At 43.0% G+C, this 72089-nt stretch overlaps 1 protein-coding gene across 1 annotated transcript; it reads left to right on the top strand.

The window, feature by feature from the left end:
• The first annotated feature begins 48809 nt into the window (after window positions 1–48809).
• On the top strand, window positions 48810–55620 carry LOC141209984 (toll-like receptor 8). Its single transcript, XM_073664695.1, has 2 exons — window positions 48810–48898; window positions 48997–55620. Exon 2 carries the CDS (start codon window positions 49003–49005, stop codon window positions 52123–52125), a length of 3123 nt encoding a protein of 1040 aa, XP_073520796.1. The 5' UTR covers window positions 48810–48898; window positions 48997–49002; the 3' UTR covers window positions 52126–55620.
• Window positions 55621–72089: the final 16469 nt, after the last annotated feature.

Here is a 72089-nt window from a genome sequence, read left to right as displayed (position 1 = left end):
GCAAACTTTTCGGTATTAATAGGGAAAAGAAAATATATAGCTCTTAAAAGGATTTTTGTTTTTAGGTTGCAGCAGCAGTATACCTATAGAAGGATTGTAAGGCAATAAACCCTGCCTATATTCCTCTAGTCCAAAATTATCCCTCCTCCACCAGCTATCCCTACACTGAATGCAGGTAACAGTGGCTTTACTAGAGAAAGGAAAGTATGTTGCCCTGATGCTTTTTAATGGTGCAGCCGCGATATACAAGTAATGCAATATCAATTAAACATTGCCTATTTGTCTGCTGTAAAATACTCTCTCCCTCCTTGATCAACTCTCCCTTAACTGCTTTCAGAGGACAGTGTGCCGAGCATTGTGTCAACTGGTCTTATATAAGAACCCATGACACGATGCGTTTGGGCAATCACAGTAATGCCAGTAGAAAACATGGCAACGGCATTACCATGTGAGGCAGGGAATCCCTGCATGGATGTCTAACAGCTGCGAAACATGCAGGACAGGGACTCAAGCATAGCATTTTGAGCACCCGCCATACTCAATCGAGTACTGAGCTGTGGCGAGCGCACTCGCTCATCATTATAAGCAACCTGTTCATGAGACTTGAAGGATCTCATTCGCTTTGCTAGCATCAGGAAACCCTTCAGGTTGTATGACAAATCTTCGTAGAAAAAAAAGTGACAATGCAATGTGTTCACAGGTAGTGATGAATGAATATGTTCGAAACCAATTTCAAATTCAAATATGGCACATTGAGATTTTTCTTAAAACTGTCAAAAATCTGTGAAATTCTGTAAAAGTGTGGGAAATTATTGCATTGCAATTTAAGTATTTTTATCACTTTGGCTAGGATAGTGGTGGTGTATGATGACCAGGGGGATGTGTTTGATGAGGGGAGGGGCTGGGGTGAGCTCAGAAGACTTCAGATTAGCGGCGTGCTGGTAATCTTTTTTTTCTTCCTAACTTTATGTCTGCAAATCGCAGCTAGCCAATCAGGGCGCAGGAACCATCCACAATGTTCAGAAACAAGGGTTTATGCCATTGGCTGCTGAAATCACATGTCCCTCTCTATAGAAAGAGCGGACATGTTGTTTTATCGCCATTTTGTCATTATAACATGTCACAGAGGCTGCTGCTGGCTCCTGGCTTCATTAGAGATTTTAGCTAGTTAACTAGGCGATTGCTTCTAAGTCAGATAGTTTAGGTAGCTAGTGTCCTGTGTGGCTGTGAAATCGACCTTCCAGCAGATTTTTTTTCTAGTGCCATTACTGAGGTCCACACAAAGACAGCAGAGCACATTTCATAGAAGTCTGTTGTGCATAGCTTCTATTGTGCTCCATGCACGAGTACACATTTAAAAATCTATTTTTTTCAGTTACTAATGTGATTCAGCAAGCCATAGTAGCCCACCTTGTCCTTTTGTGGGGATAAAATTCAGATGTATGCAGAGCTCCTGCAGAGTACAAAAATCTATTTTTTTCAGTTGCTAATGTGATACAGCAAGCCATTGGCCACCTTGTTATTTTGTGGGGGTGAAATTCAACTGTATGCAGAGTAAAAAAAAATCTATTTTTCTCTGTGAGTAACATGGCAGAGCACGCCAAAGGCCACCTTGTGATTTTGTGGTGGTGAAATTCAGCTGTATGCAGAGTAAAAAATTTTTTTTCCTGTGATTAACATGACGCAGCACACCATAGGCCACTTTATCATTTTGTGGTACTCAAATTCAGCTGTATGCAGAGTAAAAAATCTATTTTTTTTCTGTGACTAATGTGATACAGCAAGCCATATCTCACTTTTTCATATAGTGATGCTGAAATTCTGCTGTGTGCAGAGCTGTTTCAGAGTAAAAAAAAACTTTTTTTAGTTGCTAACATGATACATCAAGCCAAATCTCAACTAGTCATTTAGTGCCGCTGAAATTCAGCTGTGTGCAGAGCTGTTGAAGAGTTAAAAAAAAATTTTTTTCAGTTGCTAAGGTGATACAGCAAGCCATATCTCACCTTGTCATTTTCTGTGGTGAAATTCAGCTGTATGCAGTGCTCATACAGAGTAAAAAAATATTTTTTTTCTGTGATAAACGTGATACTGCAGGCTAGATCTGAGATTGAAATTGTTTGGAGCATATCTTGTATGTTATACAGGTCTCATCCACACTAAAAAAATATTTTCTTCTGTTACTAGCGTGATATAGTAGGGGAGATCTCAGTTTGAAATTGTTTAGAGCATATCTTGTATGTTATACAGACCTCATCCACACTAAAAAAATACTTTCTTCTGTGACTAACGTGATACAGTAGGGGAGATCTCAGTTTGAAATTGTTTGGAGCATATCTTGTATGTTATACAGGTCTCATCCACACTAAAAAAATATTTTCTTCTGTTACTAAAATGATACAGTAGGGGAGATCTCAGTTTGAAATTGTTTAGAGCATATCTTGTATGTTATACAGACCTCATCAACGCTAAAAAAATACTTTCTTCTGTTACTAACGTGATACAGAAAGCCATATTTCACTTTGTCACTTAGTGCCGCTGAAATTCAGGTGTGTGCTTAGCTGGTGCAGAGTAAAAAATCTAATTTTTTGTTGCTAATAGCGTGCTCCTACCACACTATCCGAGCAACATGAGTGGGAAAAAGAGAGGTCATGGTGGAAGGGGGAATTGGCTTGGTGATCAAGGTGTACGTGGGGTAGGTAGTAATGTTAGGGAAAGCACTAATGAACCAACACCGTCACGTCCTATCCAAAGACAACTGACAATTTCTGTTACTGGACGGGCTACTCCACTCCCTTTCTTTGGCAGCCACACAGTGGTGCACCTTGTTGATAAGGGGCAGAAAGAGCATGTACTCCAGTGGATGGCAAGTGTTGCTTCAAGGGGCCTCTCCTCCACTTCCTCCACCTCAACATCTCACACAGTACAGTCCACAGAGTTGGCACCCCAGTTACACTTGCTTCCCCCCATGTCACAACTCTCCAACTGCCCAACTGACTGTAGGGAACCACAGATGGGTGAGTCTGCATAGCTGTTCACACATGCTATGCCATGGGCATCAGAAGTGTACTCCAAAGATTCACAGAGTCAAGAGAAGGAAATCATCTGCACCGATGCCCAAATTTTTTTTAAGTTGTATTCAGAGCAGGATGAAGTAGGGTCCGAGTAGCTTCCTGACCCTCGTTACCAAACGTTAACCCCTGGGGAGGGAGGTGATCCTGATGAGATTCAGATACCTGAGGCTCACTTGGACTGTACTGTGCTGTCAGGGCAAGAGGAGGAGAAGGGTGACTCTCAGGGCGAGGAATGATATAACACATTGGATGATGATGAGGTTGTAGATCCCAGAGGCTTGCAGCTGAGTAGCTCATTTGAGGAGGTGGAGGAGGAGGAAGACGAGGAAGTTATGTTGCACCATACAGCGCAGACACGGAGTGATGCAACCACGGCAAGCACTGCATCCTTATCCACAACTGTGACTGTGGCCAGAAGCGGTCGCGGGTCTGCAGCTCGTAGGGGTGGCAAGGGTTGCCTAGCCTGGGCCTTTTTTGACACCGCAAAGAATGAGCCAACTCATGTTATCTGCCACATTTGCAAGAAAAAACTCAGTAGAGGCAAAAAGTCCAATAATTTGACTACTACATGCATGAACCTTTACATGCGCAATCAACATGTGTTACTTTGGCAAACTCATTGCGATAAAATGCGGACCATCAGCCGCCCCATCAACCGCATCTGCTGCTTCTTCCTCCTCCTTTGTTACCATGCCAAGTATTGACACGCAGACCTATGACCACAGAACCTCCGGTTCATTACCCGATCCAGTCGTCAGGCTGAGTGAGAGCCAGTCAGCTATAACAGAAGCGGATATGCCAGCTGTGTTTGTTTCACCAAGCACACCACATCTTTCTCAATCCACCATAACATCTCTGCCCGCACCTCACTCACAGTCCAGCAGTTTGTCTGGTTCACCGTACTCCGCCCTCTCTCAGCACTGCAGCCAGCCCTCGGTCCCACAGTTGTGGTCACGTAAAAGATTGTTTCCTCCTACACATGACAAAGCTAAGAGGTTGAACTCCACCTTCTCCAATCTGTTGGCCATGGAAATGCTGCTTTTTCGCCTGGTAAATACAGAAGTTTTCTGAAAGCTGATGGCCGTCGCAGTCCCCCAGTACCAGTTGCCCAGTCGCCATTAGTTCTCTAAGAAAGATGTGCCTGCGTTACACCAGCATGTTGCAGACAACATTACTCGGGAATGGGCTGCTCCACAATTCTTGGAATCCCCAAGGCTCACCCATTCTTTGACTAAATCTATGTCTGCCAGGGTGCATTTCCCCACAGACACCTGGACGAGTAAGCATGGCCAAGGGCATTACGTCTCGCTGACACTGCACTGCGTGACTCTGGTGGCTGTGGGGGCTGGCGGGGAAGGGGCTACTCCACAAGTCTTGGAATCCAAAAGGCTTACAGCACAAACCTCTGTATCTCACACTTCCTCCACTGCTCCTGGCTCCTACACCTCCTTTAGGACCTCCACCTGCGCACTCAACCTCTGCCTAAATGAGACACGCGTTTCAACAGTGTAGAGTGAATTCACACCACCACCGTACTGCGCAGCAAGGGCTCACTGCCATTAGGCAGTGTTAAAATTAATATGCCTTGGAGATCACAGTCATACAGCTCTCCAAGCTGCGTTTGAGCAATGGATGTCTCCACTGAACCTGGAGCCAGGGAAGGCTGTGTGCGATAATGGTGAAAACCTTGTGGCAGCCCTACGTTGAGGATGAGTTCACACACGTGCCTTGCATGGCTCACGTCCTCAACCTAGTGGTACAGCGATTTCTCCACCACTATGCTGGCCTGAATGAGCTGCTGCAGAAAGCACGGAAGCTGTGTTCTCACTTCGGCTGTTCGCATCCCTCAGGTCATCGACTTGCATCGATACAGAGGTCTTTGTCCATGCCAGTTAACAGGATGATATGTGATGTGCCGACACAGTGGAATTCCACTCTGCACATGTTGCAGCGACTGTGGCTGCAGTAACATGCCCTGACGCAGTATGTCATGTCTTATAGCCTGGGCCAACACAGCACAGACGCGGGGCATATCATGTTTACGGAGTGGGCACAGATTAAGGACCTCTGCACCCTTCTGCACAGTTTTGAAATGACTACTAAGATGGTTAGCACTGACGATGCCATCATCTGCATCACTATTCAGGTCATCTACATATTGGAGCTGAAGAGCCTATGGCAAGAGGTGGTGGTCCCAGAAGAAGAGGAGATTGCGGAATGGATAAGAATGTCTCAAAGTTCCAGACTGTTGTCACACAGGCGGATGCCAAGGTAGGGTGGATTACTGCAATCGAGGGGGGCTGGTGATACCAGACAATCTGTTAGTGAAGGTGCAAGAGCCGAGGAACAAAAATAGTAGTAAGAGGTGATAGACGAGCTGTTATGATCTGCAACATGTACTAAGGAAAGATAGGGGAAAGCTGTCCCTACAGTAAGATTAAGCTTAATCCCTACGATGTAGCGGGCTGACTGTTCCTAGTGAACAGACCTGCCTTAGTCCTCGGCTAGTCTGAACGAAGACCTATAGAATTAAGGGAGGGGTCCCTAAAAGAACTAAGGACTGGAACAAAAATGGGACACCTCCTAAACCGTTTGTTGCGTTTGGAGAGCCCCTGATGTGCCTAAACAGTGGAAACCCCTCACAAGTGAGACCATTTTGGAAACTAGACTCCTCAGGGAACTTATCTAGATGTGTGGTGAGCACCTTGAACCCCCAGATGCTTCACAGAAGTTTATAACATAGAGCTGTAAAAATAAAATTTTCACATTTTTCCCACAAAAATGTTTTTCAGCCCCCAATTTTGCATTTTCATAAGGGTAACAGGAGAAATTGCACCATACCATTTGTTTTGCAATTTCTCCTGAGTAAGTCGATACCACATATGTGGGGGCAAACCACTGTTTGGGCGCACGGCAGGGCTCGGAAGGGAAGGAGTGCCATTTGACTTTTTGAATGTAAAATTTGCTTGAATAATTATCGGACGCCATGTTGCGTTTGGAGAGCCCCTGATGTGCCTAAATAGTAGAAACCCCCCACAAGTGACACCGTTTTTGAAACTAGACCCCTCAGGGAACTTATTTAGATGTGTGGTGAGCACCCTGAACCCCCAGGTGCTTCACAGAAGTTTACAACATGGAGCCGTGAAAATAAAAAAATCAAACTTTTTCCACAAAAATTATGTTTTTTTTGACCCAATGTTTTTATTCTCACAAGGATAAGAGGGAAAATTGACCCCAAAACTGTTCGTGCAATTTCTTCTGAGTACGCCGATACCCCATATGTGGGGAAAATACACTGTTTGGGCACACGGCAGGGTTCTGAAGGGAGGGAGCACTGTGTGACTTTTTGAACGCAAAATTGGCTGGAATTGAGAGCGGACTCCATGTCGCATTTGGAGAGCCCCTGATGCGCCAAAATAGTGAAACCCCCCCCCACAAGTGACTCCATTTTGGAAACTACACTCCTCAAGGATTGTATCAAGGGATATAGTGAACATTTTGAACCTAGAGGTATGACACAGAAATTGATAACATTAGTTCATCATATTGAATAAGTTGTCATTAGTCTTGAGCGCAAGTGCTCGCTACTTTAGTTTGCATTGGGCACTTAGGTATGCACCATGTATCACGGGTGCTCGAGTGACATGCTCGAGTCCCCGCCCCACATGTTTCACGGTTGTTAGACACCTTAAAAAAAACATGTGGTGATTGCTTGTGCATGGCAGGCAATCACCGCAAGGTTTTTTTGGATGTGAAGCATATGGGGTGGAGACTCGAGCACCCGCGATACTCTGTGCATGCTTGAGCACCCGCTGCAAACTCAAGTAGCGAGCACTTGCGCTCAACACTAGTTGCCATATTGTCATCAATTTTTTTAATTTCCTTTTGAAAAAATCCCAACCCTAGAGCAACTCTAATCCTAGCACAACCCTAACCCTAGCGCAACACTAACCCTAACCCTAGCACAACGGTGCAAGACCGCTCCTAGCACATAGAACCGGGTGTCAGCTGTGACAAACAGCTAACACCCGGCGGCGATTGCGCGTGCACAGCCTGTGTGCGGGCGGAATCACCGATGCGTACTAATACATATCTGGTCCATTAGGCCCAGGGCACAGATACGTATTAGTATGTATAATGTCAGAAAGGGGTTAATAAACATTCAAAATTTTGTATTCATTTAAACTGGATCTATATTTTTTTGTATTCAAGAAAGGATCAATCTATTTGTCAGGGATAAAAATCCCTTGGATTATGATAAAGGTTTTAATACGTTACCATTTTGACTCAATAGCCTCATCTACTATGCAACTGCTAAGTTAAATGGACACTTTCACCTCTCCTCTGTCCCAGTTATTTTCCATTTCAGTCTTTTTGTTTATTTGTTTATTTTCTCCATTATCAATATTTATGTAATGATTTTCTAATAGTTATTCTGAAAATGCCAAGAGGGAGGGTTTGGAGGTATTACTATAATATAAAATGGGCTTAGTGCAAGGCATACATCTGAAATTAGAGGGGAATTACTACCTGGCTACTAAGACAAGCAGTTTGTTATGCTTGTGTAACAACTCACATGGAAAAAAAAGGTAAAACACTAAAAACTGCAACTGACTCAGCCAGTTCCTGTACAGATTAGAGATTCTGATCCCGCAGTCCCTAGTGTATCCTACATGGGTTGGAATTGCCCTAAAAACAGACTAAATGATGGCAGCTCGAACCTGTGCTAGCTGAAAGGCCGTCGAGTGCTTCACGTTCCTCCAAAGGAGCTGGGGAGCCGAGCAGAGTGCTATTTACCTAGAGAAGGGAAGGAGTGCTGAGATAGAAAGAGATCCCAAAGTGAGTTAAAACTAACCACAAAATATGAAATGAAAAGATATGGCATGTACTGCTTGAGAGTATGCTGTCTACTTTCTAAACAAGAATCAGAAGCTAGGTGCAGGGTGAAAAGCATAATCATCAGAGAGATTAACCCTAGCTGGAATTTCACTGACGGGGATAAACAACACCAGTATTGCTGGACATCCAGATGAGAATACCACCAGTAGGAAATTCCTGCAGGGGAAAATATATATAGCCACACCCGAAAGGTGATAGGGCAGACAAATGAAAACACCTGTTAACCTAAAAAGACTAAGGCAAGGATAACAGACAATAAACACCTGGAGGAAAGGTTTAAGTGCTGTGGCTCAGCAGACAGAGAAACCGATCACAAATCACAGGATCAAGGGATCAAACCCAGATGCATGACTCAGTTGCTATAGGGTCTAATATCTGAGAGGGGAGTATTTTTGAAAAGGAAGACTTAGAGGTTAAGTAAAGTTAGTGATCACTGTAGATGATGGGGAAGGAAAAGTAAATGCATATTCAAGAGAAAAAGGTGGTTAATGGAATGTAGAGCATAAAAGGACAAGTTAGGACCCACACATACATTTTGACAGTATCAAAACTCAGTAAGAAAAGTACATAATGTAATTTGGTTAATAAAATCTAAGTTGCTTTTTCATCACATAATTCATATAATGTACACTTGAGAAAGGGGAACAAACAAATACACCACAAGTCTATCTTCCTTTTTTAGCAGTGCCCCTTACTAACCGTAATGTTTGCAAATTTCCCTTAAAGCACTGCTTGTTTTTGTTCTTGGGTCTAAATAAATAATGAGTCACGGTATACTCAAACAATTTTCTGTGGCTGTTTTATTTCTTTTTTTTATTATTGCACATGTAGCTAGAGGAAACCACCTACAAATTATCTTTGTATATAGGTGAATGCTTTGAGAATCTCCTAAACTTCTCTAGCCTGTTGTGACTGTAAGGGGGAAGACCGGGGTGTAAGTACTTTCAGAACAAGTGATCCGGAACTGCCAAGGCCGTGCCTCTGGTTGCAGGGGGAAGACAGACTGCGAGCACAGGAGTCAGGTGACCAGGGAGCTGGGGGCGTGTCTAGGAAGAGGGAGAAAAAGGAGGTTTGCACGGGAAAGCAAGCAGTTGACAGTTGGAGTCAAGCCCGACTAGCGGGAGAAGAGACGCAGGGTCCATGGAGCCGAGCAAGTGAGGTGCAGTGTTATGGACTAGGGGCTCAGCGGGTCAAACTGGAGACCGTCCGCTGCTGCCAGAAGACGGAGCATTATTTAGGCAGGGAAGCCAGAAGAAAACAACACCGGCATCAGCCGGCAACTGCCTTGTGGGGAACAAGAGTCAGCTAAGTGAAAAACTGCCGATTACAACCGTTTCGACTCTGCTACATCTAGCCAAACTGTGGATTGTTGGTTATAGCCTGTTACCTGCTACTTCCCTTGTTGTCCCCATATTTCCCCTGTTACTCCCTGCGTGGAGATTGACCCTGTTACAATAAATCCCCCTGTTTATTAACCCTGTACTGCCTGCTCTGTGTTTCTGTGCCACTGCATCTAAAATACCTGTGTCGCATTACAATGCCATAGTGGCTATTTGCAGCTGTCACCAGGCAGGGCTCACTACACGTAGATTTTTACCGCTTCCATTGAGCTAAATACGGCGTGTATTATCCATCTGTCGTTAGCTTTAGCCTAGTGGTGACTACATTCACTTATCAAGTGAGACAGAGCAGACTCAGAGAGAACAAACCAAAGCTCAGATATAAATACATATTTTGAACTTAATTAAGTACTACATTTTGACCCCAAAGCAGAATGGTGGTTATTATTTTAGTAAAGGTGTACATTTTTTGTAAGGATCTCACAGTGAGGAGCGGGGGCCCTAGGATTTATGGGCATGTCATATAACAGTATATGCTGCTAACGTGCCTGACTTTCAGTCACAGAATTTGTTACTTTCTGCCTTTGTCGGAAGCAAACTTATTATGTATACTGTACATGATTGATTAGTTTACACAGATGGTTAAGGATTTTCTAGTTAAACTAGAAGTGTGATGATTGTAACAAATTGATCCCAAAAAAACATAAATATGGTTTACTAAAATAAAAGTCATTAAGGTGTCCTCTTGTGTCACATGCCATCGCTGACTAACTATATACAAGTAGACGCTCATTCATAGCCTTGTTCATAAGGGTCAACAAAACTGTATGGGGTCAGAACGATCATTAATACGATCCTTCTGTTCCTTTACAGTGTACATGTTGTCGGCAGTGTGTCCTCTGTTTACATGAGGCACAGTACTGACAACAACAAGAAATTAATAACCGCCATAAATTATCCAATCAGTTGACGAACTAGCATTTTTATTAACCCATAAAAAGAGCCCTTTGGCCTCATTCAGACCTCAGTATTTTGCACGCACGAGAAAAACAAACTGATTATTTTGATCAGAATTTGATCAGAGTTTGGTTTGAGTGTCATCAGTTTTTCTAGTATGTGGAGAAAAAAAATAAGTTTCTCCACCTTTTTTCTGACAGTTCTCAAAAATAGGAATCCACTCGGATATCGGACCCATAGACTTGCAGTGCTGATTTTGATCCAACTCTCAGATCAAAATCGAACATCTTGCAATTGCTTCTTCACACTGTGGGCAGCGCACATTGACATCCTGACACTACAGCTTTCCATGTAGATTTGTATGGTACAGTTCTCCTTGCATGTGGACAGGCCATCGAAAAAGATAGAAAAATATAATAACAGCACTATTGTCTTCAAATGTCCTTAACCCAGAGCAGTGCAAACTGCAGCCCTTGGGCCACATCTGGCCCTCTGGCTGTTCCAGTCTGGCCCGTTCACGCCATTCATCCTCCACCACTTCCCCTTGCCAACACTATGCTCATCCTTGGGATGCAAACAGCAGTGAATACATTGGTGGAGAATGGAGCCATCGGCTCCTTCTTCCACCAATCAGCATGTGAGACCGCAGACACAATGATATAATTTCATTGTGTCAACTGTGCACTGCAGAGAGTCAGTGCATAATAGACCGTAGAGAGCCAGGGTAGCAGGAGGGAGATATGGGTTGTTGTTGTTGTTTTTTTCTCTTATGTATGGGGATGTTTGTATATAAATATATATATACATATATATATATATATATATATATATATATATATATATAGGCTATGTGAGGGCTCATACTGTATTTACGAGGCTATGTGGGACTCATGCTGTTTAAGGAAGGCTACGTGGGGCTCATACTGTAAATAGGAGGCTATATGGGGGCTCATGCTGTATATAAGAGGCTATGTGAGGCTCATGCTGTATTTAAGAAGATATTTGGTGCTCATCTCATGCTTTATATAAGAGGCTTTGTGGGGCTCATGCTGTATATAGGAGGCTATGTGGGGCTCACACTGTACATAGGCAATGTGGGGGCTCATGCTGTATATAAGAAGATATTTGTGGGCTCATGCTGTATATATGATGCAATGTGGGGCTCATTCTATATATAGTGAGGCTATGTGAGGCCCATACTGTTTATAGCAGGTTATGTGGTGCTCATACTGTATATAGGAGCTATGTGGGGCTCATACTGTACATAGGCAAAGTGGGGGTTCATGCTGTATATAGGATGCAATGTGGGGCTCATGCTGTATATAGCAAAGCTATGTGAGGTTCATACTGTTTATAGGAGGCTTTGTGGGGCTCATACTGTGTATAGAGGGCTATGTGGGGTTCATGCTGTATATAACAGGCTATGTGGGGGCTCATGCTGTATATAAGAGGCTATATGGAGCTTATGCTGAATATAAGAGGCTATGTGTGAGATCATACTGTATATAAGAGACTATGTGGGGCTCATGCTGTATTTATTATGCTATGTGGTGCTCATGCTGTACATAGGAGGCTATATGGGGGCTCATGCAGTATTTATAACTGTCTTCTTGCTGCATATAGAAACCCAGCTAATCTTATTAACATTCAGTGCTTGCCTTCTCCTGTCTCTTTAAATTGGAATCGCAGATCAGGGTGCAACAAACTCCCTTATATCCACGACTTCTTCCTTTCTAATTCCCTTAACTTTCTGGCTCTCACTGAAACCTGGATCCAGCAGTCGGACACTACCACCACTACTGCTCTCTCATTTGGTGGAGTAGAAATTTTTCATACCCCCAGACCTGAGAGCAGACAAGGTGGAGGTGTTGGTCTGCTCCGCCCCTCACAATGTGCTTTCCAGGTTATCCCCCCAATACCTTCGCTTATGTTTCCTATTCCTTTGGATAAACTCTCCAAACCCTTCTGTCTGTGAGTGGTGATTGTGTATCGCCCTCCGGGTAAAACCAAACAATTCCTTGATCACTTTGCCATCTGGCTATCACACTTTCTATCCTTTGACATTCCCACTCTCATCATGGAGGACTTTAATATCCCCTTTGATGATCCGCGCTCCACATCTGCCACACATCTCTCTCTAATCTCCTTCTTTGGCCTTTCATAGTTTACTAAATTTCCTACAAATAAAGATGGGAATACTCTGGACCTAGCTTTCTCCCGGCTCTGCTCAGTGTACAACTTTACTAACTTTCCTCTCCCAATCTCTGACCACAACCTTATTTCCTTCTATGTTAAGAACTTTCTCAACTCCCAGGACACCCCCACTTATTACACATAAAGAAATCTACATGCCATCAATACCCAGTAGCTTATGAACAATCTAGTGTCATATTTAGCCCCGATTTCCTCCCTTTTTGCACAGTTCCCTCCAAGCCTTGATCCCCATACTTCCCACACCTAGAGCTCAATTTCCACCATCGAGTGTGTCACAGAAGAAGAAGTTACAAGGCTCCTTGCTTTTTCTCACCCTACAACTTGCACCAGTGACCATATTCCCTCACATCTCCTCCAGTCTCGCTCCCCAGTTGTCACTACGTAACTAAATTATTTAACCTCTCTCTTTCCTCTACTATCTTTTCCTCTTCATTCAAACACACTGTCATAACCCCTTTACTTAAAATAACATCCCTCGACCAGGACTGCGCTGCTAATAACAGACCTTGTCTCTAATCTCCCTTTCATTTTTAAACTCCTGGAACACTCGGTCCACTCTCGGCTAATCTGATATCTCTCAGATCACTCCCTTCCCTTCCCAGGCGATGACCCAGCTCCATACACCCACTGCCGACTTGCGTCATACATCTAGAGCAGAAGTTGGTAAGGGGTTAAGAATAGTTATTTTTTTAAAATAAAATTAAACCTCACCAGTAGTACTATAAAATGTTTTTTTAATTTTATGGCCCTTCTTCAGGCTCTGCTTGAAACAGATGGTTAAGCTCCATCTTTTTGTAGTCTCTGTCCAGTAACATACAAAATACTTGTTGTGCTTACAGGTAGTGATGATCGAGCACTAAAGTGCTTAAGTGCTCGGTACTTGAATTGAGCAGGTTGGACACTCGGATGGAATCGACTCGAGTAATGAGCATAATGCAATAGGAAACTCAAGCATTTTTCCAGAAGACCCTAACAGGAGGGCTGGGGAGGCAGGAAAATAGCTGACATGCATCGAAACAGCACTCAAATGTTATGGAAACAGCACTCAAATGGAATGGGAACAGGATGGGGAAGATGACTGGATAAATCTCTGACTTCCAGGTCACTGCTGGGAACAATGTTGACAGAGTATTACTTCAGTTTTACTGACAATAAAACATACAAAACCAAAGATAAAATGGATTTTACAGGAAAAAATGTTAGGAAACATTCTTTCCTGTATAATGACTTGTATATAAGGCAAAATTAAAAGGAGAAAAAAACCCTGCCTCTACCACTCCTTAATAGTCGGGCCATTTCCCACCATATTTCCCCGTCGCCTATGACAACAGTCATAGGCGGATTATAATGAAGAAAATCTGGGCTACCACCCAGGGCCCGAGGCTCTGGGGGAGCCCATCGCCAGATTACCCTCATTATAATGTTTTGTGCGCCGCCATCTACGACGCACATATCCTGGCTGGGAGCTCCCCTGGAGCTCTGTTGCTGATGATACATGATGGCAGGGCAGTGCCAGGAGAACTCCCGTCCCCTCTGCAGTAACGTGCCAGCGTGATGAGATCATCAGCTGGCGCCGATGATCTCGTCATTGTACCAGCATGTACGCGCTAGCCGGTAGAGCTTCAGGTGTCGGAACACAGTGCCGCAGGAATGGGTGAGTATGTCTATATGTGTTTTTTTTTATTAATATGTGTATGGAATGTGGGCAGTGTGGGAGAAATGGGGGCACACACTGCATACAGGAGGCTGTATAGGGGCTCATACAGTATATAGGAGGTGATATGGGGATCATACTGTAAACAGGAGGCAATATGGGGTCACACACTGTACACAGGAGACTATATGGGGGCTCATGTTGTATATAGGTGTGATATGGGGGCACACACTGTATACAGGAGGTTATATATAGGGGCTCATACCGTATATATAAGGTAATATGGGGGCTCACGTTGTAAATAGGAGGTGATATGGGGGCACACACTGTATACAGGAGGCTATGAGCAGGCTTATATTGTATATAGGAGGCGATATGGGGGGCACACACTATATACAGGAGGCTATATAGGGGCTCATATTGTATATAGGAGGCGATATGGGGCACACACTGTATATAGGAGGCTATATAGAGGCTCATATTGTATATTAGAGACAATATGGGGCACACACTGTATATAGGAGGCTATGTGCAGGCTCATATTGTATATAGGAGGCGATATGGAGGCACACACTGTATACCGGAGGCTATATATAGGTGCTCATATTGTATTTAGGAGGTAATATGGGGGCACACACTGTATACAGAAGGCTATATAGGGGCTCATATTGTATATAGGAGGCTATTTGGGGGCTCATACTGTATATAGGAAGCTATATAGTGGCTCATACTGTACATAGGAGGCTATATAGGGGCTCAAATTGTAATTGTATATAGGAGGCTATGCGCAGACTCATACTGTATATAGGAGGCTATATAGGGGCTCATAATGTATATAGGAGGCTATATAGGGCCACACACTATACAGGAGGCTGTGTGCAGGCTCATATTGTATATAGCAGGGGACATGGGGGCACACACTGTATACCGGAGGCTATATGTAGGGGCTCATATTGTATATAGGAGGCGATATGGGGGCTCATACTATATATAGGAAGCTATATAGGGGCTAATACTGTGTATAGGAGGCTATACAGGGGCTCATACTATGTATAGGAGGCTATATAGGTGCTCATACTATATATAGGAGGCTATATAGGGGCTCATAATGTATATAGTAGGCTATACGGGGCCACACACTGTATACAGGATGCTGTGTGCAGGCTAATAATGTACAGCATATAGGAGGCTAAATGGGGGCTCACACTGTAAATATGGAGGCTATATGGGGGCTCATACTGTAAATAGGTTGCTATGTGCAGGCTCATACTGTATACAGGAGGCTATATGTAGGCTCATATGTAGCACCCTGAGGATTCGGCTGCTACAGGGGTATTGCACCTCAGCCAGAGGTGTGATATTCCACTCCCGGGTAAGGATGGAGTGTGGAACTGAGCTCAGTTAGCTACATGCACTACACACATCCCATTTCCGAGGAACAGACCGACGGTACTCCCACTAGAGAAATGTGCAGGTACGACAGTGTCTGTTCCTGGCTGGAGTGGGAGGGGGGTGGAACATCCCAGTAGTGTAGGGGCAGATAGGGGGAGCAGCCTGGGTAAAGTTAGGAGCTCATTGGGTGCTGGTCACCTGAGCTCACACATAGAGGGAGTATATAAGGTGGGAACCATCTTAGATCAGGGTCAGTCAGTCTTTTGCAGAGTGAGGTCAGTCTGTCAGAGCAGAGGAGAAGAGCAGCTCCAAGGCCAAGAGAGAGAGAGGAGAAAGAAAGACCCAGAGGGGGAGAAAGAAGGAACTCCAAGAGCCCAAATTAGACCAGAGGGTGAAGAGTTGGCAACAGGGTACCGGATCCCAAGCTGGCAGAGGCTACAGCACACCTTAGCCAGGAACCGGAGGTCGTGGGCAGGACTGATCTGCCACGATCACCCACTAAATCCACCCGGAAGGCAGACCAGGAATAGGGTCAGGGAACCCAGAGACAAGGGTTTACCACCAAGAGGCCCGAGGGAGCCGGACATAGGTGGATCCCTGGTGGGGAAGGCCAGAGAAGAGGACAGGACAGAAAGGGAGCTCAGGACCACGCTCCAGAATCACCTGGGGGTTGGCCGAGTCCAGAACCTGGTGGACGCAGCACGGCTCGGGTGGTCACTTAAGGCCGGAGTGACCAAAACAACTGCAGTAAGTAAACAAACCCTGAACTGCACAGCCCGACTCTGAGTCTCATTTCCATCCCCGCTGCACCACCACAACCCCCATCCTCTGCAACTGACCCCCTGAGGCTATACCCCTCCCGTTGGGGGTTATACTACCTAAGCTGCACTCACATCACCAGCCTCAGCGGACCTTGCTGCAGCGGCGGCCGTATTGACCGCAATTCAACGGGTGGCGTAGTCGACACAAAAGAACATCTAGTAACATCATAAGGACTGCCACACACTGAGCTTGACACCCTGGGCACGGACCGGGTCACAGCCACTCGGAGACTACAACCCCCATCTGATCCGGCTCCGGGTATCCCCAACCACACTGGCCCAGGGGGCGCGTCAACTTTGGCGTAGTCGGCAGGATAACGTGCCCGCAACAACCGGGTACTGCGTGCCTGAAGAAAAGTTCACCGTTACCTTAAAAAGAAGTCTCCTGCCGGTTCCGGAGGGTCCCCGCCATCGGGCCCCATCACAGGTCGTTTCCCGCCGGTTGTCCGCCATTTGCAGCTTTTTCCCGCCATCCATGGAGTTTCCCGCCACTGGGAGACGATTCCCGCCATTTCCGAAGATTTCCCGCCTTGGAAGAGCGGACGCCATTATGGGCGTGCCAGAGGGTGGCAAGAGGCCACCTCCCATCGTGGGCCAGGTCGAAGAATGGCGCCAAAAGCGGAAACCGCGCCCACCAACAGAGACTGTGATGCTGGAAGTGTCCATCAGCGTGAGAGAACTGCCCCTGGAACTGAAGTTGCCCCGGGACCACCCTCGATGTGGGCGGAGACAGAAGAAGAGAACAAAGATGGGTGTCGCCTGGAGCAGTCTGGAGAGAGCGCACCCGGAGACAAGACGTCTGGAAGAGAGTCCAGAGAGAGCGTACCCGGAGATGGAGGGAGAGTCAGGCAGCACCGACCCAGTGGTCAGGAGCCTGTTGCAGGTCGCCACTCCAGAAGGCCTGCTGGAGATCCTAGCACAGCTCCCCCGAGACCGGGAGTGTGCACAGACCGCGCTGGAGGGCCTCGCACGGAGGATGGCCCGGGTGCAGCGAGAGACGTTGGCGGAGTGGAGCCGAGAGATGGCCCAGCAGACCGAAACCCGTCAGCGGAGCACGCCGCCCGAGACGAGGAGACAGACCGCCTCTGAGGATGGCGCAGGAGGAATGAAGGCAGGAGACGGCGCCGAGAAGGGAGCTGAACGGACGGAGGCAGGTAAAGGGGACGTCTCTACCCCGAGCCGGGAAACCGCGTGCCTGCCCCAGCTCCCCGTCGCAGAGCCCGAAATTTCCCCTGCCGTGCCCGTCGCTGCATCGTCACCGCCGCCGACTAGGCCTCAACCGGAAACCGCGGCCGCGACCCCTGTGACGTCACACGCCTCGACCTCGAGCGTGGCCAAGCAGGAAATACCACCGGCCTGGTCGCAAGGCCTAGTACCCCCGGGCGCCGCAATACCAACAGCGCCCCCTACCTCCGCGGAGCCACCGGCCTGCTGGTCGCAGGGCCGAATAACCCAGGGCGCCGCCGTTCTTACGGTGCCCTTTGCCTTTAAGGTGCCCCAGGCCTGGTCGCAAGGCCTGGTTAACCCGGGCGCCGCTACCATCAACGCGCCCTCAACATCTAGAGTGCCGCACCTGGGTGAAAATCTGTTCGCCCAGCATACGTGCCCGGATGGGCAGCCCTTCATATGGCCCCAGGAGTACATTCAGCTGGAACTCCAGAGAGCAAGGCCCATGTGCGAGCCCCTGATTCCGGCTCCGAAGCCTGTAAAGAGGACCTCGCCCCCGCTGGAGGAGGCACAGTTCGAGTGGGACCCCACCGGAGAAGACCTCATGGGGTTCACTCAGGAGACTCGGGCGGCCGCAGCAGAGCGTGCAGAGTGCTGCCGGCAGCAGCTCGAGGTCTTCGAGAGGGAGCGGAGAGAGAGGCGGGTCCGGGAACAGCAAGCGCAGATAAGGAGCGCGGAGCAGAAGAGCCGGACCAGGAGGAATCCCCGTGCAGCTCATGGTCCCCCTTCCACCGGGACTGTGATAAAATTCAACATGCAGCACGGATGGGGCTTTATTAGAGACCATCATACCCCCGGCGACGTCTTTGTGACCCGCAGAGACGTAGAAAGCCATCTGCCGGAGGGACACAGAGGTCGTGACCTGTATGTAGGGGACGAGGTCACCTTCACCCGGCACAAGTGTGCCAAAGGACCCTACGCCCTCCATGTGCATCGCCTGACGGAGGAGGAGCTGCGGTGTGAGGAGGAGCAAGAGGACCCGGACGGGTCTGAAGAATCTAAAGAAGGAGCAGGAGGACGCCGTCGTTGAAGTACGGTAGAGAGAGACTGTATAAAGTTGCCCGTCGGGGTACCAAGAACTGTTCTAGTTAAAATATAGTCCCCGTTGGGACCAGCCAAGAGTGAACTGTTAACCCCGTGTGTCCCTATTCCCACTGACCGAGGACTGAGAGCGGTCAATCCTCCCTAATACCTGGCCGAGGACTGAGAGCGGCCATATCCCCTTTGTATATAGTTGCGCTTCCTAAAGCGCCCCCTACCGGTTTTATAGGAAACTGTTTTATTCCAAGAGAGACTGTCGCACTTTACCCGGTCACAAGTTGCACCGTAACCGGAGGAACCAGAAACAAGAATGTTTATATGAAAAGTTTATTGCTGCTGATGATGTTTTATATGTTTATGTTTTATGAAAAAAAAATGTATGTTTTGGATGTTTTTGTTTATATCTTACAGCCCGAGGACGTGCTGTGATTTACCAGGGGGGAATGTAGCACCCTGAGGATTCGGCTGCTACAGGGGTATTGCACCTCAGCCAGAGGTGTGATATTCCACTCCCGGGTAAGGATGGAGTGTGGAACTGAGCTCAGTTAGCTGCATGCACTACACACATCCCATTTCCGAGGAACAGACCGACGGTACTCCCACTAGAGAAATGTGCAGGTACGACAGTGTCTGTTCCTGGCTGGAGTGGGAGGGGGGTGGAACATCCCAGTAGTGTAGGGGCAGATAGGGGGAGCAGCCTGGGTAAAGTTAGGAGCTCATTGGGTGCTGGTCACCTGAGCTCACACATAGAGGGAGTATATAAGGTGGGAACCATCTTAGATCAGGGTCAGTCAGTCTTTTGCAGAGTGAGGTCAGTCTGTCAGAGCAGAGGAGAAGAGCAGCTCCAAGGCCAAGAGAGAGAGAGGAGAAAGAAAGACCCAGAGGGGGAGAAAGAAGGAACTCCAAGAGCCCAAATTAGACCAGAGGGTGAAGAGTTGGCAACAGGGTACCGGATCCCAAGCTGGCAGAGGCTACAGCACACCTTAGCCAGGAACCGGAGGTCGTGAGCAGGACTGATCTGCCACGATCACCCACTAAATCCACCCGGAAGGCAGACCAGGAATAGGGTCAGGGAACCCAGAGACAAGGGTTTACCACCAAGAGGCCCGAGGGAGCCGGACATAGGTGGATCCCTGGTGGGGAAGGCCAGAGAAGAGGACAGGACAGAAAGGGAGCTCAGGACCACGCTCCAGAATCACCTGGGGGTTGGCCGAGTCCAGAACCTGGTGGACGCAGCACGGCTCGGGTGGTCACTTAAGGCCGGAGTGACCAGAACAACTGCAGTAAGTAAACAAACCCTGAACTGCACAGCCCGACTCTGAGTCTCATTTCCATCCCCGCTGCACCACCACAACCCCCATCCTCTGCAACTGACCCCCTGAGGCTATACCCCTCCCGTTGGGGGTTATACTACCTAAGCTGCACTCACATCACCAGCCTCAGCGGACCTTGCTGCAGCGGCGGCCGTATTGACCGCAATTCAACGGGTGGCGTAGTCGACACAAAAGAACATCTAGTAACATCATAAGGACTGCCACACACTGAGCTTGACACCCTGGGCACGGACCGGGTCACAGCCACTCGGAGACTACAACCCCCATCTGATCCGGCTCCGGGTATCCCCAACCACACTGGCCCAGGGGGCGCGTCACATACTGTATATAGAGGGCTATGTGTAGGTTCATACTGTATATATGGGGATATATGGGGCTCATACTGTATATAGGAGGCTATATGGGGCTCATAAAGTATATAGGAGGCTATATGGGACTCATACTGTATGCAGGAGGCTATGTGCTGGTCATACTATATATAGGGAGCTACGTACGGGCTCATACTGTATGATATATGGGGCTTATACTGTATATATGGAGCTATGTGAGTGTTCATACTGTATCTAGCTATGTGGGCGCTCATACTGTATATACAGCAGGGACAGACTGGGACTGAAATTCAGCCCTGGCATTTTAAATCACACAGGCCCATGCTGTCCCCGTCCAAGCACCAGATGGGGAGAAATTACTAATATTACCCTGTTTGGATCTAATAAAAATTTACTACAAGACCAATATTTTTAATAATGCCAGTAATACCGCTATATAGGATTAAATAATTATAATATCAAAATAATAACATTGCAATATTACAGGCAAATACCAACAAACCTAAACCAAATATTGGCAGCATATACAGTATTGATAATACCACCATACTGATTGTTAAAAGGGTTGAGGTTAAAGTTGGGCATTGGGAGCGGCCGTCATGTGACCGCAAATATGCGATTTTCACACCTACAGCCATATTCCATCTAATTGTACTCGGTTTTTCTAATTTCACTTATTTTGAGTGAGGCCGTGCAGGTCTGTCAGTCATATTGCATACTTGCGGTGACATGATTAGATGTGTAACGACAGTAGGTGCGATCGCACCCGTGCCCTGGAGCCTAAAAGTCCCTTTGGCTTATATAAAAAGACCAATGCTATTAAAAACTTGCAGTAATTGGGGTCCCCATTAGAGATTTTGCTTTGGGGCCCATGCTGTTTAAGTTACGCCACTGCACCATAGAACCCTCACGGCTCTGTGAGGATTCAGAGGTCTGCAATCACATAGAGTCACTGCAGACTTTATCTTCAAACTTAGACAACTACTTTAACCAAAACACTGTACAAAGACTGATATTACCACCATACAGTGACTATTTAATGTTAATATCAGTTTTTCACCAGTGTTCTGCAGACCATATACAGTGGAAACCCGAAGTTTACATACACTATATAAAGTCAAAAGTTTACATACATTTCATTAGTATTTGGTACCATTGCCCTTAAACTGAACGACCTGGGTCAAACGTTTGGGATATCCTTCCACAAGCTTCTCTCAATAGTTGGTCGGAATTTGGGCCCATTCCTCCTGACAAAACTGGTGTAACTGATCTAGGTTTGTAGGTCATCTTGCACGCACCTGCCTTTTCAGCTTTGCCCATAAATTTTCAATAAGATTGAGATCAGGGCTTTGTGATAGCCACTCCAAAACATTGACTTAAGCCACTTTGTTACCATTTTGGTAGTATGCTTCGGGTCATTGTCCATTTGGAAGACTCATTTCCGCCCACGCTTTAACTTCCTGGCTCATGTCTTGAGCAGTTGCTTCACTATTGCCACATAATCTTCTTTTCTCATGATGCCATCTATTTTGTGAAGTGCACCAGTCCCTCCTGCAGCAAAACAACCCCACAACATGATACTGCCACTCCCTTGTTTCACAGTTGGGATGGTGTTCTTAGGCTTCCAAGCTTCTCCCTTTTTCCTTCAAATGTAACGATGGTCATTATGCCCAAAAAGTTACATTTTAGTTTCATCAGACCACAGGACATGTCTCCAAAATTAAGGTCTTTGTTCCTGTGTGCATTTGCAAATATTAATCTGGCTTTTTTATGTTTCTTTTGGAGTAATGTCTTCTTCCTGGCAGAATGGCCTTTCAGCCCATGTTGATACAGTACTCGTTTCACTGTGGATATTGACACAATCTTACCAGCTTCCGCCTTCATCTTCACAAGGTTGTTTGCTTTTGTCATGGGTTGATATGCACATGTAGGACCAAAGCACGTTCACCTTTGTGACACAAAACCCGTCTCCTTCCTGAGCGGTATGATGGCTGGACATTCCCATCTTGTTTGTATTTGTGTATAATTGTTTGTAGAGATGAACGAGGCACCTTCAGGTATCTTGAAATTGTACCCAATGATGATCCAGACTTGTGCAAGTCCACAGTTCTCTTCCTGATATCTTGGCTGATTTCTTTAGAAATTCCCATGATGCTACACAAAGAAGCAGTGTGTTTCAGGTGTGCATTAAAATGTATCCACAGGTGTGTCTCTAATTAACTCAGATGTTGCCAAAAAACTTCCAAACAAATGGCATCATCATTGTTATGATCTGCAACATAGGCTAAGGAAAGAAGGGGAGAGCTGTCCCTACAGTAAGACTAAGCTGAGCCCCTACGTTGTAGCGGGCTACCTGTTCCTTGTGAACAGACCCGCCTTCGTCCTCGGCTAGTCTGAACAGAGACCTATAGAGAAAGGGAGGGGTCCCTAAAGGAACTAAGGACTGGGACAAAAATGGGACACCTCCTAACAGAAGTTGTTGCAGAGCAAAAGATAAACTGACAAAAAGTACTAGAGGTCCCAGAGGACCAAGCAAACTAGAGATAGATAGGCACAAAAGCACCTGGCTGGAGAGACAGTCAAAACAACACTGAAGTCCAGCAAAGCCAGAAGGGCGGAGCTGGAATATATAGGAAGATGGTCACGTGACCGCAAAACACAAGATAGAAACAAAAACAAACAGGAGGGTTCTAACAGTACCCCCTCTTTTATGAGGATCCTCCTGATCCTCCAGGCCCAGGCCTATCCAGAAATCTCCTGTGGAAAGCTCTGACAAGTCTAGGGGCAGAGACATCATCCGCCCTTACCCAGGAGTTATCCTCGGGACTGAAGCCTTTCCAAGCGACGAGATACAGCAATCTCCCTCTATGCCCTCTGGAATTCAGGATACGAGAAATTTCATATTCGCCGTCTTCCACCACTGGAGGAACTGTGACAGTGGCATCCCTATCCGATACATCAGCCTTTTTCAACAAGGAAACATGAAACACAGGATTAATCTTCCAGGAGGTGGGAACCTCCAACCTAACAGCAGACTGGTTAACCACCTGAGCACATTAAATGGCCCCACAAACTTCGGACCCAATTTTTTAGAGGGAATCCTCAACCACAGATTCTTTGAGGACAACCAAACCATGTCACCCACAGTAGACAAAACCTCTTTACGTTTCCTGTTAAAATACTTCTTGGACTTTTTGTTAGCCTCTTGAAGGTTACAACGTACATTAGTCCAAACTCTCTCCAAATCGCTGGAAAAATTCTCCTCCTTCGGCACCGCCGACCCCAATTTAGAGAACGAACCAAAAGACGGATGTCTCCCAGTACAACAAAAAAAAGGAGAACACCCAGCCGAGGAGGATGTATGGTTGTTAAGAGCAAATTCTGCGAGTGGCAGAAACTCAGACCACCCCTCTTGATTGTCTGCAGCAAAACAACGCAAAAACTGTTCAACATCCAGGTTCTTTCTTTCTGTCTGTCCATTAGACTCAGGATGATACTCAGACGAAAATGACAAATGGACTCCCATCCTGTCACAAAAAGCACGCCAAAAGCGAGCCACAAACTGAGGTTCCCTATCAGAAACAATGTCGGTGGGAATGCCATGGAGCCTGACAATTTCCTTAACAAACGCCTTAGCGAGTGTCTTAGCGCAGGGTAGCTTAATGAATGGAACCAAATGACACATCTTGCTAAAACGGTCCACGACCACCCAGATGACAGTGAAACCCTCGGACACAGGAAGGTCAGTAATAAAATCCATTGCCAGATGCATCTAAGGCGCACTAGGAACCTCTAGAGGGCAAAGCAACCCCGCAGCAGGGGTATGTGAAGCCTTTGACCTAGCACATACCGTACATTGACGCACCCACTTGATGACTTCCTTCTGCCACCCAGGCCACCAAAAACTGCGACTGATAAGTCTCTTAGTCTCAGAAATTCCTGAATGACCTGCCAACCGAGACTCATGATACTCCACAAACAAATCTCTCCTAAAGGTTCTAGGCACAAACAACCTCCCATGGGGAGTGTTAGATGGGACATCCTCTTGGGCTTTCAGAATCCCATCTTCCAAAACGGAGTCCAATGCTGCTACCACAACTCCTTCCTGTAAAATGCTCTCCTCCTCCTCGGTACCAACCATGGGAAAAAAGCTGCGAGATAAAGCATCGGCTTTAACTTTCTTAGTACCAGGGATATAAGTAACAGAAAAATTAAACCGAGAAAAAAAAAGTGCCCACCTAGCTTGCCGGGAATTCAAGCGTTTGGCAGCATCCAGATCGATCAAATTCTTATGATCTGTGAAAACCTGAATAGGAAATTTAGCACCTTCCAAGAAATGACGCCAATGTTCAAACGCGAGTTTAATAGCCAGCAATTCCCGATTACCAACATCGTAATTAAGTTCGGTTTCTGAAAATTTTTTCGAAAAAAAGGCACAGGGATGTACTCCATCCTTGTTCTCCTGAGACAGAACTGCACCGACCCCCACCGAAGAAGCATCAACCTCGACCAAAAAAGGTTTGGTCTCATCAGGCTGCATAAGGATAGGGGCAGAACTGAACCTCTCCTTGAGATACACAAAAGCTTCAATGGCCTCAGTAGTCCACTGGACCATATTCACACCTTTCCTGGTGAGATCAGTCAGCGGCTTAACAATTATAGAAAAATTCTTAATGAATTTCCTGTAATAATTGGCGAAACCCAAAAATCTCTGTATCGATTTCAAACCAATAGGCCTAGGCCATTCCTGCACAGCCTGAACCTTCACCGGGTCCATCTCAAAGCCCTCGCTGGAGATAATGTAGCCCAAAAAACTAATTCTCTGCACAGCGAACTCACATTTCTCCAGCTTAGCAAAAAGTAAATTATCACTCAATAACTGCAACACCTCACGTACACTCTGCCAATGGGACTCCAGATCTGGTGAATAAATCAGAATGTCATCCAAATACACAACCACATTCTTACCAATCAAAGGTCTCAGGATGTCATTAATAAGGTTCTGAAAAAATGCAGGTGCATTGGTAAGACCAAAAGGCATCACCAGATTCTCAAAATGACCTACCGGAGTGTTAAAAGCAATTTTCCATTCATCACCCTCCTTCATTCGTAACAAATTGTATGCCCCCTGGACATCAATTTTAGAGAACCACTTGGCCCCCACTAACTGGTTAAACAAGTCAGGAATTAATGGCAATGGGTAGGAATTGCGTACGGTAATCTTATTAATTTCACGAAAGTCCAGACATGGACGTAAACCCCCGTCCTTTTTTTTAACAAAGAAAAATCCAACGGCCACAGGCGACTTAGAAGGTCTAATGTGACCAGCAGCCAAGCTCGTCTGTATGCATTCCTCCAAGGCCTTTCTCTCAGGGATAGTCAGATTAAATAAGCAACTCTTGGGAAGAGTAGCTCCAGGAACAAACTCAATGGTGCAATCATAGTCCCTATGAGGAGGTAAAACTTGCGAATCCTCCTCTGAAAAAACCTTCCAAAAATCCTGAATAGGTACAGGTAATTCCCCTTTTTCCACAGCCGCAATGCGACCATTACAACATTTATCATAGCTTTTAGGACTCCAAGACTTAATGTCATTAGTAGACCAGTCCAGTAAAGGATTGTGCAGTTTTAACCAAGGCAAACCTAAAACAACTGGAGAGGGTAAATTATTTAATACCACCAAGTCTAAAATTTCTTGGTGAATATCATTGATAGTGAGGGGAAATGCCGCAACCTTGTGAGTAATACATTTCAAAGGAGTGTTATCAATTGCAATCACAGAAATAGGTGATGACAAAGGTTTGGATTCCAATTTAAGTTTTTCCAACTTATCAATCACATTAAGTGTTGAACCACAATCCACAAATACCTGAAATTCAAACAAATCTTCCTGCAATGAGGTACTCCCTGAAAAAAATACTCCCTTAGTGCTCAAACAAGCAATACGGGCGTAACTGACCTTTTTTTTTCTTTACTTAAACGAAGCTCACAGTTCTTAATCAAATGGTCAGGTTTACCACAATAAAAACACAATCCCTTGGAAAACCTGCGGTCTCTTTCCTGAGAGCGGAGTGACATCGCCTCAACCTCCATCGGTTCTCCACCGTCCGAGCAGACCCTCTGGGGACTAGGAGCTGCCATTGCAGGAATTTTTTCATCATTAACCCTGGCACGCAGTCTCCTGTCCACACGTATAGCTAATTGCATGGCTTCCTGCAAGGTCTCAGGTGCAGGGAATGCAATAAGCAGATCCTTAACCCTTTCACTTAGACCAGCAAGAAAAAAACATTTTAACGCCGAATCAATCCATTTCACTTCTGAGGACCACCTTCTGAAGTGTGTACAATAATTTTCAACATCACCTGACCCCTGATTCAAATGCCTCAGTTCTGTCTCGGCAGATGAGACTCGATAAGGATCATCATACAATAGCCCCATAGCAGAAAAAAAATCCTCCACTGACCTAAAACATGGATCATTAGGTTGAAGAGAAAAGGCCCACCCCTGTGGTTCCTTGCGCAAAAGTGACATGATAAACCCAATGCGCTGTGATTCATTCCCAGAGGACCTTGGTCTCAAACGAAAATATAATAAACAAGCATTTTTAAAGGAAAAAAAATCTTGTTGTTTATCATAAAAAATATCAGGCAGTCCTACCTTGGGTTCGACAAAATGCGCTCCAGAACAGCTACTCATGTGTTGCCGGAGCTCGGACACCTCCAGAGACAATCCCTGCAGGCGTTGAGCCAAATCTTGAACAGAAACCATACTGATCCCCAGATTTCTTTCCTTAAAGTTTTTGTTTGGGCTGGACTTACTGTTATGATCTGCAACATAGGCTAAGGAAAGAAGGGGAGAGCTGTCCCTACAGTAAGACTAAGCTGAGCCCCTACGTTGTAGTGGGCTACCTGTTCCTTGTGAACAGACCCGCCTTCGTCCTCGGCTAGTCTGAACGGAGACCTATAGAGAAAGGGAGGGGTCCCTAAAGGAACTAAGGACTGGGACAAAAATGGGACACCTCCTAACAGAAGTTGTGGCAGAGCAAAAGATAAACTGACAAAAAGCATGACCAAGCAAACTAGAGATAGATAGGCACAAAAGCACCTGGCTAGAGAGACAGTCAAAACAACACTGAAGAACAGCAAAGCCAGAAGGGCGGAGCTGGAATATATAGGAAGATGGTCACGTGACCGCAAAACACAAGATAGAAACAAAAGCAAACAGGAGGGTTCTAACAATCATATGGGCAGTCCAGAATTGTTTAACCCCTTAATAACATCTGACGTACTAATGCGCGTCTGTGCCCTGGGACTTAAGAGCCAGACCCGTATTAGTACGTCATGGCGATCGCACGCGCACACACGCTGTGCGGGCGCGATCGCCGCCGGGTGTCAGCTGATTGTCACAGCTGACACCCGATACTATGTGCAGGGAGCGGTCCTGCACCCCTCCCAGCACATTAACCCCCGCGATGCTGCGATCGAAGTCGATCGAAGTCGATCGCAGCATTGCGGGGGCAAGGGGAGATGATCGCAGATACTCACCTCCTCTTCCGGCTTCCAGCGCTGTCTGCAAAGGCTTCCCGGGTGTTGCCATGATGACCCGATGTCGTCATGACAACATCCGGGCCACCAGACAGCAGGAAGATTGTTTGGACATGCACAGTGCATCTCCAAACAATTTTCTCCCTGTCCGGCGCTGACAGCCTGCATGGCACAGGGATGGTGCTGCATTCCTGTGCCATGCAGGCGATCAGAGAAAAAAAAGTGAAAGTCCCAGAGTGGGACAAAGTAATAAACTATATAAGCTTCCAGAAAGTGAAAAAAAAAATAAAAAAAAAAATTGCAAAAATATAAAAAAAAAATAGAAAAAATAATACACCAAAAATAAAAATATAATGTACCCATCAATAAATATTATTATAAAAAAAAAAATAAATAAATAAAAGTACACATATTTGGTATCGCCGCGTCCGGAACAACCTGACCTATAAAACTGTCCCACTAGTTAACCCCTTCAGTGAACACGGTAAAAAAAAAAAAAAAAAAACGAAGCGAAAAACAATGCTTTATCACCATACCGCCAAACAAAAATTGGAATAACACGCGATCAAAAAGACAAATATAAATAAAAATGGTACCTCTGAAAACGTCATCTCGTCCCGCAAAAAACAAGCTGCAATACAGCTCCATCATCCGAAAAATAAAAAAGATATAGCTCTCAGAATAAAGCGATGCTAAAAAATATTTTTTTCTATAAAATTGCTTTTATTATGTAAAAGTGCAAAACATAGAAAAACGATATAAATGTGGTACCGCTATAAACGTACTGACCCGAAGAATAAAGCTACCTTATCAATTTTACCACACGCGGAACAGAATAAAAAAAAACAAGTCCTGAATTGTTGGTTTTTGTTTATTCTGCCTCCCAAAAATCGGAATAGAAAGCGATCAAAAAATGTCACGTGCTTGAAAATGGCACCAATAACAACGTCAAGTCATCCCGCAAAAAACGAGCCGTCACATGACTGTCTGCCAAAATCTGGAAAAATTATAGCTCTCAAAATATGGAGATGCAAAAACTAGATTTTACAAAAAATGCGTCTTTTAGTGTGTGACAGCTGTCAGTCATAAAAACCCCATATGATTCTGGTATTGCTGTAATCACACCGAACCGAAGAATAAAGTCGTCTAATCACTTATACCGCACAAGGAACGGCATCAAAAATAAACTCTTGGGTTAGGATTGGGCTAGGGTTAGGGCTGGGTTTGGGGCTAGGGTTGTGCTAGGGTTAGGGTTGTGCTAGGGTTAGGGTTGTGCTACGGTTAGGGCTGGGGTTAGGGCTGGGGTTGTGATGGGGTTGGGATTTTTTTCAAAAGTAAGAAAAAGAGATGACGATATGGCGACTAGTGTTGAGCGCAAGTGCTCGCTACTTGAGTTTGCATCGGGTGCTCTGGTATGCATTGAGTATCGTGGGTATTTGAGTGACATGCTCGAGTCTCTGCCCCATATGCTTCGCGGCCAAAAAAACTTTACGGGGATTGCCTGCCATGCACGAGCGATCCCCGCATGTTTTCTTTTGGGTGTCTAATAACCGTGAAACATGCGGAGCAGGGACTCGAGCATGTCACTCGAGCACACGCTGTACATGGTGCATACCTGAGTACCCAATGCAAACTCAAGTAGCGAGCACTTGCGCTCAAGACTAGTGACAACTTATTCAATATGATGACCTAATGTAAACAAATTCTGTGTCGTACCTCTGGGTTCAAAATGTTCACTATACACCTTAATAAAATCCTTGGGGGGTATAGTTTCCAAAATGGGGTCACTTGTGGGGGAGCTCCACTGTTTAGGCACATCACGGGCTCTCCAAATGCGACATGGTGTCCGCTAACAAATTGAATGGAAAATCGTCTCAAATTGTTAGCGGACGCCATGTTGCGCTTGGAGAGCCCCTGCGTGCCCAAACATTGGAGCTCTCCCACAAGTGACCCCATTTTGGAAACTAGACCCCCCAAGGCACCTATCTAGATGCATAGTGAGCACTTGGAACCCCCAGGTGCTTCACAAATTGATTCATAAAAATGAAAAAGTGTTTTTTTTTTCACTTTTTAATTTTTATGAATCAATTTGTGAAGCACCTGGGGGTTCCAAGTGCTCACTATGCATCTAGATAGGTGCTTTGGGGGGTCTAGTTTCCAAAATGGGGTCACTTGTGGGGGAGCTCCAATGTTTGGGCACACAGGGGATCTTCAAATGCAACATGGTGTCCGCTAACAAATTGTCGGCTCAAATTGTTAGCGGACACCATGTTGCGTTTGGAGAACCCCTGTGTGCCCAAACATTGGAGCTCCCCCACAAGTGACCCCATTTTGGAAACTAGACCCCCCAAGGCACCTATCTAGATGCATAGTGAGCACTTGGAACCCCCAGGTGCTTCACAAATTGATTCATAAAAATGAAAAAGTGAAAAAAAAACACTTTTTCATTTTTATTAATCAATTTGTGAAGCACCTGGGGGTTCCAAGTGCTCACTATGCATCTAGATAGGTGCCTTGGGGGGTCTAGTTTCCAAAATGGGGTCACTTGTGGGGGAGCTCCAATGTTTGGGCACACAGGGGCTCTCCAAACTCAACATGGTGTCCGCTAACAATTTGAGCCGACAATTTGTTAGCGGACACCATGTTGCATTTGAAGAGTCCCTGTGTGCCCAAACATTGGAGCTCCCCCACAAGTGACCCCATTTTGGAATCTAGACAACCCAAGGCACCTATCTAGATGCATAGTGAGCACTTGGAACCCCAGGTGCTTCACAAATAGATTCATAAAAATGAAAAAGTGTTTTTTTTTCACTTTTTCATTTTTACGAATCAATTTTTGAAGCACCTGGGGGTTCCAAGTGCTCACTATGCATCTAGATAGGTGCCTTGGGGGGTCTAGTTTCCAAAATGAGGTCATTTGTGGGGGAGCTCCAAAGTTTGGGCACACAGGGGCTCTCCAAACGCAACATGGTGTCCGCTAACAATTTGAGCCGATTTTCCATTCAATTTGTTAGCGGATACCATGTTGCATTTGGAGAGTCCCTGTGTGCCCAAGCATTGGAGCTCCCCCACAAGTGACCCCATTTTGGAAACTAGACCCCCCAAGGCACCTATCTAGATGCATAGTGAGCACTTGGAACCCCAGGTGCTTCACAAATTGATTAGTAAAAATGAAAAAATGAAAAAAAAAACACTTTTTCATTTTTACGAATCAATTTGTGAAGCACCTAGGGGGTTCCAAGTGCTCACTATGCATCTAGATAGGTGCCTTGGGGGGTCTAGTTTCCAAAATGGGGTCACTTGTGGGGGAGCTCCAATGTTTGGGCACACAGGGGCTTTCCAAACGCAACATGGTGTCCGCTAACAATGTGAGCCGACAATTTGTTAGCGGATATCATGTTGCATTTGGAGAGTCCCTGTGTGCCCAAACATTGGAGCTCCCCCACAAGTGACCCAATTTTGGAAACTAGACCCCCCAAGGCACCTATCTAGATGCATAGTGAGCACTTGGAACCCCCAGGTGCTTCACAAATTGATTCATAAAAATGAAAAAGTGTTTTTTTTTTCACTTTTTCATTTTTACGAATCAATTTGTGAAGCACCTGGGGGTTCCAAGTGCTCACTATGCATCTAGATAGGTGCCTTGGGGGGTCTAGTTTCCAAAATGGGGTCACTTGTGGGGGAGCTCCAATGTTTGGGCACACAGGGGCTCTCCAAACGCAACATGGCGTCCGCTAATTATTCAAGCAAATATTTCAATCAAAAAGTCAAATGGCGCTCCTTCCCTTCCAAGCCCTGCCGTGCGCCCAGACAGTGTTTTTTCCCCAAATATTGGGTATCTGCGTGCCCAGGAGAAATTGCACAACAAATTTTGGGGTCCATTTTTTCTTGTTACCCCTGTGAAAATAAAAAAAATTGGGTCTAAAGTAACATTTTTGTGAAAAAAGTTAAATGTTCATTTTTTTCTTCCACATTCAAAAAATTCCTGTGAAGCACCTGAAGGGTGAATAAAGTTCTTGAATGTGGTTTTGAGCACCTTGAGGGGTGCAGTTTTTAGAATGGTGTCACTTTTGGGTATTTTCTGTCATAAAGACCTCTCAAAGTGACTTCAAATGTGATGTGGTCCCTAAAAAAATGGTTTTGTAAATTTTGTTGGAAAAATGAGAAATCACTTGTCAACTTTTAACCCTTATAGCTCCCTAACAAAAAAAAAATTTGGTTCCAAAATTGTGCTGATGTAAAGTAGACATGTGGGAAATGTTATTTATTAACTCTTTTGTGTGACATATCTCTCTGATTTAAGGGCACAAAAATTCCAATTTTGAAAATTGCAAAATTTTCAAAATTTTCGCCAAATTTCTGTTTTTTTCACAAATAAACGCAAGTGATATCGAAGAAATTTTACCACAATCATGAAGTACCATATGTCACGAAAAAACAATCTCAGAATCAGGGGGATCCGTTGAAGCGTTCCAGAGTAATTACCTCATAAATTGACAGTGGTCAGAATTGTAAAAATTGGCCTGGTCATTAACGTGCAAACCACCCTCGGGGCTTAAGGGGTTAAAGGCATAGTAATCTTACTGTATGTAAACTTTTGACTTTAAAGTAAGAAATAAAAATGCCTGAAAAGATTCTGTCTCATTATTCTGGCGTTTGGCAAATATTAAAAATTATGACCTAATTGACCTAAAATGGGAAAGGTTTATGCTGATTTCATGTCAGATATTGAGAAAAACATGCATATGTCTCTTTTTATATAGTGCATGTAAACTTCTGGTTTCAACTGTATGTATTGTGCAGGTCCTCACCAGTGACATTCTCTCTGATTGCTGTCATTCATTTGCCCTTTTCCTTTTCATTCGGTCCAGACCACCATGACCTCTTTTTCCATCCATAACTCGTCCCTGTAAAATGTAACACACAGACATCTTCACTTTACTGATCTTCCAGAACCCTCCTCACATTCCCCCACCTCTACACAAACCACAACTTGTGATGACTTATAATAATTCCCTTTTAATCTTTTAATAATGCTCCCCCTTGACCTCTTATAATAATGACCCTATGTCGCCTTATAATAATAAAAATATCCCCTGTCCTTTCTTATATTAATAATAATAATAATAATAATTACTCCTTGCTTCCCCTAAAAATGATAATGATCCCCCCATTGTGCCTCCTTATAATAATCACACTCAGTGTCTATTTATTGTAATAAGGCTCCTGAGCAGGGGCGTACATAGAAATAACAGGAGCCCCATAAAAAAAGTCATATCACGTCATAGTCAAAGAAGAGCATATTTCACAGCTTTTTAAGAAACAGAGAAGGAAATGTATTGCAGCACTTGCACAGTTATTTTGCCCTTACTGAAGCCCCTAAGTGGTTTCACTTTATCTCACTCACTTTCATACCCCTTTCATGACCCCCCGTAGAGTCTTATGCTCCCACAAAGTATGATGACCCCACACATTATGATTGCCCCACAAACCTTACACAAAGTATGATGCCCCACAGCACCGCACACAGTAAGATTGTCACCACAGCCTCCCATGCAGTATGGTATCCACCACAGCCCCCAATATACAGTATGAGAGGCACCACAGACCTTCACACAGTATGATGTCTACCACAGGCCCTTATATAAAGTGTGATGTCCATCAAAACCCCCCTGTACAGTATGAAAAGCCCACAGCCGCCATATAGTATGATGTTCCCCATAACCATTCCATACACTATGATAATCACCACAGTACCCAACATAGTAAAATGTACCACATAGACCTCCACACAGTATAATGTCCACCACAGCCATCCTACACAGTAAGATGGTCCCCCACAGCCACCCCACACAGTATGATAGATCCCCCATATGCTATGAAGATGCCCCATAACCCCAATACTGTATGTCGGTCCTTCCACAGCCCCCTATATAGTATGATGGTCCACATCATAGCCCCCTATATAGTATGATGGTCCACCTCATAGCCCCCCCCATATAGTATGATGGTCCCTTCAACAGCCCCTATATAATATAATGGTCCCCCCAACACCCTCATATAGTATGATGGTCCACCCCACAGTTCCTTGTATATTATGATGGTACACCTCACAGCCCCTATATAGTATGATGGCACCCCCCAACTGCCCCCATATAGCATGATAGTTCACCTCATATCCCCCTATATAGTATGACGGTCCACCTCACAGTCCCCCATATAGCATGATGGTCCCTCCAACAGCCCCCTATGTAGTATCATGGTCCCCCCAGCAGTACACTATATAGTATGGTGGTCCAACTCACAGAGCCCGATATAGTGTGATGGTACCCCAGAGCCCCCCAAAAATAAAAAAAAATTCCTTATACTCACCTAATCCAGACTCCTCATCCTCTGCAGCATCTGTCTCCTCTTCTATCCATTCTCGCAGTGGATGCTGGCAGAACAATGCAGTGACGTCATTGCACCTCCGATATCCCCTGCTTGGTGCTGGCCTCCAGCAGACTGCAGACAGAAGGGACACCCACGGCCTGCCAGGGTAAGTGACGGAGCCAGCGACTTTGAGCTCCGTCACAGCAGTTAACAGTATGAATGATTTGAGGATGTCGATTCTGTTAACAACATAGCAGATAAGGCAGCCCACAACCAGACAGGCCCTTCTGGCATTTGCCAGAATTGCCAGATGGCCAGTCCGGCCCTGATGTACAGGGCTGTGTGGGGGCTCATACTGTATGTAGGGGCTATGTGGAGCATATTGGGCGCCAGGGTCACATGTCGTAACAACAGCATGAGACCCCCAAAACCGTGAGTGTCAACACTGCGGAAATGGCATCGGCATGGGAGGTGAGTATATGCTTTTTTATTTTATTTGGGCGAAACGTGGGGTATGAGAAGGGGTTGTCCAAGTCGTGGACAACCCCTTTATTTGCACAGACACTTCACCGGCCATCTATGATCTGAAGGGTTATTCTTTGTTTGACAAGGACATCATATATGTTTCTTCTTAGACTTTGCTAGGGGTTTTTTTGGGTCAGATTGTAGAAAAATATTGATGATATATACAGTATATATATATATATCCCTCAGCCCACTAGTATCTGTATTGTATATATTTATATATTTTCGTTACATGTTATCTGATCACCAATTGAGGATGCCTGGTCAGTTAAAGTAGTGGTAGGGCTACATAGGGGTAGTCGACGAGGAGCAGGGGCGCCATACCATTTCATCTTAGGGTGCCAACTTCCGGTGTCACGAAGCACATTGTGAAGGGCAAAACTAGTCCCCATCTCCCCTCATTTCTGCCCCCTTTTTTTTAAAATCACTGTTTTTCTGTGCAAATGTGTGTGCATTTATTTTTGGGTGCAGTTATGTCTTCATGTATTGGGTTTTTAAATTAACTAAACAAAGAGAGAATTTTAAGTGGTTTTTTTGTTATGGTTTACATGTATAAGGGCTCCATAGGTTGATCGCTTTGGTTGTTGATTGTGGGGACTACAGTGCTGGCCAAAAGTATTGGCACCCCTGCAATTCTGTCAGATAATACTCAGTTTCTTCCTGAAAATGATTGCAATCACAAATTCTTTGGTATTATTCTCTTCATTTAATTTGCTTGCAAGGAAAAAACACAAAAGAGAATGAAGCAAAAATAAAATCATTGATCATTTCACACAAAACTCAAAAAAAGGGCCGGACAAAAGTATTGGCACCCTCAGCCTAATACTTCGTTGCACAACCTTTAGCCAAAATAACTGCGAACAACCGCTTCCGGTAACCATCAATGAGTTTCTTACAATGCTCTGCTGGAATTATAGACCATTCTTCTTTGGCAAACTGCTCCAGGGCCCTGATATTTGAAGGGTGCCTTCTCCAAACTGCCATTTTGAGATCTCTCCACAGGTGTTCTATGGGATTCAGGTCTGGACTCATTGCTGGCCACCTTAGAAGTCTCCAGTGCTTTCTCTAAAACCATTTTATAGTGCTTTTGGAAGTGTGTTTTGGATCATTGTCCTGCTGGAAGACCCATGACCTCTGAGGGAGACCCAGCTTTCTCACACTGGGCCCTACATTATGTTGCAAAATTTGTTGGTAGTCTTCAGACTTTATAATGCCATGCACACGGTCAAGCAGTCCAGTGCCAGAGGCAGCAAAGCAACCACAAAACATCAGGGAACCTCTGCCATGTTTGACTGTAGGGACCGTGTTCTTTTCTTTGAATGCCTCTTTCCTGTACACTCTATGTTGTTTTTTTTCCCAAAAAGCTCTACTTTTGTCTCATCTGACAAGAGAACATTCTTCCAAAACATTTTAGGCTTTCTCAGGTAAGTTTTGGCAAACTCCAGCCTGGCTTTTTTATGTCTCGGAGTAAGAAGTGGGGTCTTCCTGGGTATCCTACCATACAGTTTCTTTTCATTCAGACGCCGACGGATAGTACGGGTTGACACTGTTGTACCCTCGGACTGCAGGGCAGCTTGAACTTGTTTGGATGTTAGTCGAGGTTCTTTATCCACCATCCACACAATCTTGCGTTGAAATCTCTCGTCAATTTTTCTTTTCCGACCACATCTAGGGAGGTTAGCCACAGTGCCATGGGCTTTAAACTTCTTGATGACACTGCGCATGGAAGACACAGGAACATTCAGGTCTTTGGAGATGGACTTGTAGCCTTGAGATTGCTCATGCTTCCTCACAATTTGGTTTCTCAAGTCCTCAGACAGTTCTTTGGTCTTCTTTCTTTTCTCCATGGTCAATGTGGTACACACAAGGACACAGGACAGAGGTTGAGTCAACTTTAATCCATGTTAACTGGCTGCAAGTGTGATTTAGTTATTGCCAACACCTGTTAGGTGCCACAGGTAAGTTACAGGTGCTGTTAATTACACGAATTAGAGAAGCATCACATGATTTTTCAAACGGTGCCAATACTTTTGTCCACCCCCATTTTTAGGTTTGGTGTGGAATTATATCCAATTTGGCTTTAGGACAATTCTTTTTGTGTTTTTTTCATTGAAGACAAATTAAATGAAGAGAATAATACCAAAGAATTTGTGATTGCAATCATTTTCAACCTGTCACATGATTTATTAAATGGGACATGTCACATGATACATACGGTCCCTGTGTGTGTGTGGGGGGAGGCGCGTCTTCTAAACTGCGCGGGGGCCCTGGCTACTCTTAATCCACCCCTGACTACAATAGATGACATAGTAGAGGGGGAAATAAGACTACACCCACTGGTATTCACCGGTACATGTAATTTTAACATTTTACTACCTAATCTGGACATGCAGTGTGTGTGACATGATAAGACAAATCCTGTTTAATTTGTGAAGAAGGAACTCTGAAACTCAAAGCCTATGCGGACAATGCAAGAACTGTCAAAAATTACATGGAAGAGGGACTCCAATACACCCTGTAGTTGGCCCCTTTCACAGGTACATCAGTGTTTCCTGTATGTGTGGTGACTGGAGACACACTCGCACATCCATTATAATCTATGGGGCTGCGCACATGTCCATGTGTTCACACATGGACCCACACATGGACATGTTCGTTTTCTTTGGCAGCACGGATGTCAATACTTCCCGCACACATGCACATGGATGACATAAAGTGTGACATCTCTGTGCTATCAATGTGACACGTACCGGTAATAAATTGGCGAATAAAGGACAGTCTCTTGTCTTTATTTCTGTCTTTTTATGTTTTTTCAGGTATCTTTTTCTGGACTACTTCGGATTCATTGGATTATGGCGGACCTGCATGGGATTTTTTTTTTCTCAATAAATTGGTGAACAAGGGATAGTGTGGGAGAGCCTTTATTTATTTAGTCTTTATTCAAATAAAGTGTTATTTTCTGTGTGTGTGTTTTTCTTTATATTACTGGGTTAGTAATGGGGGTTTCTGATAGCCACCTCTCCATTACTAACCCCAGAGCTTGATGGCAGATATGATTTTTGACAAATCACAGCTGTCATCAAACCCAACTACCATTACCCCAATTGCCTCCGCACTAGAGCAATAGGGAAGAGCTGGTCAAAGTGCCAGAATTGGCGCATCTAATGTAATCTGCCAATTCTGGGGCGGCTGCGGGCTTGTATTTTTAGGCTCGGAAGGGCAAAATAGCCATGAACCTTCCCAGGCTGATAATATAAGCCTGTAGTTGTCAGCTTTACCTTGGCTGATTATCAAAAAAGGGAGGATGCCACTTCATTTTTTCCATGTATTTATCAGGGTTAATCTACACACAAAGCACTAATTATATATCTAACAGAAATCTATCTACCCATATCTATCTATTTATCTATGCTCATCTAATAACATACCAAAGATAGACAAACACACATGCGTTAAAAATGTATGCGGCAAAAACGCAATGAAAAATGCAAGTGAGCTGAGGTGCGGGATTGATGTGGAAATTCAGCCACATCAAAGCCTAAACAAACACTGAATTTGGGAATGTACCCTAATCCCAAACTATCCCTCCTCTACCTGCTTTCCCCACACTGAATGCAGGTAACAGCGGTTTTACTAGAGAAAGGAGAGTATGTAGGCCTGAAAAGAACTTTTGTTTTAATGATGCAGCAGTGGTATACAAGTACTGCAATAGCAATTAAAGACTGCCTATATGCCTGCTCTAATCTAATCTAATCTAATCTCTCACTCCTAGATTAACTCTCCCTCAACTGCTTCCAGAGGACAGTGTGCTGCCAAGCATCGCGTCACCGGGACTTATATAAAACCTGATGACAGCCGGCCAATCACAGTAAAGCCAGTAGCGAACATAGCTACAGTTTTACCGTATATGGCAGGCAATCCCATCATGTTTATCGGCTGTCTAAGAGCCGCAAAACATGTAGGGTGGGGACTCGAGCATGGCACTCGAGCCACCTCGATACTCGATCGATTAGCAAGCATACCCAAGCATCCCGATGCTCGATCGGGTGTTGAGCAGTGACGAGCATGCTCACTCATCACTAATTACAGATTTCTTGTTCACACCTACTGTATCATTAGATATCTATTAAATAAACATTTTACTTATTACGATAAAAGAGACCACTAGAAAAGTGCAGGAATTATTTCCCATTGCTGCAGAGCCACTCAGTCTGGTGATTGGCTGCAGTGGTATGATGGTTATGAACATGTCCCTTTGAAAAATACAATTTTATCTACCATTAAGAGTCAGCAAGATTCAAACCACATCACATATTTTTCTATGCCCATGCTACTATTTTATTGAAGTCATAATAAAGAATATTTTGCTTTTAATACCCTTTGCTAGATTGAAAAACCTTTATTATCACTTCAAACAAAGCTGCCTGTTACCTCACAAGCCTTATCCGTGCACAGTGGAGTGGATTGCCCAGGAACCAGATTGAGCAACAAACATATTGGATGGGGTGAGCTGTAGCCACAATTTTTCTTATACTACTGCTTTGAAAATACAGTCTGAGCTGATCAGATGTATAATTTTGTGGTAAAGTTTCTCTCATGCAGATGTACATTGAAAGATTAACCTTAGTGCTGTTACAAATATGGTGGTAACTAAAGTACGGTGCAGAGTCTGAGGGGTTTTTGCAATCCCAGGTTGCTGTTCTCATAGAAGTTACCAGTTGACATTTGGGCAGAGCAGAAATATCTATTGGGTGCTACAAAGCAGAGAGAGATAAAAGCAGAGCCAAAGTTCACCAAAGGCATCAAAACATCATAAAAGATTGATAATTTAAAGAGCAAGGCAATAAGCAGTGTCAAACAGAAGTAGATAATATTAGTATATAACAGGCTAGAGGAAGTGTCTGTATAGACACTGATAATCATACAATGGGCCTGAGAAGATTTAAAAAGTAGTCTCTGATTACATTATTAATAATTATTACTTATTACTGCAAGAGGAAGTAAAAAGAAAACACTACTGTAATGCAATAATGCTGCCGTACATAATAAATGATTGAAAGCCTTACCTATATGAGTATACAAACAGTGAAAGCTGTAAATGACATAATAGGACTGCCTACTGGACTTCTAAGCCTAGAATGATCATAGATTTAAATAAATACATACAGTTGTGCTCAAAAGTTTACATACCCCGGCAAAATTTTTGCCCTTGTTTCAGAGAATATGAATGATAACGAAAAAACTTTTTCTCCACTAATGGTTATTGGTTGGGTGAAGCTATTTATTGTCAAACTAAAAAATGACAACCAAAAGCATCCAAATTACCCTGATCAAAAGTTCACATACCTTGGTGATTTTGGCCTGATAACATGCTCAGAATTTGACACAAATGGGTTTGAATGGCTACTAAAGGTAACTGTTATGATCTGCAACAAGTACTAAGGAAAGATAGGGGAAAGCTGTCCCTACATTAAGACTAAGCTGAATCCCTATGATGTAGCGGGCTGCCTGTTCCTAGCGAACAGACCCGCCTTTGTCCTCGGCTAGTCTGAACGAAGACCTATAGCATAACGGGAGGGGTCCCTAAAAGAACTAAGGACTGGGACAAAAATGGGACACCTCCTAAACAGAGAAGTTGTTGCAGAACACAAAAAGACAAACTGACAAAAAAGGTACTAGAGGTCCCAGAAGGACCAAGCTAACTGACAGAGAAAGGCACCGAAGCACCAGGCTAGAGAAACAGTCAAATACTGAAGTCCAGCACAGCCAAAAGGGCGGAGCTGGAATATAAAGGCAGATGGTCACGTGACCGCATAACACAAGATGGAAAAAAACAAACAGGAGGGTTCTAACAGTACCCCCTCTTTTATGAGGATCCTCCGGATCCTCCAGGCCTATCCGGAAACCTCTTGTGGAAAGCTTTAACTAGCCTAGGTGCAGAGACATCATCCGTCCTTACCCAGGAGTTGTCTTCGGGACCGAAACCCTTCCAGGAGACAAGATATTGTAATCTCCCTCTATGCCATCTAGGATTCAAGATACGAGAAATTTCATATTCGCCGTCTTCCACCACAGGAGGAACTGTGACAGTGGCATCCCTATCTGACACATCAGCCTTTTTCAACAAGGAAACATGAAACACAGGATTAATCTTCCAGGAAGTAGGGACATCCAACCTAACAGCAGACGAGTTAACAACCTGAAGCACCTTAAATGGAACCACAGACTTAGGACCCAGTTTTTTAGAGGGAATCCTCAACCGCGGGTTCTTTGAGGACAACCAATCCATGTCACCCACAGTAAACAAAACCTCCTTACGTTTCCTGTCAAAATACTTTTTGGACTTCTTGTTAGCCTCTTGAAAGTTGCAATGTACATTAGTCCAAACTCTCTCCAAATCACCAGAAAAATTCTCCTCCTCCGGCACTGCCGACCCCAATTTGGAGAACGAACCAAAAGACGGATGTCTCCCAGTACAACAAAAAAAGGAGAACACCCAGCAGAGGATGATGCATGATTGTTAAGAGCAAATTCTGCGAGAGGCCGAAACTCAGACCACACCTCTTGATTGTCCGCCACAAAACAACGCAAAAACTGTTCAACATCCTGGTTCTTTCTTTCAGTCTGTCCATTAGACTCAGGATGATACCCAGACGAAAATGACAAATGGACTCCCAACCTGTCACAAAAAGCACGCCAAAAGCGAGCCACAAACTGAGGTCCTCTATCAGAAACAATATCCGTGGGAATGCCATAGAGCTTGACAATCTCCTTAACAAACACCTTAGCGAATGTCTTGGCGCAGGGCAACTTAATGAATGGAACCAAATCACATCTTACTAAAATGGTCCACGACCACCCAGATGACAGTAAAACCCTCAGACACAGGAAGATCAGTAATAAAATCCATTGTGAGATGCGTCCAAGGCGCACTAGGAACCTCCAGAGGGCAAAGCAATCCCACCGTAGGAGTATGTGAAGCCTTTGACCTAGCACACACAGTACATTGACGCACCCACTTGATGACTTCCTTCTGCCATCCAGGCCACCAAAAACTGCGACTGATAAGTCTCTTAGTCTACGAAATTCCTGAATGACCTGTCAACCGAGACTCATGACACTCCACAAACAAATCTCTCCTAAAGGCTCTAGGCATGAACAACCTCCCATGGGGAGTGTTAGATGGAGCATCATCTTGAGCTTTCAGAATCCCATTCTCCAAAACGGAGTCCAATGCCGCCACCACAACTCCTTTCTGCAAAATGCTCTCCTCCTCCTCGGCAGCAACCGTAGTAGAGAAGCTGCGAGATAAAGCATCGTCTTTAACATTCTTAGTACCAGGGATATAGGTAACAGAAAAATGAAACCGAGAAAAAAAAAGTGCCCACCTAGCTTGACGGGCATTCAAGCGCTTGGCAACATCCATATAGACCAAATTCTTATGATCTGTGAAAACCTGAACAGGAAATCTAGCGCCTTCCAAAAAATGACGCCAATGTTCAAATGCGAGTTTAATAGCCAGCAACTCCCGATTTCCAACATCATAATTCAGTTTGGCTTCCGAAATTTTTTTCGAAAACAAGGCACAAGGATGTACTCCATCCTTGTTCTCCTGAGACAAAACTGCTCCGACCCCCACCGATGAAGCATCGACCTAGACCAAAAAAGGCTTGTTCTCATCAGGCAGCATAAGGATAGGGGCAGAACTGAATGTCTCTTTGAGATACTCAAATGCTTCAATGACCTCAGTAGTCCACTGGACAGCATTGGCACCTTTCCTCGTGAGATCGGTCAGAGGCTTAACAATTACAGAAAAATTCTTAATGAATTTCCTGTAATAATTGGCAAAACCCAAAAACCTCTGTATAGATTTCAAACCAATAGGCCTAGGCCATTCCTGCACAGCCTGAACCTTCACCGGGTCCATCTCAAAGCCCTCGCTGGAGACAATGTAGCCCAAAAAACTAATTTTCTGCACAGCAAACTCACATTTCTCCAGCTTAGCAAAGAGTGAATTATTACTCAACAACTGCAAAACTTCACGTACACTCTGCCAATGGGACTCTAGATCTGGTGAATAAATCAAAATGTCATCTAAATACACAACCACATTCTTACCAATCCAAGGTCTCAGGATGTCATTAATAAGGTTCTGAAAAAATGCAGGTGCATTGGTAAGACCAAAAGGCATCACCAGATTCTCAAAATGACCTACCGGAGTGTTAAAAGCAGTTTTGCATTCATCACCCTCCTTCATTCGTAACAAATTGTATGCGCCCCCCGGAGATCAATTTTAGAGAATCACTTGGCCCCCACCAACTGGTTAAACAAGTCAGGAATTAACGGCAATGGGTAGGAATTGCGTAAGGTAATCTTATTAATTTCATGAAAATCCAGACATGGACGTAAACCCCCGTCCTTTTTTTTAACAAAGAAAAATCCAACTGCCACAGGCGACTTAGAAGGTCTAATGTGACCAGCAGCCAGGCTAGTCTGTATGTACTCCTCCAAGGCCTTTCTTTCAGGGATAGTCAGATTAAACAAGCGACTCTTGGGAAGAGTAGCTCCAGGAAGAAACTCAATGGCGCAATCATAATCCCTATGAGGAGGTAAAAATTGCGACTCCTCCTCTGGAAAAACCCTCCAAAAATCTTGAATAGGTACAGGTAATTCCCCTTTTTCCAATGCCGCAATGCGACCATTACAACATTTATCATAGCACTTCGGACTCCAAGACTTAATCACATTAGTAGACCAGTCCAGCAAAGGATTGTGCAGTTTTAACCAAGGCAATCCTAGAACGACTGGAGAGGGTAAATTATCTAATTCAACCAAGTCCAAAATTTCTTGGTGAACTCCACTGATAGTGAGGGGAAATGCAGCAACCTTGTGAGTAATACATTTCAAGGGAGTGTTATCAATTGCAATCACAGAAATAGGTGATGACAAACATTTGGATTTCAATTTAAGGTTTTCCAAAAACCCTTTATCAATTACATTAAGTGTTCAACCACAATCCACAAATATCTGAAATTCAATCAAATCTCCCTGCAAAGTAGTACTCCCAGAAAGAAATACTCCTGCAGAGCGTAAACAAGCTATACGGGCGTACCTGACTTTTTTTTTTCTTTACTTAAACGAAGCTCACAATACTTAATCAAATGGTCAGCTTTACCACAATAAAAACACAATCCCTCGGCGAACCTCCATTCTTTTTCCTGAGAGGGGAGCAACTTCGCCCCAACCTGCATCGGTTCTCCGCTGTAAGAGCAGATTTTCTGGGAACTAGGACCTGGCATTATTGGAGTCTTTACCTCATTCTGTCTAAATCTCAGTCTCCTATCCACACGAACAGCTAACTGCATGGCATCCTGCAGAGTCTCAGGTGCGTGGAATGCAATTAGCAAATCCAAAACCTTTCACTCAGACCAGCAAGAAATAGACATTTCAGAGCTGGATCATTCCATTTAACTTCTGAGGCCCATCTTCTGAAGTGTGTGCAATAATTTTCAACATCACCTGACCCCTGATTCAAACGCCTGAGTTCTGCCTCAGCAGATGAGATTCGATCAGGATCGTTATATAATAGCCCCATAACAGAAAAAAAAAATTTCTACAGACCTTAACCCCTTAAGCCCCGCGGGTGGTTTGCACGTTAATGACCGGGCCAATTTTTACAATTCTGACCACTGTCACTTTATGAGGTAATTACTCTGGAACGCTTCAACGGATCCCCCTGATTCTGAGATTGTTTTTTCGTGACATATTGTACTTCATGATTGTGGAAAAATTTCTTCGATATCACTTGCGTTTATTTGTGAAAAAAATGGAAATTTGGCGAAAATTTTGAAAATTTTGCAATTTTCGAAATTTGAATTTTTAAGCCCTGAAATCAGAGCGATATGTCACACAAAAGAGTTAATAAATAACATTTCCCACATGTCTACTTTACATCAGCACAATTTTGGAACCAAAATTTTTTTTTGTTAGGGAGCTATAAGGGTTAAAAGTTGACCAGCGATTTCTCATTTTTCCAACAAAATTTACAAAACCATTTTTTTATTTTTACGAATCAATTTGTGAAGCACCTAGGGGTTCCAAGTGCTCACTATGCATCTAGATAGGTGCCTTTGGGGGTCTAGTTTCCAAAATGGGGTCACTTGTGGGGGAGCTCCAATGTTTGGGCACACAGGGACTCTCTAAATGCAACATGGTATCCGCTAACAAATTGAATGGAAAATCGGCTCAAATTGTTAGTGGACACCACATTGCGTTTGGAGAGCCCCTCTGTGCCCAAACTTTGGAGCTCCCCCACAAGTGACCCCATTTTGGAAACTAGACCCCCCAAGGCACCTTTCTAGATGCATAGTGAGCACTTGGAACCCCCAGGTGCTTCACAAATTGATTCGTAATAATGAAATAGTGGAAAAAAAAACACTTTTTCATTTTTACGAATCAATTTGTGAAGCACCTAGGCGTTCCAAGTGCTCACTATGCATCTAGATAGGTGCCTTGGGGGGTCTAGTTTCCAAAATGGTGTCACTTGTGGGGGAGCTCCAATGTTTGGGCACACAGGGACTCTCTAAATGCAACATGGTATCCGCTAACAAATTGAATGGAAAATCGGCTCAAATTGTTAGCGGACACCACATTGCGTTTGGAGAGCCCCTCTGTGCCCAAACTTTGGAGCTACCCCACAAGTGACCCCATTTTGGAAACTAGACCCCCCAAGGCACCTTTCTAGATGCATAGTGAGCACTTGGAACCCCCAGGTGCTTCACAAATTGATTCGTAATAATGAAAAAGTGAAAAAAAAAACCACTTTTTCATTTTTACGAATCAATTTGTGAAGCACCTAGGGGTTCCAAGTGCTCACTATGAATCTAGATAGGTGCCTTGGGGGGTCTAGTTTCCAAAATGGGGTCACTTGTGGGGGAGCTCCAATGTTTGGGCACACAGGGACTCTCTAAATGCAACATGGTATCCGCTAACAAATTGAATGGAAAATCGGCTCAAATTGTTAGCGGACACCACATTGCGTTTGGAGAGCCCCTCTGTGCCCAAACTTTGGAGCTCCCCCACAAGTGACCCCATTTTGGAAACTAGACCCCCCAAGGCACCTTTCTAGATGCATAGTGAGCACTTGGAACCCCCAGGTGCTTCACAAATTGATTCGTAATAATGAAAAAGTGAAAAAAAAAACACTTTTTCATTTTTATGAATCAATTTGTGAAGCACCTGGGGTTCCAAGTGCTCACTATTCATCTAGATAGGTGCCTTGGGGGGTCTAGTTTCCAAAATGGGGTCACTTGTGGGGGAGCTCCAATGTTTGGGCACACAGGGACTCTCCAAATGCAACATGATATCCGCTAACAATTTGAGCCGACAATTTGATCTCCATGGATCATTAGTTTGGAGAGAAAAGGCCCACCCCTGTGGTTCTTTGTGCAAAAGTGACATAATAAAACCAATGCGCTGTGATTCATTCCCAGAGGACCATGGTCTCAAACGAAAATATAACAAACAAGCATTGTTAAAGGAAAAAAAATCTTGCTGTTTATCATAAAAAACATCAGGCAGTACTACCTTGGGTTCCACAAAATGCACTTCAGAACAGCTACTCATGTGTTGCTGGAGCTCGGCCACCTTCAGAGACAATCCCTGCAGGCGTTGAGCCAACTCCTGGACGGAAACCATACTGATCCCCGAATTTATTTCCTTTAATTTTTTTTTGGGCTGGACTTACTGTTATGTTCTGCAACAAGTACTAAGGAAAGATAGGGGAAAGCTGTCCCTACAGTAAGACTAAGCTGTATCCCTATGATGTAGTGGGCTGCCTGTTCCTAGCGAACAGACCCGCCTTTGTCCTCGGCTAGTCTGAACGAAGACCTATAGCATAAGGGGAGGGGTCCCTAAAAGAACTAAGGACTGGGACAAAAATGGGACACCTCCTAAGCAGAGAAGTTGTTGCAGAACACAAAAAGACAAACTGACAAAAAGGTACTAGAGGTCCCAGAAGGACCAAGCGAACTGACAGAGAAAGGCACCGAAGCACCTGGCTAGAGAAACAGTCAAACACTGAAGTCCAGCACAGCCAAAAGGGCGGAGCTGGTATATAAAGGCAGATGGTCACGTGACCGCAAAACACAAGATGCAAAAAAACAAACAGGAGGGTTCTAACAGTAACATCCTCACCTGTGACCTGTTTGCTTTTAATCTATGTGTGTACATAAAAGCTGAGTGAGTTTCTGGGATCCAGACAGTCTCTTGCATCTTTCATCCAGCTACTGACGTTTTTGGATTGTGAGTCATGAGGAAAGCAAAAGAATTGTCAATGGATCTACGGGAAAAGGTAGTTGAACTGTATAACACAGGAAAGGGATAAAAAAGATATCCAAGGAATTGATAATGCCAGTCAGCAGCGTTCAAACTGTGATTAACAAATGGAAAATCTGGGCTCTGTAAAAACCAAACCACGGTCAGGTAGACCAACAAAAATTTCGGCCACAACCAGGAAAATTGTTCGGGATGCAAAGAAAAACCCACAAGTAACATCAGCTGAAATTAAGGACTCTCTGAAAACTAGCAGTGTGGCTGTTTCAAGATGCACAATAAGGAGACACTTGAAGAAAAATGGTCTGCATGGTTGAGTCACCAGAAGAAAGCCATTACTGCACAAATACCACAAAGTATCTTGTCTACAATACACCAAACAGCACAGAGACAAGCCTCAAAATCTGTGGAACAAGGTAATTTGGAGTGATGGGACCAAAATTTAACTTTTTGGCCACAACCATAAATATTACATTTGGAGAGAGGTCAACAAGGCCTATGATGAAAGGAACACCATTCCTACTGTAAAGCACGGAGGTGGATCGCTGATGTTTTGGGGATGTGTGAGCTACAAAGGCACAGGAAACTTGGTAAAAGTTGAAGGAAAGATGAATGCAGCACGTTATCAGGAAATACTGGAGGCAAATATGCACTCATCAGCCTGGAAGCTGCGCATGGGACGTACTTGGATGTTCCAACATGACAACAATCCAAAACACAAGGCCAAGTCGACCAGTCATTGGCTGCAGCATAACAAAGTGAAGGTTCTGGAGTGGCCATCTCAGTCTCCTGACCTCAATATCATTGAGCCACTCTGGGGAGATCTCAAGCGTGCAGTTCATGCTAGATAGCCCAGGAATTTACAGGAACTGGAGGCTTTTTGTCAAGAAGAATGGTCAGCTTTACCATATGAGAAAATAAAGAACCTCATCCACAACTACCACAAAAGACTTCAAGCTGTCATTGATGTTAAAGGGGGCAATACATGGTATTAAGAACTCAGACCAGCAACTTTTGAACTTTTGATCAGGGTCATTTGGATGTTTTTGGTTGTTGTTAAGATTTAAAAAGAGAAAAACAGTAGTTTGACAATAAATGGCTTCACCCAACCAATAACCATGAGTGGAGAAAAGCTTTTTTGTTATCATTCATATTCTCTGAAACAAGGCCAAGAAAGCAAAAATTCTGCCGAGGTATGTAAACTTTTGAGCACAACTGTATATGCTACACTTAATTATGTTATTATATATTTATCTGTTTAATACCTCCTAATTTATATGATGCTGCCAACAGATCAGATTACATTTTCAATGTGACCGGCTTTTCTATAGCAATACCTCTTTGTAAATGTATACAAAAGAAATATTATTGCCCTAATATATAACTATAATGTATATAAAACAAATAAAATAATGATAGGAAAACAGCTAGCAATATTATGTACATATTTATGGAAATAAACCAGGATATTATTCCAGAATTTTTTGAGTGGTCATGCAAGATTTTTGAGCGGTGTACATGTCTCAAACCGTTAGCATTGTATATCACAAGGTCACATAAGAAGTAGCAAAAAGTTTTCAGTTCACGGCTCAAGTAAAAGGCATGAAATACATGACTGATGTTATTATAATTAGAAATTATAAGTGAATGGAAGGCAATAATTCCAAAAAGCAATTAGTTTGTAAAGCCTATAGGTGTCAGTATAGCACTATAAATAAACATTGTATCATAAAAAGGGAAATGATACAGAAATGTTAACAAGATCCTCACTGACAGTAAAAATGAAACAAACATAAAAGGCACTGTTACATTAATGGTCATCTGAGTAACTCTAGGAGCAAAAAAGTAAGTAAATACTTTATATAGATAATGCATTGTTTTGCTTTAAGCCATTTATCATTTTATAGAGTTGACTTTGTTTTTTATGTTGTGATTCTTTGCAGCACAAAATGTTCAGCATGCTGTTCAGTCCAGCATCTTTTCTTTTTATAATCTGCTGTTCTCTTGGAACCTGTGCTGCAAATCTGGACAACAGAACTCACCCATGCACAATAACAGAAAAGAACACATCATTGCTTTTTGATTGTCAAGCACGACACTTAAAATCTATTCCACCTCCGATCAACTACTCAACTGACTCTGTGGAGCTGCTGCTGTGCACCAATCGCATACAAATTGTGCACAAATATGCTTTGCAGAAATGGACTAATTTAACAAAACTGGATTTAAGCTTCAATTCCTATCAAATAAACTGTGATACAGTTGGTACAATTCTTTTTATAGATGAGGAAGCTTTTGTCAATCAGACCAAGCTCAAGAAATTGCTTATCAATAGCAATAATTTGCCTTCAATACCAAGTAAACTGCCTGTTTCATTGCGTATCTTATGCTTACAATATAATAAAATTGTCTCAGTCAGCAGTGAACATTTCTCTGAAATAAAAAAGCTGAAGAAACTATATCTGGATCACAACTGTTATTATGGTAATAACTGTTCTGGGAAATTGGACATTCAAGGAGGAGCATTTATTCGGCTGCAAAAATTGACCACCTTGTCTCTATCATTTAACAACTTAAACATGGTTCCTCCAGAATTGCCTCCATCCTTAAAAGTGCTTTATTTGAAAAATAATTTAATAAGCACAATTGGAAAAGAAGATTTCATGAATCTAACAAATCTAGAAATTCTTCACCTGAGTGGTAATTGTCCAAGATGCTTTAATGCACCATTTCCCTGCAAACCCTGCATTGGAAAGTCATCATTACAGATACATCCTAATGCATTTCAGTTCCTTAATAACCTGGTGGAGCTTAACCTCGGTAATACTTCTCTGACATCAGTTCCGAGAATTTGGTTTCAAAACTTAACACAACTGAAATTTTTGAACTTAGAGAAAAACTATTTAGCAAAAGAAATAGGATCAGGTGATTTTTTGCTTAGTTTATCTTCTCTTCAAAAACTTGATTTGTCGTTCAATTATGAGATAAGAACCTATTACCAGTATTTAAATCTTTCAGACAATTTTTCAAAATTAATGTCTCTCCAAGAATTACATTTGCAAGGCTATGTTTTTCAAAAACTTACTAACATAACCTTGGTCCCATTATTAAACATAACAACATTGAATGTTTTAAACTTTGGAACAAACTTTATTAAGCAAGTTAATTTGAAGGTGTTTCATAATTTTCGAAATTTAACAATGATATATTTGTCTGAAAATAGAATAACTCCATATATTGCAAAAACAAATCAAAATGAAAATTTTGAAAAACTTCTAAAGTTGAATAGACGGTCTAACTATGATGATTCCACATACAATACATTAGATAATTCAATTGAGTACTCTTTAGTCAATAACAGGTGGTCTAACCAAATCATCAAGCCTATGTGTATTTTATATGGAAAAACATTAGATCTTAGCTACAATACTATGTTTTTTATTGCTAATGTAGAATTTAACTTCTTATCAGACATAGTATGTTTGAATCTTTCCCATAATAGCATTGATCAAAGTTTAAATGGGACAGAGTTTGTTAACATGCCAAATCTAACATATTTGGATTTATCTTACAACAAATTAGATTTTGATTCCTCCAATGCATTTATGGAATTGACAAAACTACAAGTGTTAGATTTAAGTTACAATACTAAGTTCTTTATAGTTGAAGGTGTAACTCATGACTTAAATTTTATTGGTAATCTCCATAGTCTAAAAGTGTTAAATATGAGTTGGAATAAAATTTCTACCCTAACTGATTTCCACATTAAAGAAAGTGGTATAGAGGAATTAAGGTTTTCTGGGAACAAATTGAATATCATGTGGGGAAAATGTAATCAATTTTATAAGTATATATTTAAGAATTTTTCCAGTCTTCAAATCCTGGATATATCTTTTAATGATCTTGAACAACTTCCTGACTTAATAGTTGCCAATTTACCTTCAAATCTAACACAATTATATCTAAACAACAATAGATTAGAGTTATGGAAGTGGAGTACATTAAAACACTTTACAAATCTGAAATTTCTTGATCTGAGCGATAACAGGCTGATAGCAGTTGAGCCTAACTTGTTCAGATACACGTCATCCTTGCAAAGACTTTTACTACGCAACAATCTGATTTCAGAACTGTCATCTTCCTTTCTTTATAAAACCACAAGCCTTACTGAACTTGATTTAAGCAACAACAAAATCCATTCAATAAACAAATCAATATTTTTGTCGGGAAATGATAACTTTTTGAAAGTCCTGTGGTTGGAAGGAAATCCATTTGACTGCACCTGTGAAATTATTGACTTTTTACAGTGGATAACTAACAACAATGTTGCAATTCCACTATTGGCTACTGATGTTACGTGTGCTTCTTCTGATTTCTTGAGAAAGAAAAGTATAATAAGCTTTGACATACAAGCTTGTAGCTCAGATGCTATTTCGATGATGTTTTGTTTTTTGTCATTTTTATTAATTGTTCTCATTATGGCAATACCAGTTCTAAATCATTTATTTTATTGGGATGTATGGTATATATATCACTGGTGCATGGCAAAGCTAAAAACTAACAAAATTGTTATTTCAGAAACCCTTTATGATGCGTTTATCACTTATGATGACCAAGATTCTGATGTCAGTGACTGGGTTTACAATGACCTATGCCATCAGCTGGAGGAAAATGGGGACAGACACATATTTCTCTGCTTAGAAGAAAGGGACTGGGAGCCAGGGAAAGCTGTCATTGACAATATTGCGCAGAGCATCAATCAGAGCAAAAAGACAGTGTTTGTGCTTACAAAAAAATATGTAAAAAGTGGAAAGTTCCGAACAGCTTTCTACTTGGCCATGCAAAAACTGATGGATGAAAATATGGATGTAATTGTCATTGTACTGTTACAGCCTGTGCTGCAAAATTCCAAGTACCTGCGACTAAGAAAGAAAATATGTGCAAGCTCAATTTTGGAGTGGCCTACAAATCCAAATGCTAAACATTTATTTTGGCAAAAAATGAAAAATGTTTTATTGACAGAAAATAGCAGCAGGTACAATAACTTATATACCAATCCTGTAACAACTTAGCAACGTGCTGAAAAATATGAAATATAGAATCATATAAATTAATTTTTCATCCACTATTAAAAGGACCTATCATGGTTGGGTCAAAACTTGTTTTTGGTACAATTGTGTCTAAAAGAAATGTTGGAGATTTTTCTTTTGATTTGGAGGTAATTTAACCCCTTCCCCACTTTGGATGTACAGTATAGGTACGTCCAAGGTTGTGTTCCTGAATTTGATGCGGGCTCTGGCGCTGAGCCCGCATCTTTCCCTGCACATGACAGCTGATTTGATCAGCTGTCATGTGCCTCTAAGGGTATGTGCACACGATGCAGAAATGAAGAAGAAAATTTCTGCATCATTTCTGCATCTCCCTGGCAGGAAAAACGCATGCAGATTGTGCATGCGTTTTTCCTGCAGAATACATGCGGATCCACATGCAGATTCACATGCGTTTCCGCATGCAGATTGACAAGCGCTTTCCAGGCGATTTTAGCATCACCTGGAAAGTGCTTGACAACTAGGTCTAACTATATAAATCCATGCAAACAGCATGGATTTATATAGCGTGACCCGAGAGAGTGTATATACTTACCTCCGATGGCCCGCGCTGTCCTGCTTTACAAAGTTTCCGGCTGCCGGCAACTTTGAATTGAAAGACCTGCCGACGTCAGCGTCACGTGACCCGTCACATGACTCTGACGTCAGCGCAGGTCCTACAACTCACTGCAAGTGCCGGGAACCAAGCGGGAGCGCTGCGCGGGCCGACAGAAGGTAAGAATACATTTATTTTTTATTTTATTCTTGTTTTTACAGCTTTTTTTAATGGTACCTGGGTGTGGATGAGACTCTCCTCTCCTCCACACTCGGGTACCATCCGCATATTAGAACGCGCCAATAGCGCAAGTACAGATGCTGTCTTGCAGAATTGGCGCATTCTAATGCAAGTCAATGGCGGCGAAATCGCCGCGTTTCCGCAAAATTAGTTGACATGCTGCGGATTTTTGACCGCAGCGTTCACGCTGCGGAAAAATCCGCATCATGGGCACAGCACATGCGGATTTCCATTGGGGAACATTGCTTCCCTTCTACCATGCGTTTTTCATGCGTTTCCGCGGCGTTTATGCAACTGCAAAAACGCTGCGGAAACGCATAAAATACGCATCGTGTGAACTCAACCTAAAAGTCAAGGGTGGAATCGCGATCCATCTGCGGCTTTTAACAATTTAAATGCCTCTGTCAATCTCTGACAGCTGCATTTAACTCACACGAGCTGGAAGTGCGTCATAAGACACTCCCATCGGCGCCCCTGCCAGGTGATTACAGTGTGCCGATACACCTAAAGGTCTGCCGATGCCAGTGTGCCGATGACACCTGAAGGTCTGCAGAAAACCCCCGTGGCTGTCATTGTGAACCTCCAATGATTGAAGGCCCATGGCCGGCGTTCACAGGCGATCATGATTTATGCTACACACAGCAGGGATGAAGCCTTGCTATATTTAGCACAGGCGATCGGAAGATTGCAGCTTGAAGTCTCCTAAGGGGACTATTGAAGCAAGTTAAAAGTAAGAAAAAATGTTTTAAAAAAAATTAGAAAAATGTAAAAGTTCAAATCGCCAACCTTTTGCCCCATTCAAAATAAAACAATTAAAAAATATAAAAAATATACATATTTGGTATCGCTGCATTCAGAAATGTATTTACCCCAAAATGGTACCAATAAAAACATCAGCTCGGTGCGAAAAAAAAAAAATTCTCACCCAGCCCCAGATCACAAAAAATGGAGACGCTACAGGACTCAGAAAATGGCAATATTTTTATTTTTTTCTTACAAAATTTGTATTTTTTTTCAACACTTAAATTAAAAAGAAGCTATACATCTTTGGAGTCTGTGAACTCGTAATGACCTGGAGAATAATAATGGCAGGTCAGTTTTTGCATTTAGTGAACATGGTAAATAAAAAAGCAAAAAACAATTGTGGAAATGCACTTTTTTGCAATTTCACCCCATTTGGAATATTTTTCCTGTTTTCCAGTATGCTACATGGTAAAATCAATGGTATCATTCAAAAGTACAAGTCATCCCACAAAAAACAAGTCCTCATACAGCTATATTGATGGAAAAATAAAAAGTTATGGCTCTGGGGGAAAAAGGTGGTAAAAAAACGCAAAAACGGAGAATCGCAAGGTCTTGAAGGGGTTAGATAGGTGATCCCACATATGCACTACTAGCACTTAATTAGAAGTTCTATTAAAGGGAATCTGTCGTCAAGTTTTTAACATCTAATCTGAGAGGAGTGTAATGTAAAGACAGCAACCCTATTTACAGCGATGTGTCACTTACTACGCTGCTTAGTGTAGTTTTGCTAAAATTACTGTTTTATCAGCAGGGGATTATCACTAGAGGACTAGTAAATCTGCAGCCAGGTTGTTACGCATATTCATGAGATCTGTATAACTCCATCCCTACCACTGATTGACAGCTTTCTGTGTACAGTGTACATGGGCAGAAAGTTGTCACTCAGTAGGTAGTGTCATAATTTACACCACTTTTGTAGTGTATATTATAATACATTTGCTGGACAAGCTTGGACATGCTCTCTGCTCTCTGCCAACTAAGCTGTGACCACTTTTCAAAAAGTTCAAAAAGTTCTCGGAGCTCTCCACGACTGGCATAAATATGACATTACAGGTTGTGCAAAAGATTTTCAACATTTCAAATAGTTTTACAACAGAATTCTGGTGAAAACTGTTTGATGACTCAGGGCAAGAACTTCCTTCCCATATTCTACTATAAAATAAAACATTATCATCATCTTCCCAGAAGTTACAACCAGTATTGTTAAAGAAGTTGTCCACTACTTTCACATTGATGTCCTAAGTATGATCGGCCGGGGTCCTGCACGTGGCACCCCCGCCAATCAGCTGTTATCGGTGCCGGCGACATCCTTACCTGTGGTGCTTGGCTGTCCATCTGTAGTGGCTGCCGCGGGGTACTGCACATCCGCCTCCCATTCAATTGAATGAGAGGCGGATGTGCAGTAACAAGCACCGGCCACTACAACTTGACAGCCAAGCACCGCAGGCAAGCACTTCCGATAACAGCTGATCGGCGGGGGTGCCAGGTGAGGGACCCCTGACGATTATACATTGATGCCCTATCCTATGGATAGGGCATCAATGTGAAAGTAGTGGACAACCCCTTTAACAACTCTATTACTGATAGCAAACAGCTGTATATTTGGACCTAATTTAGCAAACATGAAAAAAACATAATTGGGAAGTCTATAAAACATGACATTTTTAGAGTATTTGCTTTGTTTTTAATATTAAAATAAAACTGGCACAGTTTAAAGAATATATAAATGGAAAAAAGTACAAAGTTTCCAAAATTTAAAATAAGGAGAACAAAAAGAAACTGAAAGAAAATGTGATATATTGTAAATAACTAAAATGGATAATTCTTTAACTATGTTTAACATGTGTACAAAAATAAAATTGTTTAAAAAGTCTTAGAAATGACTTTGTTTTTTTAATGTTTCTATCTTACATGTTAGCTATGGAAAAAACACATGTGCTCCAACATTCCTGCAAAAGCTTTTTATTTCTTTATTGATACATGCTTAAAATATTCTTTTAACTCCAAAAAAGGTAAAAAAAAACACATTTCAAACCGCCAAACCGTCCTTAATTATGACATAAAAGCAATGGACAATACTGCAAACTTCAATTTTATGCTTAGTTCACATGACCATATAAAAAATCATCAGTTTCATACAGAATATTCAGAAAACTTTTTCTCACTTGTCATCCATGTGCAATCTGTGGATTTACAAAATAGTAACAAAATACTAAAAATAAAAATTTACATTTTTAGGAGTAGAACAGTAACAATGCAGTGACGTGACAAGAATCTGCATAACTAATCATATGCTAAATAGATGCAGGTCAAATTTATGTATGAGATAGCTAAGATGGTTGTCTATAAAATGATGATAGTCTCATGTTGGAAGCAGTAGTGGATGGTGAGATAATGGAGCCTGAAAGTCAAAAGTTCAAAACATTGTTACTAGTGATGAGCGAGTATGTTCTGTTAACCTTTTCGGTGAGTATGCTCGGGCGAGCACCGAGTAGTTACAGCTGCTCAGTGTTATGTTTGAATCACTCCCGTGTGCATGATTTGCAACTGTTTGACAGTTTTAGTACATGTAAGGAATGTCTATTTCTTACAAATTCCTCACATGTATTAAAGTTGTCAAACAGTCGCAAATCAAGCACACGGGAGCGATTCAAACATAACACCGAGCAGCTGTAACTACTCGGTGCTCGGCCCGAGTATACTCGCCGAAAGGGTTAACAGAACATACTCGCTCATCACTAATTGTTATCCTTATGCTCATCACTGTATTAGAAATACAAACATGTTAAACTTGATAACTTTAAAGGCGATATATCAAATGATGATTACCAGTACACTGGCAACCAAACAGCGCATAGAAAAAAAATTACATCGGTATATAGAAAATATGCATATAATAGACACAATGGTCAAGAAAAATTTAAGATCTCAAATTCTATCACCATAACATATATGTAACAAAATTGGTCCTTGCTTATAATGTATTTCATAGTTATACAGGCAAATTATAAGGTAATCAATGCATACACAGACAAAGATAGGGCACAATAACAGGTGAAATAAATGCTATCAACAATAATGGACACAATGGTCAGAAAAATAATCAAATCCCCAGCAAGTGCCTATAAATACATGTTATTGCAATGGGTTCTTTCCCATAATATCTTGCATCAAGTGTGGTCACCAGTAATATGGTTCCCAATGCACGTTTCGCTTACAATAGATGTTGCTTCCAGAGGAAGCAACATTTATTGTACGTGAAACATGAGTTGGTCACCTGACAGTCCTCATCACATCTTCAGATCGCTGGCGCTCACATTAGTCCTGGACTTTCGTGTTTCACTAGGCCATGTGGAATTCTGCGCTTGCCCCCAAAAAGGTCATAGGACACGGAGTGACGTATTGATGTAGTGACTTTTCATGTCATGGTATCATGATCTTTGCAAGAGCATGCACAGAGCCCCAGCTGGTGTAGTCAAACCCAGATATCTTTGCCCAGCGTGAGAGGACCAGGCATTAGTGCTAGTGGTGACGATCTGAAGATGCAGTGAGAGCCGGACGAGTGAAGTGAGTAGCGGTCAACTCATAAGAAATAGATGCCATGTGGTTCTTGGTTGGTTCTTGCTTCAAAATAGAGCCATGGTCCACTGGAGGATCCTCTGCAAAAATGGATGCAGGCTGCAAATGGCCCTGTGCAATAATAGAGTATTAGTTCCTTGCTTTCTAATAGCCTATGGTAGAGCACCTTCTGTTATCTTTCATCAGGCCCATTTCATTAACATGTAACCTTATAGACACAAGGAGTCTGATGAAAGCTAATAGTAGGATTATCTGTTGAGTCTCTCTTTGGCACTACATCTACATGTTGCCCATTTGGCATGTCTTCGAATTGATTCTCTGTTACCCCAGTAGAAAAGTCAGATCCAGCCTGAATCCCAACATAACTGGTAAAAACATTTTACCGACATACGAAGAACTAATTACTCCCTCTTGAATTCTATGGTTTTATGTATCAGAACATAGAAAATATGGTTTACCTTAATATTAGTGTCATTATTTAACAAAAATGAGGCTAGAATGCAGAAGTATTGTGCAAAAAATTAATTATACTCTTACTGCTTTTCTAGGAATTAAAAGGAAAAGTAGCAGCCAGGTGCTGCTATTCAAATGCCATTGATTAATTATTTATTAGCAAGTGTGACCTGATCACTTTTATTAAAGGAGAAAGTTTAGTCAGTTAGTTTTCTAGTCTTGAGCCCTTAGTCGTGTGTTAACAGGAAAGATATCCATGATCTTAGAGGAGCAATTGCTGCTGCCCATAACTTTGGGAATAGTTATAAGGTAATTTTCCAACCTTTTGGAGTCCATCATTCTAAAGTGAGAGATTATTCACAAGTGGAAAACACTTAACACTATTGGCAATCTTCCCAGGAGTGGATACCCCAGTAAATTCACCCCAAGGTCAGATCATGCAATGCTGGGAAAAATAATAATAAAAAAAGTACTACAGCTCAAAGTCTAAAACATTTGTTAGCCTGTTAATTGTTTAAGTTCAAAACAATACAATGGGAAGAGGTCTGAAAAGGTATAGTTTATTTGAAAGGGTTGCCAAGAAAAACATAAACATGTCACCAGGGGCGGACTGGGCCGGGGGGCAGCCGGGCAGATGCCCCCCGGGCCGGTTCCCAAGCAGTTGTTAAGGGCCGCCAAGTCCTCTACTACTTTAGAGGCTGTAGCCAGCCCTGTACCTCTAAATGTGCAGGTACCTACTGGGGTGCCTGTAGTGCAGCAGACACTACTCTGCTCACACTGACCTTCTAGCTCCAGCATGTAAGCAGTGCAGGAGGCCAAACACTGTTGCACTTTTGTAAGTCTGGGCTCCGTGAAGAGTGATGGAGGCAGAAGATTTGTGTTGTTTGCACAGGGAGGAGGTGACAGGACGTTGCTCAGCTCCTCACAAGTCTAGGGCCGGATCCTGAATTATATCTATGGCCGCTTCGCTGATGATCAGTGGGATTTATTGCAGCAGTTTGACCTTTCATTCAGGTCGGGCTGTCAGTCTGAGGTCATCGGCTCCCGATCTGTATGAAAGCTCAAACTGCAGCCATAAATCACACAGTGCCCCAGATAATACAGCCACTGCAGACCTGAGTACACAGACCCTGCACAGGACTGATCCTGCACCAGGTACAGGGCATCACAAGTATATATACAAATATATAAAGCCATCTATGATGTCCTGTAGCCAGGCTCCTGATTAGTCCAGTGAATATTGTACTTTATGTCAGTGCACAGTACAGTACATACAGTGCTGGTATATGATAAACAGGGATACAGACATCAGATGTTAAACAGTATACACACTGTCATACAGATGTATATATACTGTATATACATCTATATGACAGCGTGTATACTGTATAACATCTGATGTCTATATCACCGATGTTATATACAGGATAAAATGCGGCTTGTGTAACATGTGATGTCTATAGTCATAGTATACAACAGTCACATATTATACTGTATATACCATTGTAATGATAATATGTGGCTGGTGTTAAATCTGATGTTCTGTAGTCATAGCATAATATATACCATCAGATACTGTCCTGTATGCCATCTGATGTCTGTGTATCATCATACATATTGTATCATATACCAGTCATATATTACCTATTACCCTGTACACTGTATGTGGTTTATTGTGCGCACAGACATCCATCGTTATATGTTAAATACAGGATAATATAATGTGACTGGTATTCTGTATCTAAGGGCTAACATTTCTCCTTGCGGAGAGCCACATGTTAAGCATGTTACGGTGAGGAGACTTTTAAAGCCGCAATACTCCTCTGGGAAATATGCAAATTGTCTCTTCAGAGAGGAAGAGGACCAGAACTCTAGTGCCACATCCAGGAAGTAGCAACCAGAACTCACACTTTGCACTGAGGAGAGGCAGTACCCCGAAACACAGTGTCTGCAAAATGAGTTTCTGGTTCTGGCTTATATTCTAAGTCATGTGATAAGGCTCGTTAAAGGGTCACTATTGACTTTTAGGATTGCTACTTGCTGTAGGTGACACTAGAGTTCTGTCCCTCTTCCTCTCTGAAGAGACAATTTGGTATTCTGTAATAATATGTAACAGTCACATACTATGCTATACATGACATCAGATGTCTGTAGTCACAGAATATCATATACTAGCCTTTGGTTGTGAGTATGGAAAGGTCTGTAATTTTTATCGTAGGTACACTTCACCTGTGAGAGACAGAATCTAAAAATAAAATCCAGAAAATCACATTGTATGATTTATAAATAATTAAATTGCATTTTATTGCATGAAATACGTATTTGATACAATAGAAAAACAGAACTTAATATTTTGTCCAGAAATCTTTATTTGCAATTACAGAGTTCAGACGTTTCCTGTAGTTCATGACCAGGTTTGTACACACTGCAGCAGGGATATTGGCCAACTCTTCCATTCAGACCTTCTCCAGATCTTTCAGGTTTCAGGATTGTCGCTGGGCAGCATTGAGTTTCAGCTCCCTCTGATTTTCTATTGGGCTCAGGTCTGGAGACTGGGTAGGCCACTCCAGGACCTTGAAATGCTTCTTATGGAGCCACACCTTAGTTGCCCTGACTGTGTGTTTCGGGTCATTGTCAAGCTGGAAGGCCCAGCCACGACCTATCTTCAATGCTCTTATGGAGGAAAGGAGATGTTAGCCAAAATCTCGCGATACATGACCCCATCCATCCTCCTTTTTATTCAGTGCAGTCATTCTGTCCCCTTTGCAGAAAAGCACCCCCAAAATATGATGTTTCCCCCACCATGCTTCATGGTTGGGATGGTGTTCTTGGGGTTGTATTCATCCTTCTTTTTCCTCCAAACATGGCGAGTGGAATTGATACCAAAAAGTTCTATTTTGGTCTCATCTGACCACATGAACTTCTCTCATGCCTCCTCTGCATCGTCCAGATGGTCATTGGCAAACTTCAAATGGGCCTGGACATAGGCTGGCATGAGCAGGGGGACTTTGGGTTCCTTGCTGGATTTTAATCCATTACAGTGTAGTGTGTTACTATCGGTAATGTTTGAGACTATGGTCCCAGCTCTCTTCAGGTAATTGACAAGTTCCTCCCAAGTAGTTCTCGGCTGATTACTGACCTTTCTCAGAATCATCCTTACCCCATGAGGTGAGATCCTGAATGGAGCTCCAGACCGAGGAAGATTGACAGTCATCTTGTGTTTCTTCCATTTTCTAATAATTGCGCCAACAGTTGTTGCCTTCTCACCAAGCTACTTGCCTATCCTGTAGCCCATCCCAGCCTTGTGCAGGTCTGCAATTTTGTCCCTGGTGTCCTTAGACAGCTCTTTGGTCTTGATCATGGTGGAGAGGTTGGAGTGTGATTGATTGAGTGTGTGGACAGGTGTCTTTTATACAGGTATTGCGCTCAAACAGGTGCAATTAATACTGGTAATGAGTGCAGAGTAGGAGGGCTTATTAAAGAAAAACGAACAGGTCTGTGAGAGCCAGAATTCTTGCTGGTTGGTAGGTGATCAAATACTTATTTCATGTAATTAAATGCAATTTAAGTATGTAAAAATCATACAATGTGATTTTCTGGTTTTTATTTTTAGATTCTGTCTCTCACAGGTGAAGTGACCTACGATAAAAATTACAGACCTCTCCATTTTGTGTAGGTGGGAAAACTTGCAAATTTGCTAGTGTATCAAATACTTATTTTCCCCACTGTATGTATATGTATGTGTATGTATATACTATGTATGCAGTCCACTCATTTTTTTAAATTTGTTGTAGTGGACTACTAGATTTGTATTTAGATTCCTGATTTTCCATGTCTGAGTCAGACAAGTAATGATACTATAATTTTATTATGATAATATAATTTTTTAATTATTCCAGGTTAACATACTGATCAATAATCAATAGTACCCATCTATTTGTAGCAACTAAATAAGATATAAAATAGAGAACAAGAGTCCATGCTACTAATAAAATATCAAATGTTATTATTTTACATTTAAAACATAAAAAAGAAACACATGCACTGTATCAATAGTGACAAAAGCAAATGGGCATACTTGCTGGAACACTGAAAAAATCCCAGTGAAAAAAATAGGGTCACAGTTGCAGCCCGGATGCAGTGATAAATGTTTACATAAGGAGGATAATATAATAATTATTAGTTCAATACAGCGAAGTAGTGCAATGTCCCACCATAAAGCAAAGGCATTTTGTGCATAGCAGAAAGTAATGTATTGGAGAGTGTCTCCTTGTACTGTCAGACCGTGTTAGCAGCAATGCTTCAATATCTAACTGCCTATTGCGAAAAGGTAAATACAATGATCTATATCTATAGAAAAGACTCCAATTTCGGCGGCGGCAATGGTGGGTCACGGCCAGGGTCGGACTGGGGTGTCTGGGGCCCACAGGGGGAATTGACCCCAGGAGCCCACCTACAGCTATATGCAAATACCCGTTAGCAGTTATGCCTGTTATAGCGGAGCGTCAACTGTAAATCACAGGCGGCTCCTGCACATCTACTATGCACACTATAACTGGGATGTACAATTACGGTAATTTGCATTAAAGGGGTTCTTTGGTTAAAACAAGTTATCCATGGGCTCTACAGTATAGGTGATAACATTGATTGTTTGGGTCCGAACATTGGAAAACACACTGAGCGGAAGAATGTGGAAGTTTTATCTCTGACTGGGCACTTATCCCCATTTTAAAATGCAGCAGCAGGTGGGACGTCTGACCACATCTCCATTCATTTTCTTGGGTGCTTCCAAAAAAATAAAAAAGAGCAGCGCTCGCAGTCACTGAGGGAATGAATGGATCAGTGGTCGAGTCACACATGTCACTCCAGTCTAATGGGGATAAAAGCTCCACATTCTGCCAATTGGCTCCCAGCAGTCAGACCCCCACCAATCAATGTTATCACATGCTGTGGAGAGGTGATAATTGGTTTTCACTGGAGAACCCCTGTAAGTGCATCTCTGCCGCTCTTTTTCAAATACTCTAAGGCCATGGCCCCACTATTAGTATTTTTTCTCACGAGTGGGAGCCAAAACCAGGTGAGGAACAATCAGAGAAAAGGTATAATAGAAACAAGTCACCAATACTGCATTTATCACCCACTCCTGAGAAAAAATACTGACCGAATACTGACCGAATACTGAGGCTGTGGCCTAAAGGAAATATACTTCTCCTAGTTAATATTAGAGAGACCAAATGACCGCCATACACAACACAATCCACTATACTAACACCAATAATACCACATACAAAAAGGGACTAATACCACCACTCCATGACCAGATCACATATTACCACCACATCATCTACAGATCCCCATAACAGAGCATCACCCACAGAGGCTCCATAAGTGTGTCATCCACAGATCCGTCATAACAGCGTGTCCTCCACAGATATTTTTTTTTTCTCCTCTAAAACCTAGGTGCGTCTTATAATCAGGTGCGTCTTATAAAGCGAAAAATACGGTATTTATCTATCTATATCTATATATCTATATCTATAGATCTACAGTACAGACCAAAAGTTTGGACACACCTTCTCATTTAAAGATTTTTCTGTATTTTCATGACTTTGAAAATTGTACATTCACACTGAAGGCATCAAAACTATGAATTAACACATGTGGAATTATATACTTAACAAAAAAGTGTGAAACAAGTGAAAATATGTCTTATATTCTAGGTTCTTCAAAGTAGCCACCTTTTGCTTTGATGACTGCTTTGCACACTCTTGGCATTCTCTTGATGAGCTTCAAGAGGTAGTCACAGGAAATGGTTTTCACTTCACAGGTGTGCCCTGTCAGGTTTAATAAGTGGGATTTCTTGCCTTATAAATGGGGTTGGGACCATCAGTTGTGTTGTGCAGAAGTCAGGTGCATACACAGCTGATAGTCCTACTGAATAGACTGTTAGAATTTGTATTATGGCAAGAAAAAAGCAGCTAAGTAAAGAAAAACGAGTGGCCATCATTACTTTAAGAAATGAAGGTCAGTCAGTCCGAAAAATTGGGCAAACTTTGAAAGTGTCCCTAAGTGTAGTTGCAAAAACCATCAAGCGCTACAAAGAAACTGGCTCATATGAGGACCGCCCCAGGAAAGGAAGACCAAGAGTCACCTCTGCTTCTGAGGATAAGTTTATCCGAGTCACCAGCCTCAGAAATCGCAGGTTAACAGCTGCTCAGATTAGAGACCAGGTCAATGCCACACAGAGTTCTAGATACCAGCAGGTGTAGTTCTATAGAAACTTAAAACTTAACGTTTAATACCATTAGATAAAATATATGCCAAATGCAAGGACCTAAAAACACACAGTTTGACTGCCTGTGGTATATAATAACCAAGAGAACTTCCATATATTGTTACTTCCAGAGATATAAATATATGTCATATAAGCATATTACATCTCTAACATAAACCAGGGAAGGAATGGCAAATATGAAAAAAGATAATGAAGCCCACAGTACACTATATCAACTTATTGTACCCCAATATGTGGGAACATGAAGGCATTCACCCTGAGATATGGGAACATGAAAACACTCGCCCCATCAATGGTGACCATTTAACTCTGCTATATAGAAATGGAACATCCTCACCAATTTTGATGACTGTCCATGCTCTCGGATCTCAGAGGGGGCTCCATATGATGGTGGTGAACCGAAATTCATAAGGTCACCAACCAAATACCGCTCCCCAGATGCCGCTCCCGACGCGTTTCTTAGCCTTAGCTATTCATCAGGGGAAAGAAAAAAGAGGACATGCGGTATGCACGCTGCCCAAAGTCGCGCAGCTCATTCACCAGACAGCGCTACTTCATGCTCTATTAGATCCTCTTTTGAATCCTAATCGCGCTCTGTTCATAATCGTGTCACTTCCGGTTCCGGTCACCTGACATCCGGTATGTGGAACGCAGATGCCGGCCGTGACACGCAGACGTCACTTCCGGTATGCGCGTCATAGACAAGGAAAAATCGCACATAACGGAGCGATAGCTAGGGGACACGCAGGATCACCAGCCGGCATCCTGCTTTGGATGTCACCATAAAAGGAGTCTCATCCATGAATATCCCAAGCCATGGAAAGTGTCCAGAACATATAATAACTGGCACTTATCCTGGCAACATACCATATGTACCGCGGTATATATAAAACACGCGTTCATTTTACCCCAGTGGTTAGAAGGCTGGAAATGCTTCATAGGTCCAGAATCGCACAGTGAAGCTACGGCCCAACCCCAGGAGCGCACTTTAAGCCCAAAATAGTAATGAAAGAAAAATGACAAAAACAGAATCAGAAAAATATATAAAAAAAGGGAAGGAGAGGGGTATGAAGGGATATGAGGGAACAATGGAGAGGGACCGCACCTCATAGAGTTGGAGAGTTAGAGGAATGTATGTAGGGAGCCAGGGGACCTATAAACATCCCTATTCAGCACCTGAAAAAATATCCCTACCTGACAGTGGAGGTTGGCACCCTATAAACCTGCGCAAATGGCGCCCCCACTCCTCGACGGCTGTCCCTACACTCCTCTCCCTAATTCACCCTATATCTATAGGAACGGCCTGTAGGACAGCTGCTCGTTGAGGCCGTAGGGAGCCGTTGTCCGCATTCTGAAGATCCACTTCGTCTCTCTTTGCAGTATCAGTTTGTCCCAGTCGCCCCCTCTTGGTGGGGCCGTAACTTTGTCAATTCCCATATAGCGTATTATATCCCTACTGTTCGGATGTACGTTATTCACGTGTTTTGCCAGGGGGGTATCTCTTTTCAGGGCGATATCTCTTTGGTGCTCTCCTATTCTTCTTCTCAATTCTCTCTTTGTCTTCCCTATATATTCCATTCCGCAGACACATTTAGCCATATAGATAATTCCCTTCGATCTACAATTAATGAAATGTTTGACAACAAATGTTTTTCCGGTGACATTACTTATGAAGTCTTTCCCTTGCGTAATAACTTTGCATGATACGCATCCACTACATCTAAAACAGCCAGTTATGGAGCTTTTCAGCTTTTTGTTCCCCATATGGCCCATATAGTGACTGTGGACCAATCTGTCCCTAAGGGATCTGCCCTTTTTATATGTAATCATAGGTCTAGAGTCAACCATGTTACCAATATCCTCGTCCATTAATAGAATCGGCCAATGTTTTTGTAATATCCTACGGACTGTATACGACTGATTAGTGAAAGTAGTGATGAGTCTGCAGAAGGTGTTGTCCTTATCCACATTTGGGGATGAGTGTAAAAAGGAGGAGCGGTCCCTGGCCAGAGTCCCCCCATAGGCCTCAGCTATCACCTTCTTTGGGTAACCCCTCTCATGAAATCTCTGACAGAGATCGGTGGCCTGGGCTCTAAAAGTGGCATCGTCCGAGCAGTTCCTCCGGACCCTCATGAATTGCCCCTTCGGTATGCCCCTCTTAAGTGGGGCTGGATGGTTACTCTCCCACCTGAGGAGGGAAAAACTGCCTCGAATGGGGGTGATAGCTGAGGCCTATGGGGGGACTCTGGCCAGGGACCGCTCCTCCTTTTTACACTCATCCCCAAATGTGGATAAGGACAACACCTTCTGCAGACTCATCACTACTTTCACTAATCAGTCGTATACAGTCCGTAGGATATTACAAAAACATTGGCCGATTCTATTAATGGACGAGGATATTGGTAACATGGTTGACTCTAGACCTATGATTACATATAAAAAGGGCAGATCCCTTAGGGACAGATTGGTCCACAGTCACTATATGGGCCATATGGGGAACAAAAAGCTGAAAAGCTCCATAACTGGCTGTTTTAGATGTAGTGGATGCGTATCATGCAAAGTTATTACGCAAGGGAAAGACTTCATAAGTAATGTCACCGGAAAAACATTTGTTGTCAAACATTTCATTAATTGTAGATCGAAGGGAATTATCTATATGGCTAAATGTGTCTGCGGAATGGAATATATAGGGAAGACAAAGAGAGAATTGAGAAGAAGAATAGGAGAGCACCAAAGAGATATCGCCCTGAAAAGAGATACCCCCCTGGCAAAACACGTGAATAACGTACATCCGAACAGTAGGGATATAATACGCTATATGGGAATTGACAAAGTTACGGCCCCACCAAGAGGGGGCGACTGGGACAAACTGATACTGCAAAGAGAGACGAAGTGGATCTTCAGAATGCGGACAACGGCTCCCTACGGCCTCAACGAGCAGCTGTCCTACAGGCCGTTCCTATAGATATAGGGTGAATTAGGGAGAGGAGTGTAGGGACAGCCGTCGAGGAGTGGGGGCGCCATTTGCGCAGGTTTATAGGGTGCCAACCTCCACTGTCAGGTAGGGATATTTTTTCAGGTGCTGAATAGGGATGTTTATAGGTCCCCTGGCTCCCTACATACATTCCTCTAACTCTCCAACTCTATGAGGTGCGGTCCCTCTCCATTGTTCCCTCATATCCCTTCATACCCCTCTCCTTCCCTTTTTTTATATATTTTTCTGATTCTGTTTTTGTCATTTTTCTTTCATTACTATTTTGGGCTTAAAGTGCGCTCCTGGGGTTGGGCCGTAGCTTCACTGTGCGATTCTGGACCTATGAAGCATTTCCAGCCTTCTAACCACTGGGGTAAAATGAACGCGTGTTTTATATATACCGCGGTACATATGGTATGTTGCCAGGATAAGTGCCAGTTATTATATGTTCTGGACACTTTCCATGGCTTGGGATATTCATGGATGAGACTCCTTTTATGGTGACATCCAAAGCAGGATGCCGGCTGGTGATCCTGCGTGTCCCCTAGCTATCGCTCCGTTATGTGCGATTTTTCCTTGTCTATGACGCGCATACCGGAAGTGACGTCTGCGTGTCACGGCCGGCATCTGCGTTCCACATACCGGATGTCAGGTGACCGGAACCGGAAGTGACACGATTATGAACAGAGCGCGATTAGGATTCAAAAGAGGATCTAATAGAGCATGAAGTAGCGCTGTCTGGTGAATGAGCTGCGCGACTTTGGGCAGCGTGCATACCGCATGTCCTCTTTTTTCTTTCCCCTGATGAATAGCTAAGGCTAAGAAACGCGTCGGGAGCGGCATCTGGGGAGCGGTATTTGGTTGGTGACCTTATGAATTTCGGTTCACCACCATCATATGGAGCCCCCTCTGAGATCCGAGAGCATGGACAGTCATCAAAATTGGTGAGGATGTTCCATTTCTATATAGCAGAGTTAAATGGTCACCATTGATGGGGCGAGTGTTTTCATGTTCCCATATCTCAGGGTGAATGCCTTCATGTTCCCACATATTGGGGTACAATAAGTTGATATAGTGTACTGTGGGCTTCATTATCTTTTTTCATATTTGCCATTCCTTCCCTGGTTTATGTTAGAGATGTAATATGCTTATATGACATATATTTATATCTCTGGAAGTAACAATATATGGAAGTTCTCTTGGTTATTATATACCACAGGCAGTCAAACTGTGTGTTTTTAGGTCCTTGCATTTGGCATATATTTTATCTAATGGTATTAAACGTTAAGTTTTAAGTTTCTATAGAACTACACCTGCTGGTATCTATATCTACTTTTGTGTAGTTGTTTCTATTATCCCCGTTGCTGCATTTTCACACAGAGTTCTAGCAGCAGACACATCTCTTCAACAACTGTTAAGAGGAGACTTTGTGCAGCCGGCCTTCATGGTAAAATAGCTGCTAGGAAACCACTGCTAAGGACAGGCAACAAGCAGAAGAGACTTGTTTGGGCTAAAGAACACAAGGAATGGACATTAGACCAGTGGAAATCTGTGCTTTGGTCTGATGAGTCTAAATTTGAGATCTTTGGTTCCAACCACCGTTTCTTTATGCGACGCAGAAAAAGTGAACTGATGGACTCTACATGCCTGGTTCCCACGGTGAAGCATGGAGGAGGAGGTGTGATGGTGTGGGGGTGCTTTTCTGGTGACACTGTTGCGTATTTATTCAAAATTGAAGGCATACTGAACCAGCATGGCTACTCCAGCATCTTGCAGTGGCATGCTATTCCATCCGGTTTGCGTTTAGTTTGACCATCATTTATTTTTCAACAGGACAATGACCCCAAACACACCTCCAGGCTGTGTAAGGTCTATTTGACCAAGAAGGAGAGTGATGGGGTGCTACGCCAGATGACCTGGCCTCCACAGTCACCAGACCTGAACCCAATCGAGATGGTTTGGGGTGAGCTGGACCGCAGAGTGAAGGCAAAAGGGCCAACAAGTGCTAAGCATCTCTGGGAACTCCTTCAAGATTGTTGGAAGACCATTTCCGGTGACTACCTCTTGAAGCTCATCAAGAGAATGCCAAGATTGTGCAAAGCAGTCATCAAAGCAAAAGGTGGCTACTTTGAAGAACCTAGAATATAAGACATATTTTCAGTTTTCACCCTTTTTTGTTAAGTATATAATTTCACATGTGTTAACACATAGTTTTGATGCCTTCAGTGTGAATGTACAATTTTCAAAGTCATGAAAATACAGAAAAATCTTTAAATGAGAAGGTGTGTCCAAACTTTTGGTCTGTACTGTATATATATGGTAGATATATATATTTATATAAATGTATATGGCATCCACAGATATGCTATTTCTGCCATTTCTTTTGGTGTGAGAAAGGAGAGAACTAGTCAAAAAGTTACGCTTCTTAAACCACGCAAACCACACAAAACATTCACACAGACAGACTCATACCTCCAAAAACAGGAACTTCCCCAGCATACACTTACACAACCTCTTTAATTTTGTCTATATTGTATAACACCCCTCTTTTCACATCTAAAGATGCTACTCAACTATCAGATGCCTGGCAGGTATTGTGCATACGCTCTACTCTAATTATTAGAATAGTGTCGGATAGTTGCCTGACAATTGTCCCACCCGGAGGTTCAGCAGTGACTCTGGAAAAAGCAGTTCTGCAAAAATCTTATCTTACTTTATCCACTGTTATTACCACCCAAAGCGAATGTAAGATACTGAACCAAGAACAACTAGCAGTAGACCAGTGTCCAAAATACAAAACAAAACTGCCTTTATTGTTCTGAAATATAAAGAAAAGGAGCAAGACATTTATAAACCAGGATACTCCAGACAATACAGGACACACATACTAGCTATTACGTTTTTTATTTCTTTGTGTGACCTGCACTTCAGGTCTGATGACTTCTTGACTGTGTTATATCTGGAGGTATGTTGTTGATTGCAAGGTCAAAGCTTCAGCGCATTTAAAATTTCATAAAAATATTAAAAAAAAAAGCTTCTGCGGTGTATTCAATGGGAACTGAAGTGTATTTAATGGGAACTGAAGAAAGAAGTGGAGCTATAAACTAAATTCCAACAGGCTTAGGTCTTGTGAATAACGCTGAAGTATTCTTGCTGACCTGGGACTAAAAATGAATTGTAAATTATTGATCTTGCGACATAGAGGAAATGGTAGAGAAAGGTATTCCTCATACTGAACTGTATAAGCATGGGTCTAAATATTTTGAGCCAAAATATGAGGCAGAATTTTTTTTTTGTCCATTTGCCAAACTCCATGGTCCATCACAAAAGCTAGTGATCTAACTAAAAAGCCTACAAAAGCCCACACATTACAGTTAGTTGTCACAACAGTGTAGCCTATAGAGAGCTTTGAAGTATTCATATCCCATGAATTTTCCACATGTTTTCACTTTATACCCACAAAGTTAATTGTATATTATTGGGATTTTATGTGATATGTCAACACAAAGTAGGAAATATTTGTGAAGAGTAAAGGAAATGATACATGGTTTTCTAATTGTTTTAACCCCATCGCTGTACATATGCTGCGCTGCTGGAGCTGTGTTCCCACAGTCAGCAGTATATATACGGTGGGAAGATCATGCTGGCTCACGCTGAGCACCACCATGATCGAGTGCGGGTGTCAGCTCTATGTGAGAGCTGACACCCCGCAGCAACGACCACACTGATCGCGGGTGTTTAACCCCTGTGATGCCGCTGTCAGTAGAGACAGCGACATCGCGGGGCATCGCAGAGGGAGTGAGCTCCACCTGTGCTCCCATCAGCACAACGCGATGCGATTGCGTTGTGCTGATAGCCTCCATGGTGACATCGGGTTCTAAGATGACCGCGGGGTCAGAGCAGGAGCTGACACGCCTCCTCTCTGCATGTCAGACTCTGATCTGATGCTCTGCAGTGCAGAAGGATTGCAGAGTATCAGATCATCGATCTGACAATGTAAAGATGATGTCCCATCCTGGGACAATGTGAAAAACTAAAAAAAAAAAATAATAAAAATTGTAAAAATATTAAAAAAATAAAAATTAAAGAACAAAAAAAAGAAAAAATATTAATCCACTAAATAAATTTATTCATGTTAAAACAAAAATAAATATAAAAATATACATATTTGGTATCGCCACATCCGAAACGACCCGAACTATAAAACTGTCCCAATATTTAACCTCTTCAGTGAACACCGTTTAAAAAAAGTAGGCAAAAAACTATGCTTTATCATCATACCGTTGAACAAAAAGTGGAATAAAATGCGATCAAAAAGACGAATGTAAATAAAAATTGTACCACTGAAGACGTCATCCTGTCTAGAGGTGAGCGAACATGTTCGGAAAACGTTTGTTTTTTTCAAATTCAGCACAAACATTCCACAAATCGGCCCAATTTGGCAAAAGTGCGGGAAATGATTGCGTTTCCACTACTGTATTTTTTAGAACTTTGACTGGGGTAGTGGGGACGTGAGCGGGGTGGGGACGTGTTTGATGAGGGGAGGGAATGGGAGAGGTCAGAGTAGCTGCGGGCTGTTAATCTTATTTTTTTTCTTTTTTCTTAACTTAATGTGTGCAGATTCCGGCAAGCCAATCAGGGCGCAGGAACCATCCACAACGTCCAGACACAAGGGCTTCTGTCATTGACTGCTGAAGTCACATGTCCCTCTCCATATAAAGAGTGGACATTTGATTTAGCGCCATTTTGTCAGTGTAACAGCGCAGAGTGGCTGCTCCTGACGCTGCTCCTGGATACTGAGAGATTTGAGTTGCCTAGGCAGTTGCTTGTAAGTCAGATAGTTTAGATAGATAGGATCCTGTGTGGCTGGGAAATCAACCTTCCCGCAGATCAATCGTTTTTGCTATTAGTGTAGTCCAGACAGAGACAGCAGGCCACATTTCAGAACAGAACTCTGTTGTGCGCTGCTGATATTGTGCTCCATGCAGGAGTACACCTTTGAAATTCTATTTTTTTCTTTTACTACCATGCTACACAAAGCAGGCCAC

Source organism: Phyllobates terribilis, unplaced genomic scaffold, assembly GCF_046119375.1.
Source record: "Phyllobates terribilis strain yellow unplaced genomic scaffold, ASM4611937v1 Scaffold_2__4_contigs__length_985480577, whole genome shotgun sequence".
Taxonomy (NCBI): Eukaryota; Metazoa; Chordata; class Amphibia; order Anura; family Dendrobatidae; genus Phyllobates; species Phyllobates terribilis.
The sequence above is the reverse complement of the archived record's forward strand: the minus strand, read 5'-3'. Positions and strand labels throughout refer to the sequence as shown.

Excerpts from the sequence above, each read along its gene's own strand:
- LOC141209984 (XM_073664695.1), top strand. The coding sequence starts at position 49,003 with ATGTTCAGCATGCTGTTCAGTCCAGCATCTTTTCTTTTTATAATCTGC.